General features: G+C 40.5%; 2 protein-coding genes across 2 annotated transcripts; one reads left to right on the forward strand and one right to left on the reverse strand.

Annotated features, from left to right (window-relative positions):
- Positions 1-7,667: 7,667 nt before the first annotated feature.
- On the forward strand, positions 7,668-43,767 carry mapk8b (mitogen-activated protein kinase 8b). The gene is given in 12 exon segments (XM_034195677.1): positions 7,668-7,870; positions 11,281-11,410; positions 12,926-12,984; positions 16,588-16,726; positions 22,505-22,670; positions 24,598-24,669; positions 26,925-27,107; positions 33,671-33,795; positions 37,011-37,074; positions 38,422-38,499; positions 39,266-39,317; positions 39,319-43,767. Coding segments are annotated over 12 exon segments (1,281 nt in total). The 5' UTR covers positions 7,668-7,745; the 3' UTR covers positions 39,407-43,767.
- A 2,232-nt stretch (positions 43,768-45,999) lies between these two features.
- si:dkey-191m6.4 (rho GTPase-activating protein 22) lies at positions 46,000-58,936 on the reverse strand (the record flags this gene model as incomplete). Its single annotated transcript, XM_034195712.1, is given in 9 exon segments — positions 46,000-48,670; positions 50,714-51,099; positions 51,101-51,244; positions 51,246-51,772; positions 52,158-52,279; positions 52,362-52,435; positions 52,841-52,973; positions 53,460-53,667; positions 58,808-58,936. Coding segments are annotated over 9 exon segments (1,946 nt in total), but the record flags the coding sequence as incomplete, so codon positions are not given.
- Between the last annotated feature and the right edge of the window lie 5,103 nt (positions 58,937-64,039).

The raw sequence follows: 64,039 nt of genomic DNA on the forward strand, positions 1-64,039 counted from the left end.
AGGACATCAATACTGTATATAGTCAATGTGAGGTAAAGTGTGTCGCCAAGGTAACCGGTTAGAACTCCAAGTGGCGATGAGGTCTTAAAATGTTTGGAAAGGGTCTTAAAAAAGGTCTTAAAGGGTCTTACATCTGACTTCAGGATTCCTGTTTGAGTAAAGACCAATTACATCAAATAGTTTTTAAGTATCTCACTGGCTAACTTGAAGATGGTCTGTTTTAAATGTAGAAGTTTAACTTCTACATCAGAGGTGATACAACTTCCCAGACTGCTTTAAAAGTCCTTCATCGTTGGCACTTCTGTCGTTAGCTTAACGCCTCAAAATATTTTACTCACATAGCTACAGCTGTACTGTTTCGGGCTGGGTGACCTACGCTTAGCACTGTCCCTGAACGCCTCCTTTTTAGATTCATTTGGAGGACTGAAGCTATTCCAAAAAGCAGAATATTAGCAGAGCAAAGTGTCCATAAATGTATGGAAAGGGTCTTAAAAGGTTTTACGTTTGACTTCAGGATTCCTGCATATACCCTGTAGTGGCTCTGCAGCAGCTTTACTCGACATTGAGAAACACCCTCTAAGTATAAGGGACGGCTCAATTCAAAATTCAAGTCACGTGACGTCACCCCACCCCCTCGAGGTCGACGCCCTCTCAGCCCTGGTCTGGCGGAAACACTGCTGGTAACTCACTCTTGTGCATTTTGCTTCCACATTACGAGCATTAGTCGACAAACCTTGTTTTCTGGTCTAGAACTCTAGTCTAGTGCCTTTTGTGTCTCTCGCTGTAAGATAAGAGAGGAGTTCAGGGTCCTCCGTGAAGCTTTTAATAATCCCTGAATGTCTGCACAGTGTGTCTCTGCTGCAGACGGTTGATAAGGTCCTCCTGCGCTAACAGAAGATAGCGTTATGATCAAAGTCAAAGAGAAGAAGGCAGCGGAGAGGAAAGAGAAAGGTTAAAAAAACACAAGAGGAAGAGAAGGCAGTTCAATGTGATCAGTTTCCTGACGCTGTAAATGTAGTTGTGGTTCTGTTTTCATTTGTTATATCTATGTATTGATCTATAGAACCAACTTGATAGAAGTTCGTGATATGAAACGCTGGAAAAACTCCATATTTAAAAGGAAGTGAAGAGCGAAAGTGAAGGAAGGAGCGGTTTCCCAAGAATAGGAAGTCAAAGGATAGCAAAGGAGAAGCTAATGGATACTGAAAGAAAACGTGGTAGTCAGAGATATCCGGGGGGGGGGGTTCAGCGTACAGCTATCATCGCAAAGCCGACCTCCTCAGCGAAATGCTCCAAATTCCACTAATGATTCCCTGTCTTCAGCTTTAAAGCCAGCTTCCTGCGTCCTCCATCACAGACCTTTGGATAGAAGTCATTATAGCCGGTTACATGCATACTGTACCATCGCACACATGATCTACGCTTCAGTAAGATTCATAAAAGTCTTCATGGTAGGGCTGCTCAATTAATCGTATTTTAATCGCAATTACGATTATGGCTTGCAACGAAAAAAACGTAATCGAAATATAAAGATTATTTTTTTATTATTAATTTTTTTTTTATTAATATATTTTTTTAAATTGGTTTTTCAGTTGAATTATAAAGTTCAAGGTAATCAACTGTTAAAAACATCCTGTTCACATTTTTTTTCTCCATTAAGTTATGTTTTCAAAGTAAATGGATAACCCTTGTTTTTCCCTCGGCTCCTCCCGGTTTGCCAGTACTGTGGTATTAGTGGTTTAGGAAGAGGGGAGTTCGTCACAAATCCAGCGCTCCCTAACTCATGCCTGGCTGTGTCGTAAATGGTGTGCGGCCGTGAAGCCAGGACAGTAAACAAACATGTCGCCGGTAGTATGGGACTATTTCAAAGTTTCAGAGTTAGATAGGGGTGTAACGGTTCACAAACATTTCGGTTCAGTACGTACCTCGGTTTTTTGGTCACGGTTCGGTTCGGTACGTTTTCGGTACAGCAGAATTTTTTTTCACAAAACAAAACATATATATATATATATTTTTTATTATTATTAAACTGTGAATAATGTATTCACTCAAATAAATACAAAATATAATAAAATAAACATTAAGGTGCAGCATTTCGATGAACTGAAATAATCTGTATTTGAACTTTACTGTACTAGTACTCACAAAACATAAACTATTAGTTTTGGGTTTTTAATTATTATTAAACTGTGAATATTCACTCAAATAAATACAAAATATAATAAAATAAACATTAAGGTGCAGCTTTTCGATGAACTGAAATAATCTGTATTTGAACTGTACTGTACTAGTTCCTAAGCAGCCAGCTTGACATTAGGACTTGCTTGTCATTGTATTTTCATGTTTTTTTAAAGAAAAATTAACTTGTCGAAAGGGCAGATCTGCTGGCACTACCAATGTCTCCTGCTGTGGAGAACACCCTCTCTAGGGACAGAGGTAGCAGATACAGCCAGGTAGCGCTTTGCTAACATGGCAACATAAGGATATTTGGCGTTTGTAATAGCTTTGGCTCGGTCTGAACTCTCTGCGAGTGGTGGAGGCTTACATGCTAGCGGGAGTTGGGTTTGCACTTCAGTCTTTTTTCTTTTGGTACCGGTGATATTCACGTTCGGGGGATGCCTTTTCAAGAGTGTGCAAGTTTGATGTATTGCCAGCCGCGTAACCAATGTTAGTTGAACAATGCCGACAAACAGCTTTGGTTCGGTCCACCTGTCTTTGTCCTTCATCCTTGTTCGTAACTGCGAAACCAAAATGTTCCCAAACCGGAGACTTCAATGATGCTGGAGGATTTTCGAGCTCAACTTTATCTGCGTTCGCCATTAATTTTCGACAGTTCCTCAAATTACTGACTACATTTGAACGCATCCCTGTGACCAGCTCTCATAGTATGCCTCTCGTCCAATGAAATGACTTGCTCGCTCTATGACGCGTTGAACCCAATGTGAGCAAATTACTCTGAATGCTGCGACGCAGCACCTGAGATTACTTCCAACAAGTTGTTCACGTTCTCAATTTTTTACGTTTAACGTTATATTCGTTCGGTACACTTCGGTACACACCTGTACCGAACCGAAGGGCCCGTACCGAATAATTTCGGTACGGGTACGTGTACCGTTACACCCCTAGAGTTAGATAGTTCGCTTGCTATTTTATTAACAAATGCAGAAGTTGCACGAGGAGGGAAAAAGGCAACGAGCTATAATACTTCCAACCTGATTAGTCACCTGAAACATCGCCATCGCTACGATGGTGTGTTAAAAGCGTACGAAGACGCCTGCGCTGCTAAACTAGCGGCGAATCCAAAGCCAGCTGCAAAGGCACCGGGGCTTTTACCGATCGACGAGGCTTTTGAAAAAGGCAAGAAGTTTGCCAGAGACGACCCCAGGGCTAAAACGATCTCTAACTTCATCATAGAAATGATGGCACTTGACGAGAGTCAAAACTGTTCTTGGCTTTGTTTTGTTCATAGTAGTAATGCTCATGTCATTTGCTCACTACTAGTCTTTCTTTTACCACCAGGTGTGCAAAAACAGGTACATTTAATATATATATATATATTATATTATTATCGGTTATCGGTATCGGTCTTGAGAAGCAGGAAGTTATCGGTATCGGTTTCAAAAAACCAATATCGTGCATCCCTAATTTTTATAATAATTATGGCAAAAATAATAATCTCGATTATTTGGGTCAATAATTATATTGAATCAATTATTGACCCATATAATCGAGATCATGATTTTTGCCATAATCGAGCAGCCCTAGTTTCTAGCAACAAATCTTTAAGAGATGACACGAGCAGCTCTACCAGCATTTGCCATGGTGGCCTAAACATTTTTATTTGGCCTTAAATTGTAGTTCAACATTTATTTCCTGTTACTTCTGGACCATGACGGTGGGCCGCCTTTAATGTTTAACTGAGTGGAATATGTTGAATATGTTTTACCAAAATGTTGGCTATATGTTAAGGAGTTTTCAGGTTGTGACAGTGCACTGCAACATGTGTGTTGATCTTGTTTATTAGTATTTAATATTTTGATATTATTTATTTAAATGTAGACATGAATGTATAATTGATTTTATTTTATTTTGGTTTTTCAGTTGGTTACCCTGAACGTATAATTCAACAGTTAAAAAGTTGAAATTATTATTTGTATTTGTTTTAAAGTACAATAAATGGATGTTTTCAAAGTCAATGAATAATCGCATTTAATAATCGCAATTACAATTATTGACCCAAATAATTAGAGATTATGATTTTTGCCATAATCGAGCTGATCTACTTCATGGAATTACATTCAGATAAACACAGCTTTCTGCAGGGATACAGACAGACGAATTATATGGCTGTAAAAGTCCAAACGTAGCTGCCTCTGCCACTTCTCCATCAATACACTGCTACCTATTATTATTTAATGTGTGAGTTGTCTGTCTTATCGTTCAAATGAGTTATTATAGGCTTCTTGTTCGTTGTGGCCCACAAAGTCTGCAAAAAGCTGTTTATTTTTACCACAACGCCTCCTCCTGACTGTTCAGACCTTCTGTTCGGAGAAAAATGACACATTAGTTGCTTTTTTTAATTAATTGGACTCCTTTACTTCCTTGTTCTCTATTCATATGCTCCTCATCTCTGACCAGGAAGCAGATTTAAGAATCAACACTCACTTTGTTACACAACGCCGGAGAAAATGACTCAATGACAAAATGTCATCCATGCATTCAATGTACAAGAAAACATATTGTTGATCATATATATGTTATACTTGCCATTCCATTATGCTACATAAGATGTATTGTTTTTTAAATGTGATTTGGAGCATCTGACATTAGTTTTCACTATAGGTTAATGTCTTAAAATACAAAAACCTTTTTAAGTGAGAAAACGACCATTTATGTCAGATGGCATTTCCCTCATAACACAGGCTGCATCCTGGAGAGGGCGACTCTGTAAGACTGCATTGTTCACAACGTTAATTAAAGAAGTAAGTCTCATAAGTAGGGCTGCAACAAACGACTAATTTGATAATCGATTAATCTATCGATGAATGAAACGATTAATCGACTATTCGGACTGTTACTGTACGCCTTGCACAATTTCTCAAACGCTCTTGTTTAGCCATAAACTTTTAGATGTAGCTTGAGGCTGTTTTAGGCATGTGGAAACTAACAAGACAATAAAGATTCATACTTGATTCAAAAATACATATATTATAAATTAACAACAAATTGTGAACAGAATTAACATTGCTTTTTATTTAAATTAAATAAATAATATTTCACATCAAAAGAAACAACAATGTTTTAACAAATCGTATTAAATAATCTGATGACAGAACTGTGAACAGAAGAGCTGAAACTTTAACTAAATAAATAACTCAGTTTCCTCTAATCATTAACCCATGTTTGTATCATGGAGTTAACTCCGTGTGTTGCTGCTAGCATACAGAACACCTGACGTGGAAACGTTACTCGTGATGGGGCTACAGAGCTGCTATAAAGACAGCCGGTGCATTCCTCCGTCTGCATGTGGAGCACTTTTGATAAATGTTTAGACACATTGCTCGTGTTCCCGCCCTCACATGCTGAACTCTTATTGCACTTTAGGCAACGAGCATCGAGACGGGTAAAGTTTAACCACCTGGGAGCGCGTTCTCTCCGCCATCTCCTCCGCAGTGTGTTGCTGCATGTAGCAGCTGCGTGTGTGTAAACCGCCCCGCCCCCTCGCACACAGACGGGAGAGAGATCTCGTCTGGATTGGAAAGGTCGAAAATACACCATAGACGCATTTCTTGTCTTTGAATATTAGAAACGAGTCGGCGACACTAAGACTGCGAGATAATGCTTATGTAGCAATAATACATGACATGTATTTTTTAAATGTCTCCAGTACCGATAAAAAGACTAATAACGTTGGAGCTTAACGGCGTGTAAAACACACGTGATGACGTCACCAACGAATCAACGACTGAATTAGTTGCAACTAATTTGGTTGTCGATTTTAATCGATTAAGTCGATTAGTTGTTGCACCCCTACTCATAACACACCACACACACACACACACACACACACACACACACACACACACACACACACATACACACACACACACACACACACACACACACACACACACACACACACACACACACACACACACACCACACACACTCACACACCTACACACACACACACTCACTCACACTCACTCACTCACTCACACACACACACACTTAATAATAATGCTTTGTTATCAATTATTCTGCTAATATTCTCTCACACACACACACACACACACACACACACACACACACACACACACTCACACTCACACTCCAGCACTTAAAATGTTTTGGCTTATCCTCATGGTTAACTGCCCTTATTGTCTCTCTGAATAAAAGCATCAGCTAAATGGTATGTAATGCCGTCAGACACGAAATAGAGGCTCCAAAATCCCCAACTTGTCATTTTTTTCACTGCAGTGTTTGAACTTATTAAGCAAAGGAGATTCAGGGCACCGTGTCTTTGAGATCTTGGCCGTACTGACAGTGTGAGTGTCTCCAAACGAACCTGCTGTTTTGGTTCATGTAGGTGCAAAAGCTCTTAATGCAATAACGCTTATCAAGTTGAATATACACTGGAGGAGGTGGTTATAAATAAAAATGTCTAAGCCAGTCATATCACTGCTCTGAAACAGCTGAACCAATCACAGTGACGCATGACGACAACATCTCAATAACATGTTCAGACAAGAGTGTTTTAACTGTCTTCATATTTAACCCTCAGTAAGAAAGCGAGGAAGTGTTTCTCCTGGAAGATTCTTCACAATCTGATTTTGAATTCCTTGTAAAGACCCTTCAGTCTTATATGAAATCACCTGGTTGTTATGAGGCGGAGATAATGGACAGGTTGCAGTAAAACACACACACACACACACACACACACACACACACACACACACACACACACACACACACAGCATAATGGGTTGGACTGATACAGGCAGAGGGAAAATATACTAACATAGAGGATGGCAACTTGGTAATCAACATGATTTCATTCGCTCTAAAGAATTAACATAATAAGGTAGCGGTCTAGACTAAAATGAGTATTAAAAGCTTTGCATAAGGGTGTTTCAAATTAATTACATAAGGTCCCCTCATTATACCAGTCCTAGAAGTGTTTAATAAATGAACTAAGTGAAGTGTTGAAGGTAATTAGCTGTTTCCGAGGCAGACAGCCTGTCTCTTTGATGGATACATCTACAGTAGGAGCACTTTATCAAAATGTTATTGGCTGTTGTTGTGAACACTGGCAGGAAGCTTAGATTTCTGCTGATTTGGAAACATGCTATATTAAATAATGCACAATAAGATCTAAATATAAAAACGACTAAAATGTTGGAAATTCTTTATGAACAAAACCAACTGGGAAATATTGGAAAATGTTTTTTAAATATTAGTAAAATGTCCAGATATATATTTGTAGAATATCCAAAAAATGGCAAATCGGTTCTCAAAAATTCCCCAATGTAAAACATCACAAAATAAAATAAAAAAATCCAGTAATCTTTAAAAAAAAACGATGTGAAATTCATTCATTCCTTCGTTTTAGTTCAGTGTTGATATCCAGTGAAATATGATTTTGAAAAAGTTGCATAAATGACATTTGTTTCTCTCTCTCTACGCGCTGCAGGTTTTCGAGAGGAGAGCTCCACTTGGATGCCCAGAGGTTTGTCCACGGCTTCATGATGAACAGGAACAAGCGTGAGAAGGAGTACTACAGTATAGATGTGGGAGATTCAACGTTCATGGTTTTAAAACGCTACCAGAACCTCAGACCCATCGGATCCGGAGCGCAGGGGATCGTCTGGTGAGTTAAAGACCATGTTGATCTTAAAAATAGTAGTTTAAACTCAAGATCCACTTTCTCAATTGTCGGATTTGATCAGTTTTCAAATGCATTTCATGGTCTTCCTTAGTGGCTGATGTTTGCTCAGTTATCTTCGAGATGATCACTTGATTAGTGGCTGATAACTGACGGAATAACTAGGCAAACTCTTTGAGATCCATCCATCCATCCATCTTCTCCCGCTTATCCGTGGTCGGGTCGCGGGGTAGCAGTTCCAGCAGAGAGCCCCAAACTTTCTTTTCCCCTCATCAACCAGCTCTGACTGGGGGGTCCCAAGGCGCTCCCAGGCCAGCGAAGAGATATAATCCCTCCACCTGGTCCTAGGTCTACCCCTTGGTCTCTTCCCAGCTGGACGTGCCTGGAACACCTCCCTAGGGAGGCACCCAGGTGGCATCCTAACTAGGTGCCCGAACCACCTCAACTGGCTCCTTTCGACGCGAAGAAGGAGCGGCTCAACTCCGAGTCCCTCCCTGATGACTGAACTTCTCACCTTATCCCTAAGGGAGACGCCAGCCACCCTGCGGAGAAAACCCATCTCGGCCGCTTGTATCCGCCACTCAAGATCCACTTTCTCAATTGTTGGATTTGATCAGTTTTCAAATGTATTTCATGGTCTTCCTTAGTGGCTGATAGCTATCTTGGAGATGATCACTTGATTAGTGGCTGATAACTGACGGAATAACTAGGCAAACTCTGTGAGATGTGGTTGTAAAAACGTAGATAAATACTTTGTGGTAAGATTGTTTTGTCTATTTTGTTAGCTTTTACGTTGGTTTGTTCCTTTATGTTTCATTTTAGGGACTTATTGTGAATATAGCAGATAGAACACCTGTAAAAATAGACCACAACTATTTGAAATTCACAATTAAAAAGGCTTTCTTTGACACTCTAACAACTAGTCCGAATGAACTCAAGATCCACTTTCTCAATCATCAGCATTTTATCAGTTTTCATATGGATTTCAACGTCTTCATTAGTTGTCTTAATGATGATCACTTAATAAGGCTGCATGATAACAGACTGACTGACTAACGAGGCAAACTCTGTGAGATGTGGTTGTAAAAACGTAGAAAAATACAACGTGGTAAGATTTGTCTATTTTGTTAGCTTTTACGTTTGTTTATTCCTTTATATATAATTGTAGGGACTTACTGTGAATATAGCGGATAGAAAACCTCTAAAAATAGACCAAAACTATTTGAAAATGCACAATTAAAAGTGGGGTAGGTAATTCACTTCAGAAACACTTATCATCTGTGGAAGTTGTAGCGCTGTAAAAAGCACGACCAATCATCCGGCTAAAGTAACTGGATGGCCTACCTGCCTGTCAGCCTTCTATCTGTGCACAAACTCATCTCGTGCCCTCATTGGTCATGTGCGCATTCGTGTGTGTTGGGGGAGGGGCTCTGTGAGGAAGTCTGAAGGAAGGGGCAGATTTTTTTCGGTTACGTACTTTCAAATTCTAGCTCGTCTGTCCATTCTTACCTACCCTACCTTTTAAAAGGTTTTCTTTGAGCCGGACTTGAGACACAAAAGGTAAAGAATGAAGTTGTATTTTTCTCTAAACTCCTTCCCATAATCCTCTCAGCCTCTTATAACAACAAACTGAGCCTGTTGGCAGCCACAAAACAACACTCTGAGTGGTCCCACATTTTCGATGAAGCCCATTTCATGGCTGCCGGCTGCTCTCGTTTAATACCGAGCCAATTTCTAAAATCGTTGTTCCCATCAGTCACTGAGAAAATAGTTTGGAAAATACAGAAAATGTCCTTTAAATATGGTTGAAATGTGTCTTATGTTTAATGTTCAACTTGTTTTGCCCTGTAATGGCCACAAATAAACAGCTTAATGCTTTCAATGTGTTTTTATATAGCAGTAACCATCACCTTTCTTCAGTAACGATAGGAAACGAAACACACAGACTGAGTTAAAGTCTCTGTGGCCGTTTCTTAATGTCGAGTAGAGCTGCTGCAGAGCCACTATTTCAAGTCTACTACGTCATCGAGTGGCGCCGAAGGACTGTTTAAATGCATGTTAAATGCCCAGCATTCGGCGCCACTCGATGACGTAGTATACTTGAAATAGTGGCTCTGCAGCAGGTTTACTCGACATTAGGGCTGCTCAATTAATCGTATTTTAATCGCGATTACGGATTGCAACGATTACGAAAACAACGTAATCGAAATAAAACGATTATTTTTTTTATAATTTCTTTTGGTTTTTCAGTTGAATTATACTTAAAGTTCAGGGTAATCAACTGTTAAAAACATACTGTTCAATACCGTTTTTTATTTTCAGCCCCCGCTCTGTTCACACCACCCAGAGCCCGAGTGGTGCTGCGTCATCGTTTGCGTCATGACATAACCGTTTACGTGCCTGCTTCATAAAGCCAAACCACGCGGAAACCCCTCACAACGACAACAACAACAATGGCCAATTGTATTGAAGCGCTACTAGTTTTGGTTTTGCTCTTACCTCATTCACACCAACGGTGTTTCAGGGCCGGTTCGGAGCTGGAGCTTGAAAAGCACCGGGTGTTCCTGTTCACACCGCAGCGGAGCAGCTTCTTAGCTCCGGAATCCGGTTCGTTTCAAGCACCAAAAAATTGTCCGGCCAGAGCAAAAGCACTGCATACGTCACGCTAACGTCGAGGCGGGGGCAGGGGCGGGATCAACTCCTGAACAACAACAAAAAGCCGGCGTTTTATCCAGTTTGTACACAACGATGGAGAAACTTAACAAGCAGCAGTGGTCCACTGAAGAGACCAGCTACCTGCTTGGAATCTGGTCTTCCGAAGAGGCACAGAGGAAGCTGGCACGTAAACGGTTACGTCATGACGCAAACGATGACGCAATGACGCAGCACCAGTCGGACTCTGGGCGGTGTGAAAAGAGCCGGAGCTAAACCGAAGAGCCGGTTCTGAACCTGAAAAGCTCTAGCACGGAGCTTGAACCGGAGTTGCGTTGGTGTGAATGAGGTAGGTATCTGTCGAAGCGAAATGGAAGAAATGGGACGACTTTACTACCAACTTTACAATCGTCTGGATAAAACGCAGGCTTTTTGTTGTTGTTCAGGAGGTTGATCCCGCCCCTGCCCCCTCCTCCGACGTAAGCGTGACGTATACGGTGCTTGCTTCTAGACTGACAACTTTTTGGTGCTTGAAACGAACCGGATTCCGGAGCTTAGAGGCGGCTCCGCTGCGGTGTGAACAGGAAAAAAACGGTGCTTTTCAAGCTCCGAACCGGCCCTGGAACCGCGTTGGTGTGAAAGGGGCATGTGTGTGTGAAATAATAATCCCTTGGTTCATAGAAGTGCTGCTAAAACCTAAATGTTATTATTGGCTGAGTGTCTGCTCTCCTTCCTCCCCTCAGTTCAGCGTATGATCACAACTTTGAGAGGAACGTCGCCATCAAGAAGCTGAGTCGGCCGTTCCAGAACCAAACTCACGCCAAGCGCGCCTACAGGGAGCTGGTGCTCATGAAGTGTGTCAACCACAAGAACGTGAGAGACTTCTGTTATTTTGAGCAATTATTTTATGTTTCTGTACATCTAGTTTACCATTAGGGATACGTTTTAACTACTATCTTATCTTATGTATATGGTGACTTCCATGTTATGTATCGTCGTATAATGTGCCATTTTTTACTTCTTATGTTTATATTAATGTTTTAATTCAATTTTTGTTGTTTTAAGTGCACGCTTTTACTTTAACTTCATTTATATACACATTTTATTTTATCCTTTAATGGATTGAACTTTATGTTTATATACAAATATTATAATTTGTATTTCATGTTTTAATGGACCTATTAATAACTTCATGTTTATACAACTAATTTCTTTTAATAATACATTTTATTTCTATAGCGCTTTTCTTGAACCCAAAGACGCTTTACATTTGGGAGGGAGGGGTAGACAAACAAAACAGAAAAGCAGTCAGGAGGAAGTAATGGAAGTTAATGGATATATAATCTTATTTTTTGTATTTAATCTTATTTTTCGCTTACCTAATCTTCTTATTTTTACATAAATCAATTTCATTCCTTTTTTTAAAATATATTTATCTTTTATATTATTTCTTTCAAAAAAAAGATCAACTGTTACAAACCCCAGTATAATAATAATTAATAATTCCTTACATTTATTAAAGCGCTTTTCCAGATGCTCAAAGCGCTTTACAAATACACATTACACATACATGCAATGGTCATGTACTGTGGACAATACCCACAGGAAGTTCAGGTGAAGTGTCTTGCCCAAGGACACACCGGCTTTACAGACGCAGCAGCGGCGGGTTTCACCCCTTGATGATCATTGCACAGCGCACTGCGCCACACCGTCCATCTTCACGCCTCGAAGTCATCGAGGCGATTTTACAAGAACACATTGATATCATACATGTACTGTGGACATTACCCACAGGAGCAAATCCGGGTGAATTGTCTTGCCCAAGGACACAACGGCCTGACGCAGTGGCGGCAGGAGCGGGTTTTGAACTGGAGTTCCCCAGCACCCCCCTTGATCTGATGATCAGATGCACAGACCACTGCGCCACCCGTCCCAAGTATCCCCCCAAATAACTAAAATACTCATATTTTAATTTAACATTCCTCTGGCTCCTATGAATCGAGTATAACAACTGGGTTTAAATGCATACGCTTGCTTCAGACTTTAAATAAGATTAAATGTGATGAACAAGCACCGGGGAGCAGTGAATCTGAGAGAGAGGTAATAAAGGACACAGAGCGTACCCTGAGGATAACTAAATCAATTTGATCATCGTTCTTGTCCTTATGCGTCCATTTGAGATTGTGCTGCATCAGAGCACCTCAGTGTCCTTGTTTGATGCTGACAGCTGATCTTGTGAATAACCGCAGTCATGCAGCTTGTTTTAATGTCGTGTTTTTAGGCGTAAAATGTCCTGATATTCATTATTGATGCTCAGGCTGCTGCAGAGATTCCTCCCTCTTCCCTCCACTCTGAGATTTATAACCGTTTGTCTCCTTGTTTCTACAGATAATCGGGCTGTTAAATGTATTCACACCACAGAAGACGCTGGAAGAGTTCCAAGATGTGTGAGTATTACTGCGCCCAAATCGATCCAGGATGCAGCCTGCTGGGGGCTAGGATTACCTTTCTGACTTTTAGGGGATCAGCTGATCTCTCGTTGGTTTGTTAGATGCTGCTTTACTACAGACACACAGGGTGTTTCTCAATGTCGAGGACGCTTGCTTGGTAGCACATGTCTTCCGAGTCACTTGCTTCAGAAGCGAGGCAAGAATCCTTCCTGGCATTCGGAAAACGAAGAGTGGAACAGGCGAGCAAGTGTGCAGGTGTGCGTCATGTGAGAGCCTTACATTTTCCGCCACACATTTGGGGAAATTGGTCCGTGCGCAAAGCATTGTGGGGATTTTAAGACCACGGAGTCTACACATGTGCAGCCTCGAAATTTCTCGCTACGAAGTACGCCGGGCTCGGTAGAAGTCCAAGTATGCTGGACATTGGAACAGTAATAATAATAATGGGTTCCATTTATAAAGCACTTCATATTTGATTTCAAATCCCGAAGTGCTACAAGTGGTGAGCATGGACAGTATAAATAAACATTACACAACACGGTAGAATTAATAAAAAGCAAATAAAATTTAAATAAAATAAAAGGGTGGAAATAAATAAAAGGTCTAGGCAAAGGCTCTTTTGAAGAGATGGGTTTTGAGGCCTTTTTTAAAAGCCTCCACGGTCTGTGGTGCTCTCGTGTGGTCGGGGAGAGCGTTCCACAGACTGGGAGCAGCCGAGCAGAAGGCCCGGTCTCCCATAGTACGGAGCTTAGTCCTGGGGGGTTTGAGGAAGTTGGAGTTGCTGGAGCGGGTGGTCCGCAAGGAGGTATGGGGGGTGAGGAGTTCCTTGAGGTAGGGAGGGGCAGTTCCATGGACACACTGGTGGGTGAGGACGGAGACCGTGAATTTGATCCTCAGTTCCACGGGTAGCCAGTGTAGTGCTTTAAGGATGGGGGTGATGTGATCATATTTGCACACCCTCATCAGGACAGTCCTTCGGCGGCACTCGATGACGTAGTATGCTTGAAATAGTGGCTCTCGATCAGCTTTACTCGACATTGAGAAACACCCACAGTGCAGGGAGAAGGACTTCATAAAAGACATACTGGATGGTTATGGCTATACGGAGAGACTCGTGAAAATGTCTAAAAAAAAATCAGGAAAAACAAACTTCTAAATTTCAGAAAATATTTGTAACATTTCAAGAATTATTAAAAGACAAATCATTCTAAAAGTAAAACTCTAGAAAGATATACAAAAAAATCTCATAAAAATACCCTGATGCAGAATTTAAGAACATATTGTAAACATCTCCAAAAATAAAATGTCTAAAATGAATTTGTGGAAATATAATCACTGGAAAAAAATGACATTTAAGTAGTAAAAAAAATCTAACAATATTTCCTAACACACTTCAAACAAGCAAAGTAAAAGGTCATCAAAAATAATCTAGGTTTTCAATTAACTCTCCCACCACCATTATCACTTTACATCACATGATAAAAGCTCTACAAGTAAGAAGAAAAATATGAAAGTATGTTTAATTTTGGATTTTAACGCTCCCTTTTAAGCCACAATGACAAATGGCCTTATTAGATATCAAAGGTGCGTTAAAGCAACATCTGAAACCATGACACACAATCTTTAATATGCAAACTACTAAATAGTGGTTCTCGAGGGGTGCAGATTTTGCATTATGGTCTAATATTATTCTTCCGTAATCTCCGACTTTATAAACTATGCACACTGCCTTTTAACATTAACTTTAGGTTATATTTGGTAGCGTTCCCGATGTGTTTGAAGTCGTCAGGACATCCATGAGTGGAAGTGGGATGGCAGAGAGAAGGAAATCCTGAACTGAGAAGTGGGGGAAGTGATGGTTTAGCGGAGTCTGACGGGAACAAACATGATTAATGCCATCCTCTAGTGTGTGTGTGTGTGTGTGTGTGTGTGTGACTCTGTCTGCCTGATTGGAGCTAAAAAGGAAACTGGACAAATCTTAGCCAGAGGGCTGCAGAGCGAACACACATTTAGAGGACGGAGGAAAACACTCCATTCGGCTGTTTGTTTGAATACCTGAATGCAGACTCGTATTACAGATAAAATAGCGGTAATTATTGTCCTAAAACATGGAGTACATACAAATATCGTCCAAGCAGAGGTCCTACTTTTTACGCTCTGTCCCCAAAATGTGTCTTTGTGTTTAAAAATACGAAGGTTCCTTACTCCGTGTGATGATGTAACAGCTGCCAGAGAACATAACATCAGCACCGATTTGAGACGGAGAAACATTACTGTCTGTCACTTCCTAAATGCCACGGGAAACAAGTGCTGCCTCGCTGAGGAAAATGTGGCTTTACACTTATTTCCATATTTTAGTTTTACTAATCTGGATGGATAAGAAATGTAAGGCTCTCCGGACTGACGAAAAATGTAAAAAAGATCTTTAAAAGGAAACTAGTAACATTTTCGAAATTCTCTCTGAAAAAAACAACTAGGGAATATCAAAACATTTGAGCAAAAATATTTGTAAAATGTCCAGATATATATTTGTAGAATATCCATCCATCTTCTCCCGCTTATCCGTGGCCAGGTCGCGGGGGTATAGTTTCAGCAGAGAGCCCCAAACTTTCTTTTCCCTGGCGACATCAACCAGCTCTGACTGGGGGTCCCAAGGCGCTCCCAGGCCAGCGAAGAGATATAATCCCTCCACCTGGTCCTAGGTCCCCTCTGTCTCCTCCCAGCTGGACGTTCCTGGAACACCTCCCTAGGGAGGCGCCCAGGTGGCATCCTAACTAGGTGCCCGAACCACCTCAACTGGCTCCTTTCGACGCGAAGGAGGAGCGGCTCAACTCCGAGTCCCTCCCTGATGACTGAACTTCTCACCTTATCCCTAAGGGAGACGCCAGCCACCCTGCGGAGAAAACCCATCTCGGCCGCTTGTATCCGCGATCTCGTTCATGAAATATAAATATATTATTTTTGGGATATTTTGTAATATCCCAAAAATAGGTTTGAAAAAATTCCCCAATGCCACAAAATACAACTAAAATATCCATTAGTCTTTCAACAAAACGATGTAACATGTCAGAAAATATTAGTGACATTTTCAAATATTTCTAATGTCCTAAAAGTACTACTAACATCTCAATGTCTTTGGAAAAATATTCCAATGTAAAAAGGTCAAGTATTAGTATTAGTAAAATGTCTAATTACTAGTCTTGTCAAATGCCAGGAAAATATCAATGATATGTCAGAAAGTGTTGACCTTCCCCTGTGTGGTGAAAAAAACAACAAAGTAAAATGTCTGAAAAATAATCCATGGTTTCAAATAACTTGCCAACTACATGAATCGTATTATATTACATGTTCAATGTGTTTAAGTAGTACTATATTGTCAGAAAAGATATGACGCTGATGACGATGACCTAATCTTTTATTTTCAAGGAAAATGTACGCTAGAGGGGGTAGGACCAGAAAAGTTGTGTTAAGCTTCTTCTTGCCCCTGTTGAACATGACATGCATTTATTTAGCTCTTCGTGTATGTAGGATTCTCTGTGCATGTGTGTCCGACTACCTGCTTCTTCTGGATAGCTTATCCTTTCTGTGGTGTCCCTGCAGGTATCTGGTGATGGAGCTGATGGATGCCAACCTCTGCCAGGTGATCCAGATGGAGCTGGACCACGAGCGGCTGTCCTACCTGCTCTACCAGATGCTGTGTGGGATCAAACACCTGCACGCTGCCGGCATCATTCACAGGGTGAGCACCACTGTTGGAAAAATATCACTCGTCACTAATATCACTAACCCTAAATGGCATGTAATGCCGTCAGACACGAAATAGAGGCTCCAAAATCCCCAACTTGTCATTTTTTTCACTGCAGTGTTTGAACTTATTAAGCAAAGGAGATTCAGGGCACCGTGTCTTTGAGATCTTGGCCGTACTGACAGTGTGAGTGTCTCCATGTAGGTGCAAAAGCTCTTAATGCAATAACGCTTATCAAGTTGAATATACACTGGAGGAGGTGGTTATAAATAAAAATGTCTAAGCCAGTCATATCACTGCTCTGAAACAGCTGAACCAATCACAGTGACGTATGACGACAACATCTCAATAACATGTTCAGACAAGAGTGTTTTAACTGTCTTCATATTTAACCCTCAGTAAGAAAGCGAGGAAGTGTTTCTCCTGGAAAATTCTTCACAATCTGATTTTGAATTCCTTGTAAAGACCCTTCAGTCTTCTATGAAATCACCTGGTTGTTATGAGGCGGAGATAATGGACAGGTTGCAGTAAAACACACACTCAGGTGCTTGTTCACTTTAAAACAACACACACACACACACACACACACACACACACACATATACACACACACACACACACACACACACACACACACCACACACACACACACACACACACACACACACACACACACACACACACACACACACACACACATACACACACACACACACACACACACACACACACACACACACACACACACAGCATAATGGGTTGGACTGATACAGGCAGAGGGAAAATATACTAACATAGAGGATGGCAACTTGGTAATCAACATGATTTCATTCGCTCTAAAGAATTAACATAATAAGGTAGCGGTCTAGACTAAAATGAGTATTAAAAGCTTTGCATAAGGGTGTTTCAAATGAATTACATAAGGTCCCCTCATTATACCAGTCCTAGAAGTGTTTAATAAATGAACTCACACACACACACACACACACACACACACACACACACACACACACACACACACACACACACACACCACACACACACACACACACACACACACACACCTTCCAGAGTAAGGACCCAGCAGTAGATTAGCTCCTCCTGCTCTGCCAGCCAGAAGTAACTGAGCCACAGGCGAAGCTAACGTTAGCACGAAGCTTTCACAAGGTAACACATGCAACATGAGTCATGGGTCGCCAAAGATTCAGCTCCTGTGTTCCCGGAGGCTTTACCTCTCCGATGGGAGCTCTGTCGTTGTCCTTAAGATGCTCAGAGTTGCTAAGCATGGATGGAAAAAGCAGAACTGGAATACAACGTTATAGCCTGGGCACCATTTATACCTCTGAAATGTGCACAGTTTCGCATGAAGACAAAATCACTCGAGTGCAAGAAAACCTGTATCTTAGAGTATGTGCTTTTGTGTTTTCCTTAAGCCCCGCCTCCAATTTGTCCCCTTACAGCATCGTTAAGCTCGATCTTAGCTCATTTAAACTGATGGAGGTGGGGATATACATCTGGATTTGGCTTTTAGAGCATTTTCCATCTTTAAGGACCTTACGATTTGAATAAGATGTATTCAAATGTTCGTAGTGGGTAGTTGATGTAGCTGAACAATGTCTGTTTCCCAATGTTAGTCAATGGGAAAATGTTGTTTTGGTCCCAATTGCATCACTTAAGGCGAGACACCCCAGGTGAATAGGGTAATTTTTTTAACTTAAAGGTATCAGCTAGAAATTTCTCCAGTTAATTACTTACAATAAGGCAATTGTCTTTTGTATTACAAGTTTTCTGAAATAGCATGTTTAAATATGCAAATTACCCATTATCTCATTAAATATGCACATATTTTAACACATTTCAGGAATCGAAATCTGAACTTTGGATATAGCCAGATTCAAAATTCTTGTTTCATTTTGTAGTCATATTAGTATCTAAGGCTTTTACAGAAGGGATATTGGATATCTCTTTTTATCATTCCATAAATCAGAAAATACTGTCAACAGCCCTAAAATATCAATTTTCGCCATGTTTTTAGGTATACAATGTTGTATAATTCAGGCTATGAATTATATATGAACAAACCCTTCTGTAAAAGCCTTCATAATATTGATAGGAATATAACTGGAAGGTTTGGTTTATGTACGTGCTACTGAAGTTGAAATTTCGAACTCAGAGTAGGAGAAAAAGCTCATTTTGAGAAAACGACCTTTAAAGATTGCAGTGAGGCGCTAGCTAAACCCTCCTGTTCTTTGGATGACAGCTTGCGCATCGACGCACTCCGTGAAGGTATTTCATGTTCGGGGTCATTTGTGTTTTATATAACCTTGCTTCGTGCAAGTGACAATTGTTGTCGTCTTCTCTGTGAACGTTTTTTTCGCCGTTCTTTTGCCATTTTGAGATTTCAATTTCTAGCTGAAAGCTAACCAGGAAGTGTTTTAGCACACCACGTGACGCATCTGAACGAATCACGTTGTCAGAAATTTACACCAGCCAATGAGATTTCGTTTCTTGGTTTAAGACCCCTTTGTGCTTTCACGATTGGTTGCTGATACAAAGGAAATGACCATATTTGGATCCGATGAGATTGTGCAGGAGAGACGGAGCTTTCCAGCGATACCTCTGTTGACATGGTGCACACAGCGGTCGCGGTACTTTATGTTACGTTAGAATGCTAACTTTTGGTGAATTTAGGAGAAATATACAGACGCAAATAGACCAACTATAGTAACATAAACACTTAAATGTGTATTTTGTACGTTTTCCTTCCAAAAGCCTGAAAGAAAACATGTTATGGAATCAAAATAGCACAAAATCTCAAAATTGACCAGTACTTGAAAAACGATGTTTTTGCCTGCCGTGTCTCGCCTTAATCACGGTAATCAAAGTACCCCTTTTTGGCCACTATGAAAATGTTCTTTAATGACCTGCTCACTTCCTGGGAGATCTAGGGACTTTACCGCCACTGCTACACGTCTCATTGCAGTGTTTCTGTTAGCCACTATTTACCAGACTTAAACCAGGAACATCTGTTCAAGTCTGACATTTAATTATATGTGTTTTCTTTTGAGATGGCATTTTAAATGACTGGATTAAGTGTTTGATTGAGTTGTCCTTGGGCATTTTTAAGTATTTTGATTAATTCTCTATACCAGGGAGTGATCATGATTAATAAGAGTTGACATTTCTAATCTACCACCAACTTGTCACCCTGAAACTCACAGCTTGCAAATGACGTCTGTAATATCTCAATAGGCAGATGCACATTGGCAAACCCTAGCAACAGGCACTGAGTCCTGTGAGGATTACCCTCAGCAGAGGGAAAACAAACTTCCTCTTCAAAGGAAAAGCATTTTAAAATCTCTTTTGTTTTTGTCATGCATCAGGGAAGTTCAGAGCGTCATCAGGAGACTAACGGAGACAATTAGAGTCAGAGCTCGTTGTGTCTTCCTGCAGAGCTGGAAAATAACGATGGAATAAAAAAATGCTACCAAAAGGAAACCAAACACTTTGAAGCCACTTCTCAGTCGGTAGTTGTTTTTGTATGACAATTGTTTAATGTCCAATGGTTAATCTCAGGCCATTTACAATTAAAATGTGTATTTCAAACCAACTTAGAATGGATTTCCAGTGAGAAAATGTTTTATTTTCTAAATTGGACATAGTCACATAATAATAATAATTTAAAAAAAAGTTTAAATGGACTTAAATCAAGTATTTTAATGTTTTATATGATGCACTTCCAAATGCAAAAAAAAAGAATTGCTTGATAATGTCATGTTTTATGCAGATAACTTTCAGGCATATTATGTCCTAAGGCAGGGGGGTCAAACTAAATGTCATCTTGGGCCACATTAACATTATGGTTGCACTCAAAGGGCCGGTTGTAACTTTAAGACTATATAAAAATACATATATAAATATTTAATATATATAAAATAACGTATTATATTACATTATTCCCTCTGCATTGGATTTTTTTCGGATAGGGTAATAACTTCATAATTAACTACGTCTGAAAGAAGAAGTCTAGGGCAAATAATTGCAAGTCTCTTCAGTGAGAATGTCACAAAATGATTTTAAAAGAAAAGCCAAATTCTGAAAAAAAATGAAGTGACATTTTGAAAAAAAAGTAACATTCGGAGAAAAAAGTAAACATTTGAGATGCATTGTGGGACATGTAGTTTATTGGCAACGTGCTTCTGTAAATCGGCATGTTTTTTTTATTAGGTCGTGTTTGTTATTTCTTCCATTAAAAAAATTGCTGTTGAATTTTGCAACCGTGGGAAAATGATATCTCTGATCTAAAGTGAAAATGTAAGTTTCGTTTTTCAGTTGACTTTGATGTTAGCTAAGTTAAACTCATAAGAACAACAGGCAATAAGGAGAGTAGGTAAATACAATAATATTCTTAGATTTAAAATGTCAAACCTTTTCCATTCTCCATTTAGAGCAGAATCATATCATGTTCAATCCCAGGCCATTTCTTATTTTAATTAGTGTATTTTAACCAACATAATGTATTTCCATTGTGAAATGTATTTTATATCTACATTAAAAGTAAGAAACGTTCAGACACACTGTCCCTCAGTCTCAACAAGCCCTTTAACTCTGTCCCTGCTGTATATAGACTATTCTTGTGCTATTTCTATTCTATTCTATTTGATTGTATTTACTTGCACTATTTTATCTGTTTTATTGTGTTGCTCTGTTGGAGGAGCCTGTGACCTCAGATTTTTATATTTTTTGTTTTGGATCACATTTCAGCTTCAGTGTAAAATAGTTTTACAGAGTGGTCCGTCTTTTTTCTTTTTTCTTGACAAAACAACAACAATAATCACACAAGAAGAACATGGGGTGTTTTCTTTTCAATATAAAACATTGACAGTATAGATCATTAAACAAAAGAAGGGCGTATCGGGGTCATTTCTCCCAAATGTCCTCAAATTTAAGTTCCTGGAACCTCATAGAGAAGGTTGTTCTTTCCGTTACGACCTAAGATCTTCATTGACATAACTACACTGTAGCTATGTACAAATGACACAGAGTGGTGCAGGGATGACGTATTTATCCGGAAGGAAGCTGCTGGTTCCCTCGACAAAAAAGCAACGGGATTTCTCCACAGGGTTTTGGAAAATAGCTCGAAATAAGGTCTGTGGAAAACGAACCTGTTTGATAAATGCACGTTTTGTTCAGCCGGATAATATCCACATAATAATTTTCGAATCATAAATCTAGTCACCGGAAGCTACATGCTAACGTTATGCTATAAAGGAACTACAGCAGGGTCGCTGCTTCAACGTCACGCCAACTCAAGATCCATATTCAAAAATACAGATTCAAAATGGTTGAAGTTGAAGTGTTTGTTTGAACAGTCTGCAGGAGGCAGGTACTTGCTTTCAAGCAGAACAGAAACTAACTTAGAGGAGTGTTCACGTGTTCGTCGTAATGACGTACAACGGCCTCGACAACTTCTGTAGTCCTATTCAGCCACTTGGTAACAACCATCGTTTTTCAGACACGTCAACTCTTCAGAAATCACCAGTGGGGTCACTGCTGATGGATTTAATGTCGTAGAACAAAACGTGATCCGTCTCTTCAATGTGTTTCAACCACAGACCTGATTTCAGCTATTTTCCAAAATCCTAAGGAGAGATCCCATTGGCTCTGAGATGAGGGAACAGGAAGTGCTGAAATGCTGACTCACTTCCGGGTTTTAGGACTCGTCACTGCTCCACTCTATAAAAGTCTTGAATCTTCTGTGTTTCCTGTCAGGACCTGAAGCCCAGCAACATCGTGGTGAAGTCCGACTGCACGCTGAAGATCCTGGACTTCGGTTTGGCCCGAACCGCCGCCACCGGCCTCCTGATGACGCCCTACGTTGTGACCCGATATTACCGCGCCCCCGAAGTCATCCTGGGCATGGGTTACCAGGCCAACGGTGAGTACAAGAAGCAGCTCCTTCTCAGCGACCAATGAGGAGCTCCGAAAGCTACTGCCTGGCCTGCTGCATGGGATGTTTTTCAGCACACACACTCTCACATACTCACTGTTCCTGTAAATGTCACACTCAAGGGGTCCGGGGAAGTTGGCATGTTGGGCAGAGGTGCATTGTGGGAAACTTCCTGTCGGGGGACTCCAGTTCCCAGCAGCGCTTCAGCATGCGTTTGATGTTTTATTAAGAGGCTGCCGGTCCTGCGCTCCATACAGCCTGGCTTTAAAAACAGTGACTTGTGCATGACTCAGCAGTTTCTCTTGGTGCTCCTGTCACAGTTTAGGCAAAATTGTAATAAAGGAATAGTCGAACATTTTAAGAAATATGATTAGTTGCCATTAATTGGTTTTGAAGACTGATGCCACTCATGTCTGTTTGTTAGATATGAAGCTAGAGTAAATAATGGCTGCCATGCTAGCTGGTTATCCCTGTTCCCAGTCTTTATGCTAAGCTAAGCTAATTCTCTATAGTTTCATATTTAGCATACAGACACACGAGTGGTTTCAGCCTTTCTATCCAATTCTCGAACAATCATACTGACTGAAATGTTCAATTCCCTTCGATAAAAACATGACGAAGGCTCCAGTAGCCACGCAGATAGGAAGGTATCAGCTTAGATGCATAATAGTAATTAAGCAAATGTAGATTTTTGGACTTTTAAAGAACTCAGAGAATAACTTTTGTACAGAAATCATTAGGTCGATATATAGCAATAAAGCTCCTATTATAACAAACTCAGGAGAGTTCCTTTACTCTCTTGTCCTTCCTCCTCTTCACCAAAACTAATTTTTCCTGCTGACTTGTTGCATTCTTTTGCTTATTCTCTTTTCCCTCCTTTTTACGCTGCGCACATGTAGTGGATATTTGGGCTGTGGGCTGCATTATGGCAGAAATGGTTCGCCACAAAATCCTTTTTCCAGGAAGGGATTGTATCCTTGAGCTGCTTGCAGCAGTGTCTGGCATTTCTCCTGAAAGAAAAACAACGTAGCACCGAAACGTCTTTCATCTCTTCAAGCTATTCCCTTTCTTTTCTTTTCATCTGCCGGATCGCACGGAGATCAAATCCTGTGAGCAACGAGAGTCGTTCTATTTCTCAGATTTGCCTGACACCTCGAATCACAGCCACCCACCTGCTCTTCATGCACACACACACACACACACACACACCACACACACACACACACACACACACACACACACACACACACACACACACACCCATTTCAGCACCTGCACTGCAGCTTCAAGACAGTCACATGAAAAAGAAACGGAAATAGAATTGAAAGGTTGCTCGTTCATAGTTGAGATCTTGCATAACATACGCTTGTGTATCCTCAAACTGCTCTCCATATGCCTTTGTAAAAAGCCATAGCAACAGTCGCACAAAAAGATAAATTGTTCCCCAGAATAACACAAAAAAAATCTGCCTTCTGATCTAGAAAAATTGGGAGAATATGAATAATCTCTCAGGTGGATTTGTCGAAGTAGAACGTACAAGTTATATGAATTGCAGTGAGGATACAGAGGGAGTTAAAATGCATCTGCAAAGGATTCACCATTCAATCAACCTGCTGCAGAAACAATCTTAAACATTATTTAATAAGTTCTTCCATTCGATTTCAGTGTAAACATCGTAATGTCACGTCAAATACAATTTACTTCTTCCTGGGACGCTGACCGAGGTCAATGAGTGCACTCAACTGCATGCAATTCATTTCTGTCATGTATCAAACACATCACCTGGCCCCACATCATGTTTTTGTTTATTTATAATTTTCCCTTCCGTTATGTTGTTTATGTTTTTGGAGTTATTATTTCAGTTTGTCTTCCTGTCCTGCATGCTAATTTGGTGGTTTGTCATTTCATTTTTCAGTTGATGTCTGGTCTGTTGGCTGCATCATGGCTGAAATGGTCCGGGGTAGTGTGTTGTTTCCAGGCACTGATCGTATCCTTACGTTGAACCTCCATCCAAAAAAAAAAAAACCCTAAATGCAGTCCGTGGGTGTTTCTCAATGTCGAGGACGCTTCCTTGGTAGCACATGTCTTCCGAGTCACTTCCTTCAGAAGCGAGGCAAGAATCCTTCCTGGCATTCGGAGAACGAAGAATGCCAGCCTCGAAATGTCTCGCTACGAAGGACGCCGGGCTCGGTAGAATTCCAAGCATCCTGGACATTGGAACAGTTATTCGGCGGCACTCGATGACGTAGCATCCTTGAAATAGTGGCTCTGGAGCATCCTTCCTTGACATCGAGAAACACCCCATGTCTCTCATCCTTCTGTCTGACATCTTGTTCATATCGTTTCACACAATGGGGAAAACCTGCCGAGCGAGACATCGTGTTCACACTCGAAAATGCATTTATTTCACAATTAACATCGGCGAATAGTCGCTTACCGTTAGGGCTGATCGATTCTGCCAAAATAACCATTGAAGATTATTTCTCACTGTTTTTGTGATTGCCATATCAGAGGGAATTAGCATTTTGGAAAGTTTATTGAAATCCTTTCGCAAACATTTATAAAAACAAAAATAGTAGGATATTATTTTTGTACAAAACAAGGATTAAAAAGACAGGCGATTTTTTTTTGTACGATCAAGAAGCTGAGTGAAGCAGACACTGTAGAAATCACCCATATAGGTTCATTTACATACTCTCCTGCCGTGCCGATACTGACTAGAGAGCGTTAATAGACACAGTCGGTACCATACTTGCCAACCTTGAGACCTCAGAAATCAGGAGAATTTCAAAACCACCGCGGCGTGGGGGGGGGTGCTGTGCTAGTGGATCGCCGGAGCTGTAGCCTACTAGATTAACATTAACATGCTTATTGTAGTTGTAAGTGCACTGCCTTGCGGCCTGAAGCACCATCCTTGATGGAGCATGTGTGCTGGACCTGTATTTTACAGGAAAGAAGTGAGCAGAGGGTCGAGTTGTCGATTCTTGTTCTGTTTTCTGTGATATATCTTCCTCACCCTCTCAGACTGTCAGTTGCGCGCGCTACTAAAGAGACGCGCTACCATGGAAAACCAAACAATGGTGTAGCTGTATTAAAGTCCGAGTGGAAACAGTCCTGAGTAAATCTGATTTTGTCATAAATCGGGAGAAATATGACCCCGGGAGGAAACCGGGAGAGGGCAATGAAATCGGGAGTCTCCCGCGAAAATCGGGAGGGTTGGCAAGTATGGTCGGTACATCATCTTAAAAAATTAGCTACAATAGCACTTAAAGCCCTGACAGCGCTCCGTGGTTATGTACGCTTGAAATATTCAAAGAGGCCCTATTCTGCTCTTTGGGGTGTTCCCTTTCCGGTAGTGTGTTATATAGATTTGTAAATGGTCTGCAGAGGCTAAAATCCCAGTGTTCCCTTCAGAAGGAGTTTCTCTCCCACACACTGCCTGATACACCTCCATTGGACTTCTTTGTTTACCTTTCGTAACATCCGCTCCTATTGGCTAGCGCTCCAACACATTGTCCGTGATAGGCTAAGGGGCGGGACGTCTCTAAGCGGTTCAAAATGTTCTCTGACCGGCAAGGACATGCTGGTGGTTGTTTAAACGGTATTTCATCAGCAAAAAAAAATCAGTGTCTGTTCATCTGCTACCATCATGATTCTCTAATGTTCACCTTCTGACAGGACCGCATTGAGTGGATTTAAATATATGAATAATTACTTTTTCGAACCATGTAAATACCCGTCAACAAGCAGAATCGATCGCTTTTCAAAAATAGCTTATAAAATCGGTTATGGACGAAAATCTGTTGCGGAAAAACAGGATTTTCCTCATTGTTGTTCATTCAGTGTTAACGATGAGAAGAGATGTGAACAAGGCATGACTGTATTAGTCCTCCAGGTAGATCTGTACATCTGTATGTATGTGTGTGTTTCTGTTCTGCATACATACAGTATTTCCAACATCTGGATTACTTGAGGTAAACATCACCTTTTTAAGTTTGTGTTGTGTCCATTCTGATTCCACAGGTTTGAATTGAAGCTATCTCTTTTACTTTTAAGTCAATAACAAACAGGCCTGTCACCAAATCTTCTAAATGACAACGCAGTGCAAGAAAGTCACCAAATGGCTCTCTTTTATTCTACATTAGTTGAAAATGTTGCTAAAAATGACCTTCCTCGACTCTGAAAAGTCGGCCCCTTTAGTCCAAACCCAGTGCAGTTGTTCTCTTAACCCTGACCATGAAGATATCGACCAGTGGAACAAGGTGATCGAACAGCTGGGAACGCCGTCTCAGGAGTTCCTGATGAAGCTCAACCAATCGGTGAGGACCTACGTGGAGAACAGACCTCGATATGCAGGCTACAGCTTCGAGAAGCTCTTCCCCGACGTGCTGTTTCCTGCAGACTCTGAACACAACAAACTCAAAGGTAAGCATGAGGCTGTCTCGCTATTAACCATCGTGCATACATCGTTTACACCAGGGTTGTGTAAGTACAGTACTTTTACCACTCTCTAATACTTCTGATTGGCTGTAAAGGTATATTTAGGTGCAATTAGTTGCTCTTAAAAAATCATATCTGTGGTTAAAAACTGACGTATCAATATTTTCCTTTTTTTCCCCTTTCGTTTTCAATCAATTTGAGTTTTTTATTATTAATTTGATAGTTTATTATATATATTTAATTTTACTGAGACACTAAGGGATAAATACCCTTCTTTCAATATTTCAATGTTTTACGTAATTTTCCATTTTACCCCAAAAGTTATATAATAATATTAAATATTTTGCTTTTAATTTATTTTCTGTTTAATTTAATCGATAAATGAATCAATACAATTTACATCATTTTAATTTCCTTCCAAAAACAAAAGTGCTTGATAATAATTAAACACATACTGTAGTTAAACTCAGGAAATGGCATGTAGTCGTTCCATAGGACAAACATAGGAAAATGTCTCAACCGTTGGTTTTTAATGGGCATCAATGGGGACATTATTGTCTTTAAACTGTCAGGGAATAATTCTGTATACAGGTTTGCCTTTTGCCCTCTGACGCAGATGCCCAAGCATTTTGTTGTTGTTACCAGTTTGTGGCCGGGCAACTCTCCGTCAGAGATAGTTATTGCTGTGGGACACCTGGAACACATCCTTCTCGGGGTGTAGATGACCCCGAGCCATAAGCGACAACAGATGTGATTCAGTGTCCTCAGCTGTTCAGTCTATCTATGGAAGAATGTAGATTATTACACTCTGATAGTTCAAACCTGGAGCTGCAGGAGGGCTCTTCAGGATTGATTGTGGCATCCCAACCGTGTGGCCCGTGGCATGTCTGGTGAATTCTCCGGCCGAAGCTCCAAATGAACCGTCAGTATTTGCCATCAAAGCTCCAGCTCTCCTCGTGTCTCTCTTACCTCATTCACACCAACGGTGTTTCAAGGCCGGTTCGGAGCTGGAGCTTGAAAAGCACCGGGTTTTCCTGTTCACACCGCAGCGGAGCAGCCTCTTAGCTCCGGAATCCGGTTCGTTTCAAGCACCAAAAAATTGTCCGGCTAGAGCAAAAGCACCGCATACGTCACGCTAACGTCGAGGCGGGGGCAGGGGCGGATCAACTCCTGAACAACAACAAAAAGTCGCAGCATTCAGAGTAATTTGCTCACATTTAGAGGGATGCGTTCAAATGTAGTCAGTAATTTGAGGAACTGTCGAAATGGCGAACGCAGATAAAGTTGAGCTCAAAAATCCTCCAGCATCACTGAAGTCTCCGGTTTGGGAACATTTTGGTTTCGCAGTTACGAACAAGGATGACGGACAAAGACAGGTGGACCGAACCAAAGCTGTTTGTCGGCATTGTTCAACTAACATTGGTTACGCGGCTGGCAATACATCAAACTTGCACACTCATTTGAAAAGGCATCACCCGAACGTGAATATCACCGGTACCAAAAGAAAAAAGACTGAAGTTCAAACCCAACTCCCACTAGCATTTAAGCCTCCACCACTCGCAGAGAGTTCAGACCGAGCCAAAGCTATTACAAACGCCAAATATCCTTATGTTGCCATGTTAGCAAAGCGCTACCTGGCTGTATCTGCTGCCACTGTCCCTAGAGAGGGTGTTCTCCACAGCAAGAGACATTGTTAGTGCCAGCAGATCTGCCCTTTCGGCAAGCAATGTGGACAAGTTCATCGTTCTTTAAACAACATGAATACAATGACAAGCAAGTCCTAATGTCAAACTGGCTGCTTAGGTGCTAGTACAGTTCAAATACAGATTATTTCAGTTCATCGAAATGCTGCACCTTAATGTTCATTTTATTATATTTTGTATTTATTTGAGTGAATACATTATTCACAGTTTAATAATAATAATAAAAAAATATATATATATGTTTTGTTTTGTGAAAAAAAATTCTGCTGTACAGAAAACGTACCGAACCGAACCGTGAACAAAAAACCGAGGTACGTACCGAACCGAAATGTTTGTGAACCGTTACACCCCTACTGATTCCTGACTCCCATTGCTTCAGAGGTTTCCCCCACAGAGGTCTTAGTGTCTGTAGTTTAAATACAAGTCATTTTAGAGTTATTATAGGAGCTGAGACTTCAAAGATACAAGAAGAAAAAGGCCAAACATGTGTTCAATATGCATTTAAAAAAAGCCATGATTGATGAAATATGGAGAACCCAAACAAGTCCCTAGGGGTACGTAAGGGTTAAAGCCCAGGAACTAATCCTGTGAGGACTTACTGAAAGCACTAGAAGATTAGAGATGGGTGTGAGGCTGTAAATGTAGCTCCTGCTAAAAGTTAAAACCATATTTTGGGGAATAGTTCCTCTCTGCCAGGTGCAGAAATGGTCCAGCCTGAAGGGGAACCATTGTAACATTTAAATTCACTTTTTTTTTATCACATCCTGACGGTGTGAGGAGTAATGAGTTTTATTTCCACCGTATGTTTCCGTTTTACTGCCTAAAAAAATGGACAAAAGACTCAATAAAGCTGGGGTTTTTTGTGCTAATGTCGACTTTATCAGGGTGGACTTTTTAAATGGCTTTTTTGTCATTTGAAGGATTATAATGGTTCAATGGTGGCTCGTTATGATGTCTCCACACACTTGCAAAGCCCTAAAATATGAACTTCTCATAGCATCAGTTTGATTTTGCATCTTCACAAACATCCGCTGACAGCAAAGCCCGAGTGACAAATCAATTTTCGTTGGCTGCCTAAAGATTAAGCACTTATTACAGGAGCTGACAGCTGAGGAAAAAGTTGTTTACGGCTGAGAGGAATTCACCTCAAGCGTGTCTTGGGCTGCAGTCGAATAGTCCATTTAGCTTAGGAACCTTCCTAACGGAGTGAAATGACCCGGAAGTCCCTCAGTGGCAGCCATGATAAGTGCCGTTCCAATTCTCTACATGAAAGGAAAGGAGGTTTCTAACTTCCTTTATAACCTCCTTTAGCTTAGGAACCACTGGACCTCCCTAACCAAAAGGAGAGGAGAAAATGCTGCCCCACAATGCATTGCAGCCGCAGCATTTGCCGTCACTCAACAGTCGGCCGTTCACGGAAACAACCGATTATGACGGAGAAATTATATCATGAAAGTTACGGTGCTTATTAAGTATTTTAAAACGTATGTGGTAAGTTGCCAAAGTGCTTTGTTTTGAACGTTCATCAGTATTATAATCAAAGAGAGAAATATGAACGTTAGTTTTTACTGAAATGATCAAATAAAGTCAACATCTCACAGTCTTTACTGAGCTGTGTGGAGTTTGTTCAACTTTTAAAAGATGTTTGAATGGTGATATACACAGAGATAGATGTTAAGGACTAACGTTTATAATAAATACATTTGTATTGATTTTAAGATCTTTTCATACAATCATACGTATTGGGATCATTTGTATTAATGTGGACCGGAGGGAGAGTGTGACGAGCAGAAGCTTCACTTTCCTTTTTTATTTTAATTCCAGCTTTGGTCCTGAAGAATATGTTTCTCTGTTGTCCACGTTCATAAAGCATAAAGCAACAGCATCAGAGCACGGTGCAGAGTCTCTAGATGAGTTCACAGGAGTCCCTCGTTCTTATTAAACATCCATGTTGTAGTCCGCTGTATAGAAAACTGTAGTTTCCATAGTTTCCCCACAGCAGCAGACGCTCACAATGACGTCCGCTGGCGCATCATAAACACGTCGGAAAGTGAAAGTGCATTCGGATTCTCTAAAGTACTGCAGTCTCTTCTCCTAAGTCCTTTTGAATTCTCCTATCCACTATCCCTTAACCCCGTGACGTTTCACTCAGAGGTCAAGGAATAGGAGATAGGGTTAGACAATAGGAGCTGATTGTTGGACTATTCGACTGCAGCCCGGGTGTGTAAATGGAGAGGAGATGACGGGAACACTCCCAGCAAACACCATGAGGACGCAGGGGGAACATATCTTTCTGTCCTCATTCATTTACAAAGGCAAGATTATTTTAAAACAGTGTATTCCCCTGAAGTGCTTCTGTTAAACTGCAGATTGTAGATGTTCACATATGGCCTTGGCTGCTGATTGGCTAATGGTTACGCAAGACAACACATCGTTATGACATCATAAAGTGGCCAAAATCTGATCAGTTCATTTTCAGACAGGTTTTTATAGAAATGGATCAAAAAGAGAGAGAATCTTTGTTCCTGAAACTTTCAGAGTCTCTTTCCACAGAGGGGACACATGTTGATGTAGAAGAGACATGAAGAAGAGGGGACACATGTTGATGTAGAAGAGACATGAAGAAGAGGGGACACATGTTGATGTAGAAGAGACATTGAAGAAGAGGGGGACACATGTTGATGTAGAAGAGACATGAAGAAGAGGGGACACATGTTGATGTAGAAGAGACATGAAGAAGAGGGGACACATGTTGATGTAGAAGAGACATGAAGAAGAGGGGACCATGTTGATGTAGAAGAGACATGAAGAAGAGGGGACACATGTTGATGTAGAAGAGACATGAAGAAGAGGGGACACATGTTGATGTAGAAGAGACATGAAGAAGAGGGGACACATGTTGATGTAGAAGAGACATGAAGAAGAGGGGACACATGTTGATGTAGAAGAGACATGAAGAAGAGGGGACACATGCTGATGTAGAAGAGACATGAAGAAGAGGGGACACATGTTGATGTAGAAGAGACATGAAGAAGAGGGGACACATGTTGATGTAGAAGAGACATGAAGAAGAGGGGACACATGTTGATGTAGAAGAGACATGAAGAAGAGGGGAAACATGTTGATGTAGAAGAGACATGAAGAAGAGGGGACACATGTTGATGTAGACGAGACATGGAGAAATGAATTGATGAAGAAGAGACATGGATGAAGAGGGGACACATGTTGATGGAGAAGAGACATGGAGAAGAGGGGACACATGTTGATGTAGAAGAGACATGGAGAAGAAGGGGACACATGTTGATGTATAAGAGAGACATGAAGAAGAGGGGACACATGTTGATGTAGAAGAGACATGAAGAAGAGGGGACACATGTTGATGTAGAAGAGACATGAGAAGAGGGGACACATGTTGATGTAGAAGAGACATTGAAGAAGAGGGACACATGTGAGGTAGAAGAGACATGAAGAAGAGGAGACACATGTTGATGTAGAAGAGAGACATGGAGAGAAGAGGGGACACATGTTGATGTAGAAGAGACATGAAGAAGAGGGGACACATGTTGATGTAGAAGAGACATGAAGAAGAGGGGACACATGTTGATGTAGAAGAGACATGAAAGAAGAGGGACACATGTTGATGTAGAAGAGACCATGAAGAAGAGGGGACACATGTTGATGTAGAAGAGACATGAAGAAGAGGGGACACATGTTGATGTAGAAGAGACATGGAGAAGAGGGGACACATGTTGATGTAGAAGAGACATGAAGAAGAGGGGACACATGTTGATGTAGAAGAGACATGAAGAAGAGGAGGACACATGTTGATGTAGAAGAGACATGGAAGAAGAGGGGACACATGTTTGATGTAGAAGAGACATGAAGAAGAGGGGACACATGTTGATGTAGAAGAGACATGAAGAAGAGGGGACACATGTTGATGTAGAAGAGACATGAAGAAGAGGGGACACGTGTTGATGTAGAAGAGACATGAAGAAGAGGGGACACGTGTTGATGTAGAAGAGACATGAAGAAGAGGGGACACGTGTTGATGTAGAGAGACATGAAGAAGAGACAGTGTGATGTAGAAGAGACATGAGAAGAGGGGACACGTGTTGATGTAGAAGAGACATGAAGAAGAGGGGGACACGTGTTGATGTAGAAGAGACATGAAGAAGAGGGGACACGTGTTGATGTAGAAGAGACATGAAGAAGAGGGGACACGTGTTGATGTAGAAGAGACATGAAGAAGAGGGGACACGTGTTGATGAAGAAGAGACATGAAGAAGAGGGGACACATGTTGATGAAGAAGAGACATGAAGAAGAGGGGACACATGTTGATGTAGAAGAGACATGAAGAAGAGGGGACACATGTTGATGTAGAAGAGACATGAGGAAGAGGGGACACGTGTTGATGTAGAAGAGACATGAAGAAGAGGGGACACATGTTGATGTAGAAGAGACATGAAGAAGAGGGGACACATGTTGATGTAGAAGAGACATGAAGAAGAGGGGACACATGTTGATGTAGAAGAGACATGAAGAAGAGGGGACACATGTTGATGTAGAAGAGACATGAGGAAGAGGGGACACATGTTGATGTAGAAGAGACATGAAGAAGAGGGGACACATGTTGATGTAGAAGAGACATGAGGAAGAGGGGACACATGTTGATGTAGAAGAGACATGAAGAAGAGGGGACACATGTTGATGTAGAAGAGACATGAAGAAGAGGGGACACATGTTGATGTAGAAGAGACATGGAGAAGTGGATTTTGCATAATAGGTGACCTTTAATCAAACCTTAACGTTTACCCTTTTCTCTTTTCCTAACCCCTCCTCAGCGAGCCAGGCCCGGGACCTCCTCTGCAAGATGCTGGTGATCGACGCCTCAAAGCGGATCTCAGTGGACGAGGCCCTGCAGCACCCCTACATCAACGTGTGGTACGACCCGACTGAGGTGGAGGCGGTGAGTACAGCCCAATGAATGGATGTTAAATACAACCAATGTAATGTATTTCACTGTCAACATAAATAATAGTTTCCTCCCTGCATTAAAACGGCAATGTATGTCTTAATTAATTAAGCTTTTATAATATATATAGTGTCTTAGTTTCTAGATGTTTTCAGTAGAAGATTGGTCTATATTTTAAGCTGTGTATTGTATTGATGTACTCTATAGATGTATATATGTTCTACTGCTTATCTGGATATATTTATTGTAATGTTATCTTATTATATATCTCAATCTCAATCTTTATGTATTTATATAGCACATTTAAAACAACCTCAGTTGACCAAATTCCTGTACAGGGAATAAATACAATATCAAATAACACATATATTTACCTCATGTGTTCTAATTTAACGAATTAATGACACAATGAATACAATCTATTTAATCTATGACTCCTTGCCTTCAAAATAAAAAAAATCCACCTTAAAACCAAAAACTGTAAAACCCTAGTTCCCTTTTTGTGTTAAAATCTGAATGCAAAATGTTCTGCCTGTTTGGTGACAATCCACCTCTCTCTGGAAACACAAAGACGGAGCAAAGCGGTTTATCCTGTGATCAGACGGATTTGAGATCATTTGTAGTAGGGCTGCACGATATTGAAAAAAACTGACATTGCGATATTTTTTTCCCCTGCGATATATATTGCGTTTTTTTTAACTATATTTAACCGGATGAAAGATTTTAGTCACGGACGTCTGGATCTTAACTGGTTAACATGTCATGATAATGCATTTTGCTTACCCTCAAATAAAGGGGTTCATCTGTGAATGAAGACGAGAAGAACCTTTTTGTATCCAAAATAGTTCCAGATGGCAGATTCAATTCAATTCAAAACCTTTCTTTATCAGGTAAAATCCCATTGAGATCAATGATCTCTTTTTCAAGGGAGACCTGCAGCAGTAGGTTCCACAAGAAGACATAAACACATAAACAACAGAACAACAAAAGGACATCATACAGCAAAATGTACAGGGATTACAATTTACATATTTAACCACATGTACAGGTACCAACAGCATCTGATTGAGTAGCATCCAACCGAGCTTTAAAAACATGTAGTGGTACTAGCTTGGTAATTCTCCATTCTTTTTGCAGACTGTTCCATGTTAGTGGAGCTGCACATCTAAAAGCTTTCTTCCCTAAGACAGTCCTAGCACTTGGCACATTTAATAAACCCACAGCATGCGATCTCAGGCAATAAGTACTTTCAATTCGCAGAGAGATCAAGGAGCAGATATAAGATGGTAGTTTATCCAACATGGCTTTGTAAATGAAAAAGTACCAGTGACTGAGCCTCCGTACAGTTAGATGTTGCTTTTCTTTTTGGAAGTAAATCTTCGTTCTCGCCGGTATTGTCCTCCTGTGCCTCGCTCATTTTTTACCGGTGTTTTGATGGTCTGCAAACTAGCGGGGCGGGGCCTGCTGTGATCTGATCAAGAATGATTGTCATTGGTTGTGCATGCAGAGCCTGCATGTCACTCACTCAAGTACCCCTGACATGAGAGCCGCGCAAGTTTTCCTTTTGTAGCAAGCAGCAAAATAATTGTAACATGACGTGTTTGAGTTAATGTCTACTTAATATCACACGTCCTAAAAAATAAATGAATAAAATCGCACGTCCCTGCGATGTGAATATCGTGCATGCGGCTATCGCCATGACACGATATATCGTTCAGCCCTAATTTGTTGCTGCCTCTCCTCTGAAAGCAGTCTTCAGAAAACCCAGCACAGCCTTGAGAAGTGCAGATTAGTACACAGGGTTTTATTATCTGCCTCACATCGATGCCGTCGCAGGTTCAGCTCTGTGCATGCTATACATTTAAGGTTTTTTCCTATTTCCCTGAAAAACGTTGCAGAGCTACTCAGCATTAAGTGGATTTAGTGAGAGGAGGCTTTAATGCAGCAGTTTCCAATACGCTGAGTCTGTAGGTTTCAGTTTGGAGATACTGCAGCACCGTTTCTCCCGTTTTACTCCTCGTTTATCTGCTGTAGCGGGAATGGAAACATGCATCAAGCTCACTGACGCAAATCACTCTGAAGCTCAGCCTCACATTCAGAAATACTGAGAGTCTCTCAAAATAATAAAAAATACGTCTAAATCAGTGTGGCTGCTAATGATTGACTTATCCAACACTAAACAAAAGAATCCCGTAGAATTGAGTAGGCAGAAATGATTCAGTTGTTTCCGTAAGGTGCATTATGTGGATACATTGGCATTTAAATGGTTAAAAAGTGATATATGGTAGCTATGAATGTGACTCTAGTTAGTAAATAGATTGAACTCAGTGAGGAAATAATATTAATAGATCATATTTTCTGCTAGTTTTGTGTCACTGATTTGTCTTCTCGGGACATCACAATTCTTATTTTAAAGTGAGGCACAAGGGTTATAAGCTTAAATGTGTTTAAGCAAAAAGGCATTTAAATTTTTTAAAGTGATATATGGTAGCTACTGTATGAACGTGACTCAAGTTAGTCAATATATTTACAGCGGGTCCGCGGGGTCTTAAAAAGTATTAAAAGTTGATAAATCAATTTAGCGAAAATGAAGGCTATTAAAAAGTATTAAACGGCATTTTCCAAGGTGTTACATGTTGTAGCTTGTTTTCAATAAGTATATAAATGGTCCAAAGAGGTTGTGTTCTACAGTCTGCCTGAATGTAATCATGGCGTAGGTGTGTAGTGTGATTCTGTGTAGTTTATTTATGGCATCCCGTTGGGTTTGACGTCATCTGAACAGGACATCGCACGCTCACTGCTTGATAGCACGAAGGTCCGTTTACGCCGGTTGCTAAGCAACATCGTTATGGGGAAATGCAAGTCTGCGTCTAAATGGTTGGCAGATAAGGAGGAAGGAAAATCAATACTGTATATAGTCAATGTGAGGTAAAGTGTGTCGCCAAGGTAACCGGTTAAAACTCCCAAGTGGCGATGAGGTCTTAAAATGTATGGAAAGTGTCTTAAAAAAAGGTCTTAAAAGGTATTAGTGAAAGTGGGAAATAGTATTTAAAAAATCATATTTTTACGGCAGTTTTTAAATCAGATGTTTTCCTCTCAGTACTTCAGAACATTTAACAGAGTGTGATGTGGGTGGAGTTACTTCTCCATGTTTAGAATCTGTTCAAAAGACAGAAACAGATACTCAAACGTTGTCCTTGTTTCTCCAGCCGCCGCCCGCCATCACGGACAAGCAGCTGGATGAGAGGGAGCACACGGTGGAGGAGTGGAAAGGTAAAAACATCCTCTGCTGCTCTCTGAAAATCTGTCAGAAGCGTTGGTCTTTCTGCAGCCTGTTGCGTAACAACGTCGCTCTGTGTTCGTGCTCTGCAGCCTGGGAGACTTTCAGTATCCAAATATTTGTATTGAGAAGAAGCATACAAGTGTAAGCAATAGTACAGACTTCTTTGGGGTGGAAATCATGCTTCCCTTTTTCAACATAGAAGACAAACAGAACAGCCAACAAGAAATAATAAAGACCCAACACAGCATGACAGGAATACCATACTTAATGACACACTTAGTCATAGTGGGAAAGAACATGCAACATATTATATATAATACAAATAAATCAACTTAAAGGGTGCACATGAGCCCAGACTACCCCCCCACCTTTCCCTCCCCGAGCAATTGTATCCAAATCTTTATTTAAAATCCAAATGTACATTGTAAAGTGTTAACCTGTGGTATTTTCACACGAATAAATCGATTGTTTGGATGTAATAAAATGCCTTCGACAGAAGAAAACACAGGGAAACTGAAGAATTAACATATAGCAGAGTATCAAACACAAATGTATGAACAAGTGTTTTGCTTTCATCTAAAATGCAACGAGTATCACAAAATGCCATGAGAAAGTACCAGGGTTCTTACGGTCATTAAAAACCTGGGAAAGTCACGGAAATTCAAAATGCTAATTCCAGGCCCTGGAAAGCAATATTTTTCCCAATGTTTTGGAAAAGTCATGGAAATGTAACTAAAGTTGCATCAAATATAATTTATATTTTATCTAATCGCCGAAATAGTAATACTATAATGATAATAAATACTGTATCGTATAGTAATGAAACGTAAAATGGCATTTAACTGACGAGGTGTTTTACTGGTGAGAGATTTGAGTGGCTTTAGCGTGTAGAAGCTAGTAAGCTAACTCTTGGATTTGTTTTAGATAGGACCAACATGTTTCATATGCAGACCTTATTTTCATGTTCCATGTTAAAATAAACCATTTTCTGTGGTACGCTGAGAAAGAGTAATGTTTTTGGTTATGGAAAATTAAGGTAAAGGTCCTGGAAAAGTCATTGAAAATCATTGGTGAAAAAGTGTATGAACCCTGAAGTTAGCATTTAAACATTTTCCTTACATATTTATCTCCTTAAAAATACATAATCGTGTAAAATATACCATTTATGAATGATGCCAGGTGTGAGGAAACTACGTAAAGCAACATCCAATCACACGGTTGTGTAAAATGACAAAATGGTGATACCCAGAAAGTCGACATGAGTGAAGTACAGACCGCCTCCCTGTCTGCATTGAGCCTCACTACTGTAGTTTACTGTTGTCTCCTGTTTGTTGCAGATTTTATATATAAAGAAGTGTTTGAATGTGAAGAAAGGACGAAGAACGGAGTCATCAAAGGGCAGCCTGCGTCCATAGGTGAGTGTCAGTGTGTGAGAGGATTCCTGTTTAAGTGAGCTTGTTCCTTTTTCCCCCAAAGAATATAATAATATAATAATATAATAAGGACAAATACAAAAATGTTCTGAAAGGTCTTGAACTCTGTTGAGGAAATACTTAGGGATGGGTACCGAGCCCCGGTATTAAACGGGCCCCGGGGCTGAATTATTAAAGACCGTGGTACCGTTAAGCTCCGACGTTATCGGTCTTTTTATCGGTACTGGAGACATTTAAAAAATATATGTCATATGTAATATTGCTACACAAACATTATATTGCAGTTTTAGTGTCGCCAACTCCGTTTCTAATACGCAAAAAATGCGTCCATATATCGAGCCCGATCGTCGATTTCCAATGATTTAATGTAATTGTTTGCCTGTCTGGCCGTCGTAACCGGGCTCTTTGAAGATCAAAAATCCACGGTTTTCTTACATTTCTGATCGGATTGGCAAAAACTTCAGAATTTGTATTGACCGCCATTCAAATGACAGCTTTGTTTTCCCCAAAAAGTGGGCGGGGCCGTACTTTTTGTCCGGAAGTGACGCATGTGTTACTCTCGTATACAGACTTTTTGCACTACTTTTTATTTTGTATTTTATTATATATATTGCATTGTTGGAGGAGCTCAGGTCAGAAGAATTTCATTGCCATTTCTACACTGTAGCTTTGTGCATATGACAATAAAACCTTTGAATTTGAATCTGGTTAGCTGACCACCGAGCTTCCCCTCTGTCTCACAGCACAGGTGCAGCAGTGAGCTCTTCTCCTCCTCCTTCTTCTTCATCGACGTCTCCTCGACCCTGACTCTGACAGCAGCCTGCAGACGGCTAGCATCGCCGCCGCCGCGGATGCTACATCCAGCCTCCTGCAGATGACTATCATCTAACCCCCAAAACATCCACTTCCTGGTCCTGGGCTGGGCCCCGCCTCCTGGTCAGACCCAAGACCACTTCACTAGCCCCGCCCCCTTTGCATTTGCCCCTCCCACTTTCCCCTCTTGTGCTAGTCTTCAGTAGTGTAGCGATTAGCCAGCTAGCTGTTTGAGAAATTCTTTCTGAAAGGACAGATCTTTATTTTCTTTCTTAAAAAAAATAAAATACAATTACAGTTATTTTCTTTTTCATTTTGAGTCCTAGCTGTAATTTATTGTGGCATTTCTTAATCTTTTTTTTCCCCTCACAAACCTAAGATGACGATAAGAGAGTTTTTATGATTTCACTACGTTCCGGTTAGTTTTTAACCGACAGTGAGAATTGAAAGAGATATCTGTAAAAAAAAAAAAACGTTTTAATGTGATCTATTTTTCTGTTGGACTTCATTCGTTTCACTCGTAAGCTACTGCTTTTACAACTTGCCATATAAGTGTAGATTGAGTTTGTACAGATGTTATGGTAAATGTAGTTGTATCTTCAATACGAGTTGCAGTGAGCCATTGAAACATAATCGAATTGACAGACGTATGATCTTAGTACTCCCCTTATCTATGGATATCTTTTGAGTGCTTATGACATATCCTAAAACATGTTTTTATTTTCTTGTGAGTCACTACTACTTCCTACATTGTAAACATGTGATGAAAGCTTTATAATTTACTCTTCCTGTTCCGATAATAGGGTTTCAAAAGGATTTTCACTCAGCATATGATTCTGCATTTACGCTAAGGGATTGAGAATGACAGTTAGGTTTCGCGAGATATAACTTGGGGCTTTTTGATGACCGTCTTCTGTATGTTTAAAGTGCTTTAAAGTATTTTTGTGTGCAACAGGCGAATGGATCTGGATCGATGGTATTGCTTTTTTAGGGCGGGATGAGCTTTCGGGCTTGCTTTGACAAGTGATTTGTCGCTAAAAGTAAAGAATGTTTTTTTTGTGGGAGGTTTATTGAGACGTAGGTGAGTTTTGCGAGGTTGTAAACTCGGTGATGGTGTAAGTATGTGCTTCAGTAAAGTAGGGATTTGTGAGTTATGGGAAAGCATGTGAACGTGACAACGTTTATCGAGGGATAGTGATTCTGCAGCCTGATGGCAACAAAAAAACAACCATATCCTGTTATTAGTAATGTAGTCAATTTGGAATTTAAAGAGTGATTTTTCTTAAGGATGGCCAAACATTTTGCGCACCAGACTTGCCTGCATTTGTGAAAAAATAACCTAGCACGACCAACGAGAGTCAAAAGAAACACATGATTCTTACGGTATGCAATAATCGTGCCCTTGTTTCTTTAATTTAGCTTTGAAAGGAAAAGTGCCTGTTTGTCATTCATTCCTGAGTACGTCGAAGGAATTCATTGCGTTATGTTTTAATGGTTAAAACGGTGGTTTCCATATTAAAACCGATAATGTATGACAGGGTTGTAGTTCACACAAAATGTGTCGTATATTTTTCTACTTGTTTTGGTTTCGACCCTTTGAGCGGGAGACGGCGGCGTCTTGCAGGGTAAGAAGGTGAGGGCGAATACGTTGAGTAATTTCAGGAGAAAAAAGGCAGTTTATCAAAGTCTTTCATCAAAGTATGTTTCTTTGCAGTGACAACAACCGAAATATATGTTAATAACCGTCTTTTGGCTTTTCTATGAGTACTAATTTAATGTGATGATTGTAAGAGAAGAATGAACAGGATGGGTTTAAATTCAACTACTGGATCAAACTAAATGAGGGAACTTCGCGACTGCATTTTTGTTAGTATTTAGTGACGGTATGGATACCATTTAAATTAGCAGAATAATGCTTTAGTAATCAACATATATCTGAGATACAGAGCCAAACAAAACAAAAAAAGTAACACTTGTGGTATTTAACCATAGTAACTCAAGTTTAAACAAGCCATATGAAATGCAAGCTATCTAGAAAAGTAGTGTAATGGATCATGAATATAATGGTCCTAAACAAATAAAACGGGCTTACATTGTATTTTCAATATTTACTTTTTGTTAGGCTTATTGCAGTTTAATGCATACATTCTGCATGCTTGAAATGTTTGCAAAACTAACTTGTTATTAGTAAGAGGCAGAGTTAGGGTTTAGTTACTGTCTCAAACCTGTCTTGCTCTTTGATAACGACTCTTTGCGCAAAGCAAACTTGCAAGTAAGTCTTTAGACTGCAATATAATATGCTGTTAAAAAAACTTGTAACTGTCTGCCAAATATAAAAGGCTAAACAAACTATTCAAACTATTTATTTTTAAATGTTTGTTTCTCAAATTCTGCCGCACTTTTGCTCCTCCTTTTCAAGCTCGACACCAGCAGTTCATTCAAATTGGTAAACAGTTTTAACTAACTAGTTTAAAACTTGTTAAGTGTATCGGGTTGCACCATCAAAACTTAACAAACATGTTGATAGGCAGATATAATGTTAACATTGAATATATCAGCAAGCTAACGTTAGCTTTGTCACTGAGCTATATAACGTTAACATTTATTACAGTATATCAGCTAGCTCACGTTAGCTGTGTTACTTAGCTACACAACAGTTAACATTTGATATATTGACAAACCATAGTTAGTTTACTCTCTAAGCTATATAATGTTAACATTTACTACAGTATATCAGCTAGCTCACGTTAGCTGTGTTACTTAGCTACACAACAGTTAACATTTGATATATTGACAAACCATAGTTAGTTTACTCTCTAAGCTATATCATGTTAACATTTACTACAGTATATCAGCTAGCTCACGTTAGCTGTGTTACTTAGCTACACAACAGTTAACATTTGATATATTAACAAAGCTAAACCTAAGCTATATAATGTTAACATTTACTACAGTATATCAGCTAGCTCACGTTAGCTTTGTTACTTAGCTACACAACAGTTAACATTTGATATATTAACAAAGCTAAACCTAAGCTATATAATGTTAACATTTTATATATCAGCAAGCTAACGTTACTGAGCTACGCAACAGCTAACATTTGTTACGGAATGCTAATTATAGCTATGTCAGTTAGCTACACAAGAGTTAACATGGAATATTAGCAGGCTAACGTTAGCTCTATGTGGTGCAACCTGTTATAATGTTTTTTTATTTTGTGATTAAATCTTAACTCATCTTGATAAAACTAGTTTGAATTCATGAACAGCTGGTGTAATTGTCCCCGTTTTTTGGTATTCAGAATTAAAAAGGAAGGGTGGCTAGTAAAGTGCAAGGGCAGATGAGTAGCTAAATTCAATCTGCAGTCATAAATGATCCAGTAGTGTGCAGAAATGTTAAATGATGTCTCACATATGTAAGAAGGCAGGGAGAAAATCAGTGGTCTGTTTCCATTTGTCATATTAGCTAAAATAATCAATCAGAAAAAAACACTTTTGTGTAAAGTGCTCTTAATTTCGTTAACCCAATATTAGGGGCTTTCATTTGAATATTTCCTTGTGGTTTTTATTTTATTTTTCTGAGGTTGTTGTTGCTTTTTTTTAAATTACAATTACCGCATCTCTCCAAACTATGTCATTCTGATTTAAGTCGGCTTTGATGAACTACCTCACGCTGAATTTCTGCCCGTTCTTGCATATACTTAGTCGCCTGCAGAATTAGCTATCGAAGACGTGTGAATAACAGATTCCATTATTTATTTATTTGAAAGTGTACTATTTGTCGGTTTCAACAGACTTCTAGTTTTGTACATTATGTATACTTCACCTAGAAGTAAAGAGAATTGTTATATGCATTTTTTTTGGTCCTTTTATTTTGGTTTGTTTTTTAGTTTTTAAACTAAATGTGCAATACCTTCAGCAAACTGTGCTAGTAGTGTGTGATGGGCCTAGCCTTTTGTTAGCTGTCTCCTGAAGGTAAAGAAAATGTTTGGTACTGTCAATCCATGTTTTCCTTTTTTATGAATAAGATCCATTTTTATTTCTGTGACTTGTTTATAGTCATGATGTTACGTAATCAGTCTTACCCGCCAAATAAAATCTGTCGGCTCGAGGTTTGACGCAGAGACAGGAAGTTCTCTGAGTCACAACAAGGCCAACAGGTTTCTGATTTGCAGTGTGTGGTAAGGACAATAATGTTAATAAACACAAAAAAGACGAGTAAATACCTACAAGAAATCATTATATGTATGGTGCTGGTTTGTAATGTTTGCTAGTGAATCCAGCCATGCAAGTAGTTTTAAGAATTCCTGGATCTGCGCGTCCCAAAAAAACGCAACCAACGAAGAAGTGCACTGCTAGAATACATGCACAAGGATCTGATGATGCCACCTCCTAAAAAAAAAAACATGTACTGCAAATAAAAGAAATACACTTTGAATTATTGTTGTGTCTTCTTTCCTACAGTCACAAGAAAACCCAACATTTGTTGCCTTGCTAATCCAGGACACTTTAGTACCATTTTGGTGGTTTATGATGATAATGACGTGAAAAGCTCGACTTAATTGGAATAATAAACTATATAATGTTTTTTAAATAATGTTAAAACAATGTACATTGGCAGTGCACTGTTATATGAACATGTGTATTATCTTGCTGCTGACTACATGCATTTACTCCTTTTTGTGCTACGTTAGCTTAAAGTGCCCTGCTTTTGAGAATCTATTTAGATAACAAACAATATATTGTGTATTTGTTGACAGTTAAATTATTTATATATGAACAAATGCTTGGAGTTTAGTGTCTCAGACAGAGGAAGGAAGTAAATGGTAACTACACATCATATATTTTGTTGATGGATTCATTCACCTTTGTGAACATTGTGCACAGTGTATTGTGACATAATATGGGCTGTAATAGTAAAGGACAGTTGATCAAAGGAGTGCTGCACCAAGCCTTTTCAGCCTATTTTAGGAGCTGTCCCCCATTTGGAAGATCGTCCGTTCTGATGTCAACATGTGGATGCATCGTTGTTATAGGTAGGACCAATTGTGTGTGTGTGTGTGTGTGTGTGTGTGTGACCTAGCATTACTATCCTTGTGGGGACCTACATCTGTTTACACAGTCACATGTGGGGACTTGCCTCCCTTATGGGGACATAAGGGAGGTCCCCATGAGGGGAATCATTAATTTTAGGGTGAAGACTTGGTTAGGGTTAGGCATGTGTTGGTTATGGTTAAGGTTAGGATAAGTCTCCAGGAAATGCATCTGAAGTGATGTGTGTGTGTGTATATATCCTAGCATTACTATCCTTGTGGGGACCTACATCTGTTTACACAGTCACGTGTGGGGACTCACCTCCCTTATGGGGACATAAGGGGAATCATTAGGGTTAGGCATGTTATGGTTAAGTCTCCAGGGCCCAGGAGTTCAACACTTTTAATCTCAATCAGATCCGATCAGACAAATCGGCCAGATGTTGTCCCTGCCTGATCCAGATTACGATTTTTCAAGATTACTAGATCCTGAATATCAGTGCTTTAATCCGACCGATCGCCATCTAGTGGACATGAAAAATAATACAAGGAAGACAAGAGACCACATTGCAGAGACATCTATAATGTCTAAATATTTTAAAATGTGAAAGGTGATGACAGATGGACTTTTTTTTTGTTGAAGATATTTTTTCTTTAATCTAAATTACATTTGTGATTGACAATCTTTGTTGTGATACTTTTATGAGCATAAACATTTATGTCATCAACATTTGGTTAAAAACAAAATAGGCCACCACGAACATGACCAAATAATGAAAAATAAAATTGATTTGCCATGAAGGCTGAAAATTGTGTATTATTTCAGTTAACAAACTTTTCCATATTATTTATATTGAAACATATTTTTAAATAAATTGTACAGTACATTTTGCTCTGGAAATCCACCCCTCTGGTGGGATCAGGATAATCCAGTTTTTTGGGATCAAACTACCCATTTTGAAGATTTGATCCAGATTAAAGCTTGGATTTGATTTCCTGATCTGATATCAAAGTGACCCTAATCCTATTTTTTGGTTTTGAACTCCCCAAAATCCAAACCTGATCTGATAGGGATTAAAAGTGTTGAACTCCTGGGCCCAGGAAATGCATCTAAATCAATGTAATGGCCCCTGAAGTGATGTATACATTGTGTGTGTGTGTGTATATTAGTCTCCCTATGCAGGTGGTACCTTTGTATGAATGAGTGAATGCTGACTCATACTGTATATGTCAAAGCACTTAGAGGGGTCACAAAGACAGGCGATATAAATACAGTCCATTTAACATTTTAAAATGTTAAATGAATAGCCTCCTTTTCACTTCTCTACTGGAATGTGTTTTGGAAAGTGTCTTAATTGAAAAATGATGTGGTTAGCATATCCTTTAACACCTAAATTGATTTTAAGTAAAAGTGGGAGAGTTAATTATACACATTTTTAATTGACATACATTGAATTATTGGTCATGTTTTTTTATCTCTGTAATGCATTCCCTAACATTTTACGGTAAAACAACGTAGTCAAATAGTAAATAACTTTGAACAAAAGGGTGTACTCTGTATACATAATAACACACACTGAATACAGGAAGCTACTTTTGTCTTCCTTCCTTTGGCATCTTAAAGCAAGACGTTGATGTACACATTTGTCACCTTTATTCCCATACATGTCCATTCATTACAATAGTGGAAATCCATAATAAATAAGCACCATAGATAATCAGCAGTAAGAAACACTGAGCCTCAGCCGTGATACATAAAGGGAAATACATGCCCTCTGTTGGAATTAAAGAACCTGCAATAGATTGAGACCATCATAGCGTGGAGTGGAGAAAAGTACCTTGTAAACCATTGGCTTTGTTTCTTTATAAAATATATAAAAGGAAAAGAAAATACAGTCACATTGTCTAACCAAATGCACATTTTCACTTGTAATTTGTCTCGCAGTTTAACAAACAAGCATCACTTCGGCACATTCGTACGATTGGTGATAAGATGCTAAAAATAATGTTTTAACAATTTGATCACATGCAATTCTCACAAAAGAGATATCTGCTAATCTTCATTTTAGAAACATCTAAGTTTTCAATGAACCAGATCACAGCTAGCTGATGTGATGCAGGCCTGTGTGATGCATCCCATAATGCACCACAGTTCCAGGAAGTAAGACAATAGATGAGCTGAACACCATCATTGATAACTAATCTCCCATCCTTTTTAAATTGTATTTTTTCCATAGGGCTGGTTTCATTAACGACACGTTACATTCACTACAATGATACATTCTCAATTCATAACTTCCATTCAATTCACAAGTGACTTTCACAAGAATTGGCACCTTCTACAGGGATATCGTGTTATTCGTAATCAGCAGTCTGTTGCCAAATGATACAAAGAAAAAGAAATCAATGCAGCCACGGTGTACTATAATGTGAATATATGCACTACATCTCTGGACAAGCAAGCAACACTACATTTCTATTTAAAATCACTTCCCTGAAGGCACGACCAGGAAATTCCATTGTTTCTTTGAGGGCAGTGTTCAGCTTCATGTGCCAAAATCAACATGGCTTCCAGACAGGCCATTCTGATCTTCAGTGGTCCAGCTTTGGTATGTACTGTAATGGCCTCCTGTGTTATAGGCAGCATGCGCGACAGTGAAAATGCTTCAATAATTGTTTCCCGTTGTCCCTGTTGTACGGTAAAGGTATTTTGACATCTGTGTGGATCGGAGTGACCCGGAGACTGAGGCTTTTCCCATCAAAATGCAGATGGTGACGAGGTGTCGATGCACTGGAAGGGCCTGAGGAAAAAGAAGCAGCTTTTTGCAGAGCTTCCACCTTACTGCTCCAAAGGAATCATCTAGTTTGACCCACTTGCTTTCGTGTTTTGATGAACAAACTTCCAGAGTAAAACATCCATACTTGCAGCACAAATATACTATAAATGCAAGCGGAAAACCTCTGCTAAAGCTACCACTGTTAACCGGTCAGTTCACTCAGATTACCAAAAACACATTTTCCCATGTAACTCTAGCCGTGCAGATAACTTGTGTTTTATTTGGACATGTTTTGTTGTGCTCAAATTCAAGCATGTTAAAGCTTTTGCTCACCAAGAGGTTCGTTGTTTTTAGATTTTCCTCAATCTGCCTTTACAAAGTTGACTGTTTCGTAACTTCAAAAACCAAGCAATTTATGCTACCATAACAGGCAAGGGAGAAAATATGCCGTTTTTTAATTTAGGTGAACTGACTTTACAGTTAATACAGCTTTATATTTTAGGAAATACTTCATTCATTAGCCTTGTGGAGAGTTAGAAGATTAGATTGACACTATTCTCATGTCTGTAGGATACATTTAAAGCCACAGCAAGTAGCTAGTTAGCCTAGCTTATCATAAAGGTAGAAAACAGTGGATAGAGTTAGCTTAGCTTAATATAAATATGGAAAACAGTGGAAAAAGTTAGCCTAACATGTTAATAAATCTGCTTGAGAACTGTTGGTTGGCAGACTTAAATGCTATGCTAGCCCTTTTTCCAGTTTTCAATCTCTAATTAAAGCTAAGCTAACTGTAGCTACATATCAATCCAACTGACAATAATATTCTCTCGTCTCACTCTCAGCAAGAAGGCAAATAAGTGTGTATCCCAAAATGTAGCCCTATTCCTTACAGATAGATATCAGTCAGCGGCCTGCTAACGTCAACATGTCCTTCAGTTGCAGAACAAAAAGCATTTGTGTAATGTCCCTATAAGTCGTGGTTAATGTCAGTGCTCTCCAGCATAGAGAATGTCAGAGAAATGACATTATGTCCCACCATCCACATCTTCAGACACTTCAGGCACCTGAACTGTTAAATACTGCCTTCACAAGACAAACCCTGGACTCATCAAGGAGTGTATTCACATCTTAATTCAACGTTCCACTTCAAGCATGCTTCAGAGTCTCCTCTCTCTGATCTCCATATTTCTGTTCGTCCTGAATGTACACAAATATGGCCGGTTCCTTCAACGCCCTGATACACCAAGGAGGATGTGTTCAAAGACCCCCAGAAAGACAAAACCCTGACAGTTTTGGCCACATGCCGTATCAAATGTCACTAGTCCTCGCACCCAGAGCCAGATCTCCCAGCGTGGAAAAGAAATCCTCCATCTCCTTCTCCAGAAGCCGGTTGCGGTTCTCCGCGTCCTCCCGCGCTCGCTCAGAGTTTCGTAGTTTGATCTCCAGCATGCGTTGCTTCTTCTTCTCCTGCTCCATCTCTTGTTCCAGACGCTCCATCTGCGCACACAAAGCGGCGCTGGACTCCTCCAATCTGAAGGACGAGGCACATCAGAAAGAGAAAAGTCATTGACAGTCACCTTTTCTGATATTGGTTTGATTACAATATTCTTTGGTGGTATTTGGACACAACTAAAAGCTGCATTTTTCAATCGAAAATACAACATCTTTAAAGTTTTAAATAACAATCACATCAATTTGTATCTAGCTATTCATGTAGTTTCGCTTTCATGTTTTTCCTAGTTTTGGTATATCTTATGGCGCATTTCCACTACAGCGCGGTTTAAGCGTGCCCGGTCCTTTTTTGGTTGCGTTTCCACTTGGCGTAGTTCCGGCTAGCGGATACTTTTTCACAGTTTTCTGGCCCTCCAAAATCGAGGTTTTTTCCGGGCCAACAACCGGGCTGAGTATGCTAAACTAGTGAGAGAATCTACAACAAAATGAACATATTTTACCGTGATTTAATTGTAATACACGTTTCAAAATGATGCCGAAGTAACAACATACTGATACCGGTTAGTAAAACCATGAATTAATGAAAGTCTGCAGACAGACGGCAGGCGAAAAACCTTTTAAAATGCATGTTTTTCTGAATGGAAATCGGCTAAGCTAACGTTGTAAATGCTCCGACCGTCCACACTCACAACAACGGCCTACAGACATAAATAAACCAGCGATTGTATTCTTCATGACACAGGCAGTCTGTGGTTTGTACTTGTTTAACTTCTGTCTAGTTTCTGAACAGATATGAGGAGCTGTGAGCTCTGAGGGCTAACAGCTAACGGCTGATGTTGGTTTTGTGTTTCGCATTGAAGATGACGTCACGGCTCCGCCTACACTGCGTTACTATAGTTACTGCCCCAGCTACTAAACTGTAATGGAAAAGCAGCATAAAGTGAGCCAGTCCTAACAAGGAATAAGGAGGCCTAGCCATACCGTACTAAGCCGAGTGAAGCCCTGCAATGGAAATGCGCCATTAGTGAACATTAGTTTGGGAAGCTACTGGGTCTCTCTGTTGTATCTAATTTAGCGCATGTCGTTTTAGGTGCTCCTGAAAACCCTTTTTTGTTTTGTTTAACATCACATTAAAGTAAATATCTTGAAGTTTTTGACTGATAAAACATGACATTTAAAGACATAACCTTGGACTTTGAGAAACTGTTAATTGCTGCCCTTATTGAGATGCACTATGGGAAATGTGGGGTCAAATGTTTCTGGGACTTGACCCAGGGGTACTAGCATATTTTAGAGTTAAGTGGGAATATGTTCAATGCCTATCTTCCTAAATGTATTCCTATAACATAACTCAATTACAGATAATGCTTAGTAACACATCCAAGTTGAATCATGTGGGGTAAAATAAGGGAGCCGATTGCTATTCTAGAGCAGAGTAGTTCCAAACCATGGACCAATTTTCCTTATCATAAAAGCAAATCTACCCCCATGTGACGAAGTTCAGGAACCCAGACTGACTTTTGGATCCTGCCCTCGTATGAAGTCTTCTGTTTCCTCAGATCGTCACATAGAAATGCAACAATTTTTAAGTTTTAAATAACACTCACCTCAGATCGTACCTAACCATTTAGGTCATTTTGGTTTACCGTTGCCCTATTTGGAGATACCTTAAAGGAAACTCCTTTGTGAAGCTAACTTTGGAACTCTTTTTGGACCTGTCTTTTCAAGTCCTGTATTAAAGCGAACATTTTCTATTTTTGGCTGACAAAACCTTTAGACTTTAGAGACGTAAGCTTAGACTTGGGATTCGACAGGGATCGATTTTTTTCCGCTATATATAACATATTTTAAAAACTGTTCTATAAGGAAAGAAATCGATAGTTGAAGCCCTAATTGAGTTGCACTTTGGGAAATGTAGGATCCAGTGTTTCTACAGTTTGGTGACTAGCACATTATAGCGTCAAGTAAGTACATTTTCATTGCCTGTGTTTGTATATGTATTCCTGTTACATAACTCATTAACAGAAAATGCCCAGTTACAATTTGAGAGTGGTTCCAAATGATGCCCCAATTTACTTATCATAAGCAAATCTACCCCCATGTGACGAAGTTCAGGACTTACTTTTGGATCCTGCCCTCGTATCCCGTCTTCTGTTTTCTCAGCTCGTCCTTCAGTCCCTCCACCAGCCCGCTGAGACTCAGGTTCATCCCGTCCCCGTCCTCGGACATGATGATGGACGGCACCCCGCTGGCCATGGCCGTGTTCCCGTTCTCGCTGCAGGCTCCGCTGCTGCTGCACAGCTCCATGGCCTCGCAGCTGTCTTGCTCCGAGCCCGGGTCCGTGGTCATCCCACCCCCTCCGTCCATCTCCCTCTGGCTCTCCGCCCACTCCCCTTTGTCCTCCCCACCTTCTTCGCCCGCCACTCCGCAGTTGTTCTGGTTGGGCGAGGGCTCACTCCCCGAGTCTGGGATGGAGATCTCGCAGGAGGAGGAGGACCAGGGTGTGCTGGGCGACACTGGGAACGCTGCCCATGCTGGAGGAGGAGGTGACGTTGTCGTAGGTGGACAGTCTTTGAGAGGAGCCCGTGGAGTCTCGATCTCTGGCCGATCTTTCTCCTGAGGAGGTGCGCCGGTGTCCCCTTAAAGAGGACAAAACCATTCATGAGCCAGTTACCTCCACCTCCTCCTCCTCCTCCTCCTCCTCCACCACCCCCTCCTCCTCCTCCTCCAGTGGAAGTCACACTTGGATCCGCCACAGAGGGGACGGGTTGTTTGCCTTGCGGTTGGGAACGAGGCGCCGAGGAGCTTTTAAAAGAGTATTTCCAGGAGGGTATGTTCTTTCCCTGTTTGCTCGGGCTGACCACCAGCTCTCCTTTCCCTGACGGAGACCCCAGCTTTGGTCCAGGGTTCAGGTTGGGGGTCTGCGTGGGAGTGAAGGCTGCTGCACACAGCTTGGCGTCCAGCGACGAGGCACTGCTGTGCAGCTCCTGGTCGGGGGGGTTGGACACCGGGCAGGTCTGTAGGTCCTCCTCTGAGATCCAGGCCCCCAGGCTGCGGTGCTGCTGCCCCACGACAGGGAGCTCTGATTGGGGCACGGTGAGCACCTCGGGGTCCCTCCCTGAGTAAAAGCGGTTGTGTTCCCTGATGAGGATCGTCATCAGGTGCTGGACCATAGACGTGCCTACAGGTCGGACAGAGGACATCAGAAATGTACAGCGGCAATATTTCAGTTTATCCTGCAGCTACAAATGTAGGTTATATATTTACAACATGGCTTATAAAATATATCTCTGTTAGGCTATAACAGTAGATAATATAACAATATTTTTAGGCAATGATGACAGTTTCATATCTGCTCAAAAACAACACATTTGGACTTAACCATTTCATACACTCGTGAATTTTTTTAGTAAAGTTATTTGTATTTTAAGAAACACAGCTCATATAAGACATTTAGGGTGCTCTTACTTTTGAAATTCCTCGTGGAAATGTCCTGATATTGTTAGGAAAGTTAGCTCATATGTAATCTATACCTTAGTCTTGTTCGCAGTGAACGTGGTTCTTACCTTCCATGATGGTGAGCGGGTCCTCCATCTTGGGTCGGAGGATATTTGGTCCAAATACTGTGGCCAGGTTTTGGACCCCCATCTTGTTTTCACCGCAGTGAGACTGGACCTCATCGAGGAATCTGAGCAGAGAACGCCAACAGTTAAAAGATGGAACAGACATTGTTCTAAAAAAATGACAACATTATGAGATAAAATACTTACTTGCATATGTACGTGAGGAGATTGTAGTTGGGTAGAGGTAGAGTGTTAACCTGTCTTCCCAGCTCCTGGACCCCCTGGGAGGAGATTGAACAATTGTCACACACACACACGCCAGCCAAAGCAGCATTTCCCCCCAGGACCACCCAAATACCTCACAGCCAATAATGTCTACATTACAGTACAGGTGAGTACTCTCAATACTCGGTTCTGGCAAGTATAGCACGCACACACACACACACACACACACACACACACACACACCACACACACACACACACACACACACACACACACACACACACACACACACACACACACACACACACACACACACACACACACACACACACACCACACACACACACACACACACACACACACACACACACACACACACTCACACTCACACTCACACTCACACTCACACTCACACTCACACTCACACTCACACTCACACACACACACGCACACACTCTTACCTCCTCCTCATCTTTGGCCAGAAGCTGTGCACAGGTCAGAAAGTCTTCGTATTTGGAGAAGGGAATGACGGGTTCAGGCAGCTCTCGCAGGTACAGCTTCAGCAGCGACGCCACCGTGTGGACGTCTGTGTTACTGCGAGTAATTATATAGAGAGAAAGGTGTTTACTTCTATCATTTGTATCCTTAAGAAGAGGCACTTTAGTTTTCATTTTAATAACTCAGTTTGTCCATACATGTAGTTTGTTCAAAATATAAACCTTTAAAAAATATATATTATCAACAAGAAAATAAATACTAAGAAACATGTCTCATCGCATTCCTTTAATCAGGAAGTAAATACAAATAAATAATACAAAAAAACAACAACAAATACATATTTAAATGTTAATGTAAAAATAAATCAAAATTCATAAAAATAATAATAATAACACATTATTACTTTTAATGTTACAATAAAAAAAACTACACATAAATAATTACAAAAAGACAAGATAAATAATATAGTAAGAATAAATCAAAATTCATAAAAATAAAAAAGATATTAAGGGGGATTTTTTATTAAAAAACACTGACATATTTAGAGTTATATTAAATAGCAGTATACTCTTCTCTCTCTACCTGTCGAACAGAGGCTTGTCTCCGCAGTCGAAGGCCTCCTGCAGCTCCTTCACCAGGTTGGCCTGCCCTGGCATCCTGAACAGACCCTCCTCATCCAGACCCCTCTCCCTGATGAAGTCCACGCACTGCTCCACCAGCAGGGGGGCCAGCCGGGGGCCGAACTTCTTCTCATACTGCACCGTGTCCTCCAGACGCTGGCCAAATATCCCTGTGGACAGACGGAGGAAACTTTTAGCTTATTGTTTGGGCTTTAGGTCCGTCAGAGAGGAGGATACACTGGACGGGAAGCTTCAATCTAAAAGAGGAAACTCCAAATATGACTTGATATTTTGGACGTTTGCAGAGAAGAAGTACTCATATATTTTTGTTTAGTTAAAAGTACATTATTAGCATCAAATTATAATTAAAAATACCAAAAGTAATTGACTAATTATGCATAAACTTATATTCCTCGAATTAACCTAAACTTTGCCTGTTTTTAAAAATATTTGTAGCTTTGTCCCTCACTTGAGACCATTTTGTTTTGTTGATGTCAAGTTATGATTTTGCCTCTGTTGGAGAAAATACAAGGTGTCTTCTTTACTATGGGTTTTCTGATGGGCATGATACTGTGTGTGACCTTGCACTGTGTGACCTTGCACTGTGCGATCTTGCAGCTGCCTCCTCGTAGATAGGAGAAGGCAGGGCATCATTCATGTTGTTGATACCAACGAGAGCACACACACTTTGCCTCCTCTCCTCTTTGAGGGGCAAAGAGCAACACTGCCTTTCCAGAGATGTCCCGACACCTTCCCGACGCCTGGTGACGCCAAACCGATTTACGACACTGTTTGGTACCTCCTGACTTTAGACTATATAAGCTTGATGCTCCTTTGAGCAGCATACCTCGTGTGTGTGAGTTGAACCATATCCTTTGTATGTGACTTAACTCCGCTCCTTCTTGCAAGACTAAATTAGTACCTGACTATTGATTCTCATCCCGGAGTCGAGAGATATTTTCCTAACAGCCTCTGTTAATGCATTGGGCATACCTTTTTTTTTCAGAGAGGAGGGTAAACTGGACTATTGTGAAGCTTTGAACAGAAAGAGGTATCCTAAAATCATAGTTTCTATTTTGGACGTATGCAGAGGTGGATGAAAACTCATATCTAGCAGAAACTCTCTGAGTCAGATCATAATGTGGTCCAGCAGACTGATTGGTGAGCCACAGCTAAACCTGGAGACCCTGTACCTCAGGCAGTGCTAAACCTGGAGACCCTGTACCTCAGGCAGTGATAAACCTGGAGACCCTGTACCTCAGGCAGTGATAAACCTGGAGACCCTGTACCTCAGGCAATGATAAACCTGGAGACCCTGTACCTCAGGCAGTGATAAACCTGGAGACCCTGTACCTCAGGCAGTGATAAACCTGGAGACCCTGTACCTCAGGCAGTGATAAACCTGGAGACCCTGTACCTCAGGCAGTGATAAACCTGGAGACCCTGTACCTCAGGCAGTGATAAACCCGGAGACCCTGTACCTCAGGCAGTGATAAACCTGGAGACCCTGTACCTCAGGCAGTGATAAACCTGGAGACCCTGTACCTCAGGCAGTGAAACACCTGGAGACCCTGTACCTCAGGCAGTGATAAACCTGGAGACCCTGTACCTCAGGCAGTGATAAACCTACTATTCTATTAGGCTTTTAATTGTACTTTCTACCGTTTTCAGATCAGATCAAGACATGTTTATATCGAGCCATTTTCTCACGTTTGCCCTTTGTGTAAATACAAGCTATTTTCCTGGTTTGCAACCACAGAAAAACATTTGGGATATATTAGACAATACTGAAAAATAATCACTTTGGTCTTTAAGTAATCAGAGCAACCTTTTAAAGACTCAAGCACAGGGGCTTAAAGGTAAGCACAAGGGTTTAAAGATTAGAACAATGTCTGCTTTCTTTATTCTAATTGTCTGCTATCAGTTTATTGTTACCTGTGGTCAGGCTGCAGCAGTCGCAGCTGGCCGACAGCTCGCAGTAATCGTAATAAGTGACGGAGCAGGAGCTGCACAGCCTCTCGTTATACATCCCAAAGCCACATTTCACCAGGTTGATCCAGTCCGGCTCAGGCATTTATCTCCACTGATGGATTAATCCCTCATCTACGATACGCTACGATATTTACAAACTCCCGTACAGAGCTTCAGCTGAGGAAAGCGACTCAGAGGAAGCACAGCTGACGGGGGTCAGAGTGTGTGTTGCTGTTAACGACGGGCTATATGTTAGCGACACATCTATTCTGGACCGAGAGCCGTGAGACAGACCCCCCCCCCCTTTAATGTGGCTGGAAATATGAGACCACCAGAGTGAGGTAACCCAGCGGATATCACCTTATATATATAAAACTGTTAAACACCTGAACTAAGACCGTTAAACTCCTGAACTTTTCTGTTTGCAACTTATATCAATATTCCAATTACTAGACTATTCTGCATCTTCTATTATATTATATTTGATCTACTTGCACTATTATCCGTTTATTGTGTTGCGCAGTTGGAGGAGCCTGTGACCTAAGATGTTCATTGTCATAACTACACTGTAGCTCTGCACACATGACAATACAAGCCTTGACACCTTGATATATTAGTGTTTCTGATTGAAAGGAAAAGCCTCTTTCTGGCAGTGAGAGAAGAAATCTGATGAACACTTTACCCTTCTGGAAATAATCTAAATAATGAGAAATGTTTCCTGAAATAATGACTTACTGTATCGAAATAATACAAGACTTGCTCTGAATAATTAATCAATAACTCAAAAATAATGAGAAGTGTATAAATAATGACTTTCATAGGTCATATATTTTCAAAGTCAATATATTTCGGATTATTTATAGAAGGTTTCTCATTATTTAGGATAGTAGGTTATGACTTTGAGAAACGTAGATTTGATAAAATAATTATAGATTGAAGATGATTTTAAAAACCACATATGATATATTTAGCGTTGTTTCTGTTTTATATCAAAGCCAGGGACTTCAAATGAATGCAGCATTGCATTTATACACTTTTTAGAAAATCATTGAATGCGCTTTAAAGGGGCTAACACGCTTAATTATTAACAGTTAATAAACACAACACATTGTAATATAAATATCCTTCTGTTACTGCTTACTTTGAGTGAAAATACCACGTATCTTAAGTGTACACCTCTTAAAGTAGAAGCATTTGTTTTATGTAATTGTTGTACATCACTCAGTAATACATGTGTTCAATCAAACTAATGAAATACAAATCATTAGCTCTAGTTGGCAGCTCTGTCTCCTCGCTGCCAACAGGGTTTGAACCGGTCAGATTAAAAGTGCAGATTTAAATCCATACACTGCATCACTGCTCTGTTATCTCCATCTATCCCTCTATGAATATAGCGATCCTTTGTAACCCGACCCCACGCTGTTCAGCTGCTCACGTCCCACTTCACACCCAGACTATATTTCTGGCCTCCCGTCAAGTACACTAGTTAGAGCGTCGGAGCAGACAGGGTGAGAACTAACCGCACACCCTGCTGCGAAGAGAGGAAATTAGACTTTAAAACGAGGCAGGAAACCCTCCGTTTGATTCAAAAACTAAAATGCATCCATGCTCTGCTGAAACCTGTGATCTATTACTCATTCAACTCAAATCAAACACCACCCAAACGAAGCATCTACTTGGGAGTTTCTGCGAGTGATTGACAGCTAACTGTGATCACATTTCCCTCAGGTACACCAGGAATAGAGAGGGTGAGAATTAACTGCAGGCTGAAGACATGAGACACAGTAGGGAGGTGATACTCTGCAAGCGTGGGGTTAAGTTTGTAACTTATACACAGTGTAAAGGCACCAAAGTGTCATCTTTGAAAAGTGCCAGCAGGGTAGAAAGGAAATGAGGACTTCCTTTTTTAAGGGCTTTTAATTGGCATGTCAATATACTTTGAAACTTCTGTTTTTCCCTTGATTACTTTCCCACAGAAGGCCAATGTGTCCTGGAAAAAAGCAACGCTGAAAATGCCAAAATAAATGTCAAAGTAAAGTACGTAAGTAATAGTGTATGTAGGACTGTAGCACCACGGCCCCTGGTAGACCACCACCACACCAGATGGGACATCAACACTGACTATTTACTGTTTTACAATAGAAACGGATGTGCAATGTTTCATATTTAAAAAAAAATTGTAACTGGCTTCTACTGTTTTCATGCACTATTGCAGTGCTTCTCAAACTTTTTTCAGTCATGTACCCCCTTTGAAACATTTTTTCAGCCAAGTACCCCCTTACCGACCCCGAAAATGTTTGATCGAAAAAGCCTATACAAATAATTCCAATATAGTGATGTTCCCTCAGTGTGTGATTTATTAACTCCTTCATGCACGCATTACAACAAAATGGATATTTTCATGTTATGCATGAAAATAGAAAAACTATTTAAACTGATTTTTCAAAGGAGTTTTTCAACTGAAGTAATATCTGTTTAACAAACCAATGAACAAAATGATATATTATGCAAAACTATAAGATAAAATACACCAATTTGACACGAGGTTTCTAGGAATATTTTATATAAAATTGTGTTTTCTATTTAACTTATTGTACTAAGATTATTTTTGTAATTATGCATGGTATTTTTTTAATTAACTTTTTTTTGTTTTTTAAATCTCATGTACCCCCTGCAGTACCCCAACGTACCCCCAGGGGTCCGCGTACCCCCATTTGAGAATCACTGCACTATTGTTTCAACATATGTTTTTACTTCTGGTTGCTTTTTCATTATTCATTCATTCAGATGTATGTCACTATTTTGCAGAGATGGAGCACTCGAGTCCTGGACTCGGACTCGAGTGCCGATATTCGGGACTCGTGACTTGACTCGGACTTGGACTCGTGAATTCTCGCGCACGATGACTTGGACTCGAACTCGAACACAGGTAATGATGACTCGGACTCGACTCGGACACTCCTTGGGTGACTCAGACTTGGACTCGACTACGACTCTCCCTAGGTGACTCGGACTCGAAGAGTGGTGACTCGAGAGTGACTTGGACTCGTGAATTGGTGACTTGACTACAACACTGTTATCTTGTACGAGGTTGCTACTTAACTACCTTTGATGTGTTTTATTTTATTAACGTGCGCTTGCCTCTTATCATATGGAAAATATAATTGAAAAGCCATGCTAAAGTAAATCTTAAAAAAGTCATAGTCGAAAAATATCACAAAAATGGTCACAGTACCGTTTTTCAAAATCATTAAAACACCCGTCCCGTTTGAAGTCAAAGACATTCAAGAATGTAAATGTGTAAAGTGTTTCTAGTGTCAGTCCAAAGCTCTGCTCTACCTCCTCCAAACGGCGCCCAGATGACGCGTCGGATGGCCTTCACCCAGTCGTCCATGTCAGTCTGAGAGTTGGCCATCAGCAGGAAGGACTCATGGCTGACGGGGGTCCGCTCCTTCTCTCCCGTTCCTCCTGCAGGGACACGTTAGATTCGATTCGATTTAATAGGGGGAAATTCATTTTCACAGCACTGTACACAGTATACTTAAACAACAAACAATAACACAGACAACAACAGATGAAGGACTGGATTACCTAAAGCCAGTTGAGTAGCACTTGAAATGTTTGGCTCTATGAAACCTGATATACTTATATGATTCTGTTTTCTTCAAGGTTGTGTCTTCCTGGTCGAATGTACTTATTGTAAGTCGCTTTGGACAAAAGCGTCAGCTAAATGCAATGTAATGTAATGTAATGTAATGAAGGGGAGGAAGAGAGCAGGGATTTACAGAACAGTGGCTTTTATCCTAAAACTAACCCAGTGGTATTTTGACTAGTAGACGAATGAGAATTCTGAACCGAACGCAAGAGTCTCTGTTTCTGTTTGTCAGACTTAATCACAATCCTGCAGTCACATGAAAACAGGGGCAGATGTTTTTTTAAAAAGACACATATTGAGGGTTTCAAAAATCTAGAATAACCTAAAACTAAAACAAGTGTGGACGTAGCAATAGTGTAGCCAAAAAGTAGATTTTCCAATGTCTAGTAGTGCACGAATTATAAGAAATATCATGTTGTACTACTTTAAATATCACTATCAGACTTCTCCAGTTGAATACTTTACTTACATGTTATATTTTGACTGGGTTTTCATCAAACTAACCAACATGACACTCCAACATATGAGCATTTGGGGTTCAGTATCTTGAAAGACGAGGGCTTGAACCGACAACCTTCAGATATATAGATCAGAATCAGATTACCTTTATTTGGGGACATTTGCATTTGTTACAGCAAGAAAAAAGAAAAAGACAGCTTAATATGAACCAAGAAGCACGCATACAAAATGAAACACTGAGCCATGACCACATTGCGCCATATTAGTCCGTATTACACATTTCTCTGATTCAATATGAAAATGATGCATTATCTAGCAATACATCTACAGATACAAGAGACAAGGTTAGTCAAATAAACACCTAATTGTGTATTTTCGATGTTCCAATGTTCGAAAGAAGATATGTTATGGAAACAAAATAGCCCAATGTCTCAAAACTGATGAGTGCATTAAAAAAGACAATGTTTACGTCTTTAAAAAAACAGAAAGACTGACTGTTTATTAGTTATCTTTGAACAAAACAGGGAATCAAGTGGGTTTCACATCGATTCAAACCAGTGTGCTATGAACACTTCTCACCACTAGATGGCACACATGTCTCATTCTCTATTTCTGAACTCATTCGTCCTGTAATTATGGCCCCAGTTCATATTTCATTTAAGGCATTTAGCCGGTGATCGAGAGCTGCTTTTACTTAGTGCCGAGGTAGTTTTTATTAGTTTAACCTCATAACCATAAGTGAGGCACGCAGAGATCACAGCTGCGTCACAACATGAAACACAAGTGAGAAACACGATCATCTGCTGCGTTAAAAAACACATTAACACCATAGGCTGCACACATGTCTAATAATCCTCACCGCGACACATTTATCCATTTCCTCCTGTCGCACATTTAAATAACCCGCAGGATATGTCATCTGTTCCCCGTGTGTGTGAGCCATTAGTGCCGGGGGTGCTGTTTCCAGTCATTTAGCTGCGAGGGGGGGGGGGGGCAAATATAACCAGCAGTGCCATAAAGCTAAGAGCCATTGTCACCCAGCTTTGCAAACTCACACCGTCATGATGAACAACACTGGGGTCTGTGTACAGATGTGGCTCCAGGGGTCGTGGAGTAGTAAACTGAGGATTTCATTTGATATGTCGCCCTCATTCACGCATTGTGTGTGTATCAGGGTTCATACACTTTTCACCAATGATTATCAATGACTTCTCCAGGACCTTTACCTAACTTTCCATGACCAAAAACATTACTCTTTCTCAGCGTACCACTGAAAATGGTTTATTTGAACATGGAACAGGAAAATAAGGTCTGCATATGAAACATGTTGGTCCTATTTAAAACAAATCCAAGAGTTAGCTTACTAGCTTCTACACGCTAAAGCAACTCAAATCTCTCACCAGCAAAACACCCCGTCAGTTAAATGCCATTTTACGTTTCATTACTATACGATACAGTATTTATTATCGTTATAGTATTACTATTTTGGCTATTAGATAAAATCTAAATTATATTTGATGCAACTTTAGTTCAATTTCCATGACTTTTCCAAAACGTTGGGAAAACATATTGTTTTCCAGGGCCTGGAATTTGCATTTTGAATTTCCATGACTTTTCCAGGTTTTTAATGACCGTATGAACCCTGGTGTATGAATATGAGCTAAATGAGTGCTCACACACACACACACACACACACACACACACACACACACACACACACACACACACACACACACACACACACACACACACACACACACACACACACACACACACACACACACACACACACACACACACACACACACACACACACACACACACACACACACACACACACACCAAATCCATCCCAACATAGCCGACAGACACCAAAACATTTAAAACTTCCAAGACTAAATAATGACGAGTACAAGGATCCTTTTTGAAAGCAAGTTAAAACTGACTGCAAGAAAACGTTTCCTCTCCAAGTCATTTTAAATTCAACGTTGCGATCATCAGACATAAGATGACATTTGAGTCGACAGAAATGTGAATGTTTACGGATATTGTGTGTAAAGCTCATAGCTTTTTGAGTGTCTGACATTTCAGAACTGAAGCTATAACTCTTCAAAGCTTCAGCTTCTAAATGCCAGACTGAAGGCAGGTGCGCAGTTGTTTGTGAGAGGGAGAGTAGAAAGGAAATGGAATTCTGATAGTGCTGAAACGTCTTCCTATGTTATGGTGTGAGATTGTTAATCTTTCAATATGGGGACGAAGATAGCGGCACTCAACATGAGGCGAGAGTCAGGTAAACATGTTGGATCATCTTTAGGTTTGAAACATCTTCTCAAAGGGTCAGTCTGGGTCATGTCCCACTTTGTAGTGTTGTTATCAAGCCGGTTTGAATGCTATATTTAGGTTGAAACCCCTATTTCCTTGTAGATAGAAACATTATTATACAGCTATTAATTACAAAATACAATGTGTGCCAAAATGAAGTTACTCATGGATACTAAATATTAAAAAGCCCAAGCAAAAACACAACATATGTGAATTTGGGGTTCAGTATCTTGAAAGACAACTTCTGAGCTTGAACCGATAACCTTCATCGATCAGAATCAGATACTTTTCAGATCTGACTGCCATGTTTTTCACCCAGCATGCACTGCTCTGGACACAACTAGCTCCCACCAACATTATATCTACTGCTAGAGTGAAACACAGCGCAGCAGACACTGAAGCAGACAATAGGTAACTGTGAGAGCTGACCTGTCATAACAACGACAGTAACTGCCAAGAAAAAGTCATTATTAGCGGCTTAAAACATATCTGAAAGTCACCAGATGTGATTACCTCCACCAAGGAGTTACTGCTTTGTTTGTCAGCAGGATTTCAGAAAGACTACTGGCCTGATTCTCATAACATGTAGTGCTTGTTGCAAAGCCAAGGAAGTACAGTACCATTTGGAGGACATACAGTCATGATACGTGCGTTGCTTCTTAGATACACAGATCAGTGTTGCAAAGGAATATATCATAAAGTTAGATTAGTGATTCAAACCAATCTCCTATGTTGGGCAACAATTGATCTACTTTCGCAATCTTGCAGAAGTTACATCTTGGCACATAAAGTCACTCTGCTGTCGATCCGTCTTCCGATTCATAACAAATCTAAAATACATGATCCTCTAAGAGTAGTTTCAGTTTAAACGTGTAATCATCTCAATATATTCAAGGCTTTCATTGTCGTGTGTATCAATACCTCCATATCCGTATATCAATATAAATCTGAGGTCACAGGCTCCTCCCACAGAGCAACACCGTCAAATAGTTAAAGTAAGTAATACAAATAAAATAGAAATAGAGCAAGGAGAGTCTACAAGTAATTGGAATATGTATAGACTCTCCTTGCATCTACTATTTCTTGCAAATAAGCATTAGCTAAAGAAGGCAGGAGGATGTTGCAATGCCTTAAACACAAGCAATCAAAGCCAAAGGAAGCTTGAACCCACTTTACATACATTTCCATCAATCATTCTCCAAGCTACTCACACTCCAGGCTCCACTACACGAGTTAACATCTCCATCCTCTGCTTCTGTTACCTTGCAGGTGAAGTTTCTTCAGTCTGAGCGGCTTGCAGCACAGCGGCCCCATGTCGGAGATCATGAACCCAGATCAGAACGCAGATCAGAACGCAGATCAGAACCCAGATCAGAACCCAGATCAGAACGCAGATCAGAACCCAGATCAGAACCCAGATCAGAACGCAGATCAGAACGCAGATCAGAACCCAGATCAGAACCCAGATCAGAACGCAGATCAGAACGCAGATCAGAACCCAGATCAGAACCCAGATCAGAACGCAGATCAGAACGCAGATCAGAACCCAGATCAGAACCCAGATCAGAACGCAGATCAGAACGCAGATCAGAACGCAGATCAGAACCCAGATCAGAACCCAGATCAGAACGCAGATCAGAACGCAGATCAGAACGCAGATCAGAACCCAGATCAGAACGCAGATCAGAACGCAGATCAGAACCCAGATCAGAATCCAGATCAGAACGCAGATCATGTACCCAGATCAGTCCGCAGGTAGCACCGACGGCCAAGCAGTGAGGCATGCTCGATGATGCTAGCGCTAAACAAAAGCCGTCAAAGTAATCCTCATTCACTCCCATCCATTCATTCACTCTGTCTTCCTCCCGTTGGGTTCATTCAGCAGAGCGGGCAGCAGGTCCGTTCCCTCGGACCCCCTGGGGAGAAGAAAATCCCTGAGGAGGAGCAACAAGGCTCTCTCTTTCTCTGTCTGAGAGTGTGTGTGCAGTAGCAGGGAGATGGGCTGTCCTCTGATCTTTGCCAAACAAACTTCTACACACACACACACACACACACACACACACACACACACACACACACACACACACACACACACACACACACACACACACACACACACACACACACACACACAC

The sequence above is a fragment of the Gymnodraco acuticeps genome, unplaced genomic scaffold (genome assembly GCF_902827175.1).
Source record: "Gymnodraco acuticeps unplaced genomic scaffold, fGymAcu1.1, whole genome shotgun sequence".
Taxonomy (NCBI): domain Eukaryota; kingdom Metazoa; phylum Chordata; class Actinopteri; order Perciformes; family Bathydraconidae; genus Gymnodraco; species Gymnodraco acuticeps.